This window comes from Marmota monax, unplaced genomic scaffold, assembly GCF_021218885.2.
Source record: "Marmota monax isolate L192 unplaced genomic scaffold, Marmota_monax_Labrador192_F-V1.1 WCK01_AAM20220418_F8-fsc00112, whole genome shotgun sequence".
Taxonomy (NCBI): Eukaryota; Metazoa; Chordata; class Mammalia; order Rodentia; family Sciuridae; genus Marmota; species Marmota monax.
The window spans coordinates 2770221-2842309 of NW_026692073.1; the positions used below are offsets into that span (position 1 = coordinate 2770221).

General features: G+C 39.6%; 1 pseudogene; it reads right to left on the reverse strand.

The window, feature by feature from the left end:
* Positions 1-34810: 34810 nt before the first annotated feature.
* On the reverse strand, positions 34811-37243 carry LOC124102883 (RNA exonuclease 5-like; annotated as a pseudogene).
* Between the last annotated feature and the right edge of the window lie 34846 nt (positions 37244-72089).

The following is a 72089-nucleotide window of genomic DNA, read 5'->3' on the forward strand; positions in this document are numbered from 1 at the left end:
ACCAAGAATCCAGAAATTGCCATGTAGGCTCACCTTGGACCAACAAGGGAATAAGGTAGCAAGGAAATGGTGCTTGCCAACGTCCTGACAGCACTCTGTCAAAAGATGTAGCATTCTGTGTTACGACCTCCCTGTTGCACAATGAGCAAGATAAGCCTTCCTCTAGGAGATTCCAAGATAAGCCCTGCAATACTGCTGCACTCGCCCCTAAGGTCATCAATGCTTTATCCCTTTCTTACTACCTATTCTGAATTACCTCATGGGTGTCTAGTACTTTTGCTGAACTTACAGAGCTGGCCTGATGGCCCAAATCCTCATCTGGGAGAGTTCTGAGCTCTTCATTACAAGGAAGAGTGTCATTCCTATGAATGTATATGAACCTAGCCCAGTCACTACCCCTTCTACTATTGGCCCTGGCCTGCAGAGGAGAGCCAGGGTTGGTTCCCAAACCAAATCACATACTGGGTTGGGGGTGCGGGGAGAAGAACCTCTGTATGATAGTGGTGCCCTGTGCACAAGCACATTCCTGATGGCATTGATGTGGTACTTTGGGAAGTGGGAGCTTTTAATAGGGAAGAGTAGGCCTCCATGTAAATTGAAAACTTGGGAGGTCTACAGAGCCAACATTTTCATGTGTCTATCCCTAGTTTTCCCAACCAGTGCCCAGATTTGTGCATCAGTCCTTCCTTGGTGGAACACTTAAGTGTCACTAGAGTTCTATCAAAAGCTTCTTTGTTTAGCTTTGCCTATTTTGTTAATGTTGTCTGCAAATAGTGATAATTTGAGTTCTCATTTGTATCCCTTTAACTTCTTTCTTTTGTCTAATTGCTCTCGCTGGAGGTTCAAGGATGATGAATAGAAGTGGTGAAAGAGGACATCCTTGTCTTGTTCAAGGATTTAGAGGGAATGCTTTCAATTTTTCTCTTTAGAAGTTGGCTTTGGGTTTAGCTTAGTAGGAACATTGACATTGTAAAAGCTATCACTAGTTTTTCTAGTGTTTTGAACATGGAGGGGTACTGTATTTTGTCAAATGCTTTGCATTTTCATTGAGATAATCATGATTCTTTCAGTCTATTGACATGATGTATTATGTTTATTGACTTCCGTATGTTGAACTAACCTTGCATCCCTTGAATGAGTCACACATGATTGTGGTATACTATCTTTTTAATATTCTTGTATGATATTTTTCCAGAATTTTATTAGTTTTATTAACTGTATTTTTCCATCTGTGTTCATTAGGAATATTGGTTTGAAGTTTTCTTGATGTCTTTGTCTGGTTTTGATATCAGTGTATTATTAGTCTCACTGAGTTTGAGAGGGTTTCCTCCTTTTCTACCTTATGGAATAATTTGAGGAGTATTGGTATTTCTTTGAAGGTCTTCTAGAACTTTGCTGAGAATCTGTCTAGTCCTGGGCTTTTCTTGGTTGGTTGCTTTTGATGGTGTCTTTCATTGCCTGGAATTGATCTGTTTAAACTGTATGTCCTCCTGATTCAATTTGGGTAGATCATATGCCTCTAGAAATTTGTCAGTGTCTTCAATATTTGGAGTATAAATTTTCGATAGTTTCTAATTATCTTTTGTATATCAGGAGTGTCTGTAATATTTCCTTTTTCACCATGAATTTTAGTAACTTGAGTTCTCTCTCCTCCTTTTCATTAGCGTGGATAAGCATTTATCAATTAAATTTTTTTCAAAGAACTTTTCATTTTTGTCACTTGCCGCAGTCTGGCTGGGCACAAATAACCGAGCTGCCACAAAGCCTTGTAGGTTCAAACAGCAATTCTTTATTCCCCAACTCTCACCGGCACTGCACACACAGTACTCGGGAACACACTCCTTCCACCAGGCTCTGCGTGCCCAATCTCCCGGAACCCCCTTGAGAACTCAACCGGGCAGATTCCCGGTGCCGCCCTATTTCCCACCCCCCCACGGGGGGGGGGGGGGGTTCCATATACAACTCAAGCAATCCAGCATCACAGCAATTATTATATACAGCTTAACTCAAATCATCATCTCAATGGTTCGCTGGTGTCACCTTTCAACCATTCCCTCTGGCAATATGCCAGGCGTCATTCTGACTCGCTGTGGCTCTCAGTCACTTTTTTTGAATTATTTCTTTTGTGTAGATTTCATTGATTCAGCTCTTAATTACTTCCTGTCTTCTATTTTTGTTTTTTCTAGGGCTTTGAGATACCTTAGGTCACATATTTTATTTTAATGAATGAACTCAATGCAATGAACTTTACTCTTTGCACAGCCTTCATAGCATCCCAGAGATTTTGATACATTGTATTGGTGTTCTCATTTAACTGGAATTTTTTTCTCATCTCTCTTCTATTCACTATTCATTCAGTAGCACATTACTCAATCTCCAGGGACAATGATGAAATATTCTACATGTCCATTAAATCTAAATCATTGACTGTATTTAGTTCTATAATTTCTGTTCTTGTTTGGATCTATCCAGTGGTGAGAGGTGTGTTAAAGTCACCCAGTATCATTGTGTTGTGGTATACTTGGCTCTTGAAACAGAGAAGGGTTTGTTTGTACATACATATGCCCCAACAATGGAGCATCTATTTGATATGTCTTGTTATATGGTTCCCTTAAGCATTATGAGATGGCCTTTTTTAATCCCTTCTAACTTAGAAATCCACTTTCTGATATGAGGATGGAAACCCCTTCTTGTTTATATAGTCCATTTGAGTGATGTTTTCCCAATCTTTCACTTTCAGTCTTCCTAGGTGAGTCTCTTGAAGACAGCATATTGTTGGACCTTCTTGTCTTCTTTTTTAATCCAATCTGCCAGTCTCTTTTAAGTTCAGGCCATTAACATTCAGGGTTATTGATGATTTGTACTCCTGGTCATTTTGGTTTGTTTATATACTTTAACTTTTGGTTTTTAACTTAGTTTCTCCTTTGATTAACCTTTCTTTCAGTGTAGCTCCTCTTTGCTGATTTTTATTTTCATTTTTTTCATCTCATGGGATATTTTGCTGAGAATATTCTGTAGTATAGGCTTTCTAGTTGTGAATTAACTTTTGTTTATCATGGGAGGTTTTTATCTCATCTTCAAATCTGAAGCTTAATTTCACTGAATTTAGAATTCTAGGTTGGCATCCATTTTATTTTAGAGCTTGTTATGTTGTTCTGGGAACTCCTGACATTGAGGGTCTGGGTTGAGAAATTGGCTAAAATCTGAATTGGTTTCCCCCTATATGTATCTTTTTTTTTTTTTTTCTTGCAGCCCTTAAAACTCTATCCTTGTCATTCTATGTTAGTCATTCTCATTATAATGTGCCTTGGTGTGGGCCTGCTATAATTGTGTACATTTAGGGCCCTGTAAGCCTCTTGTAGTTGATTTTTTTTTTTTTTTCATTTCATTCTTTAGATTTGAAAAACTTTCTGGTATTATATCTTTGAAAAGATTGTGCATTCCTCTGGTTTGTAACTCCCTTCATCTATTCCAATAAGTCTGAAGTTTGGTCTTTTCATGTTATCCCATAATTCTTGGAAGTTCTGCTCATGGTTTCTTACCATCTTCTCTGAGCAGCTGACTTTATTTTCAAGAGTATATATTTTGTCTTCATTGCCTGAGGTTCTAAGTGGTCTAGTCTGTTGGTGATACTTTTAATTTTAATTTGGTTTATTGCTTCCGTAACTTTGAGGATTTCTGCTTGATTGCTTTTTATAATGCCTCTTGATTGAAGTGATCTTTTACTTCCTGTGTTCTCTTGGATACCATCCTTTACTTCAGAGATCAGCCTAACTATACGTACCCTCTAATCTCCTGACATTTCTTCAACTGTGTTTTCTGTGGATTCTACTGTTGAAACATCTTTTTGAGGTGCTTTGTTCCCTTGTCTTTTCATTTTGTGTCTTTCCATCTGGCTGTATGGATCTGAGGTGGTACAGTTTCTACCCTGTGGTCTTACAGTGTCCTGAAGGCTTCCAGTACCTCACCTTTAAGGAGGAAACCAATATTAACAGCACCCAATGCAAACAGTATGCACCTTTAAACCAGATAGCACCTATTAAGGCATCTACACTTTCGTCACAATAAACGGATGCATTCAATTATGTCTTTCCTATAAAGCTGAGGAGAATGTCTTAAATTTGCACAAAGTCAGCAACTTTGATTTTTCTGTCACAGCTTTCAGCTGCCTTAAGCTTTTTTCCCATCTTTGGTAGTATTTAAGAATATCAAATCGGAGGAGAGCAACAGCCATCCTTGAAAGCCTTAGACCTACACTGAGGAATTTATCTCTTATGAGTGTTTATAGACAGAAGGTTCTGACACCTATGGACCTCACATCCTGAAGTAGGTTATTTCCACCTGGTAGGATGATATAGTTCAATTGACTATATTGTTAGACTTTCTAGAGAATCAATGGTCTTTAAATAAGACTTTTTAAATCCTTGAGATATTTTGATTAAAATACACTTATGTCTTTTCCACACCCTACTTTATATATTAACAAACTGATTATTCCACTAAACTTTGTACAAATATGTACATGTTTGTGTAAACAGATGTTTTTCCACCAAAATGTTCAATGCTCAACATGCTTTTTTACCATGAAATAATAGAATTCTAAGTCAGAACATACAGTTCAATACTTAAGTGTTCATTAAAATAGACATTGCATAATTTTTAAAAATCCTTTCCCATATAACTTGGTTTTACCCAGTCTTTAGTTCTTGTAACTGTTCCAATGAACAGACTTATATCCTGATTAAACTGTTCAAGTTTTTTCATTAAAAAGATTTCTAGCAGTGCAATACAATCCTTCTAATTCAAGGAACTGAGATCCAAAGGGCAAGAAACTTATCTAAGGCCAGATTTAAACCATAACTGACGCCAGTGGTCATAAAATTTCCATGATACCCTGTCAGTTGCTCTTCTAGTGCATTTAGTTAACAAGGGAGAAAGGAGTCTTATTAGTGTGATTGATAGATTTCTTGAACAATGTTTGTACCGATGCAATAATTGTCATGCATTTTCCTTCTGTCATTCTTTCTAAATGTTTTTTAAATGTCAAGGACATTTTTCTTGGCAGAATGAACACTTAAAATATTTTTGCAGAACAGAATTGAGCTCCTGGGACTACAGATGTTTTTTTTTCCCCGTATTTCTTCACAGCTGTCCAGATATAATTTGAGTACTCTTGTATAATAGCTTATGCCATGGGATATAAAAGAATGCTGAATGATTGGGGTGGGGGGAGGAAATTACTGTTTTACAATAGAGGGGGGCCGAATAGATAGCAGGATGGAGAAGTGGTGAGCAGTGAGCTTCACTTGGAGATTCACAAAGTGACATTCGAGTTGACTTAAAAGATGAGCAGACAAACCTAGTATAGAGGGCATTCTAGTCACAGAACAGTGCATGTAGATGCCCAGTGTTCTAAAAATCATGATCAGGAAAATGTCTCTTCTATGGGGGATGGGCAGAAATTGCAATGGACAGATGAGAGACAAAGGCCTAAACTATGGAATAAGATATGATGTATTTGAGAGAGTTAAAGATTGAAAATATGCCAGCTGAATCTTATCCAGGGTCCTAGTTCTGTTTAGTCTCAAATAATTGGAAGACAACTGACAGGCAAGAGACGTGAAAATTGGTACTTATCCAATTTCTTCTTTGATTCAAGATTTCCCGAGATCCAAGTGACCCTTTGGGAGAAGACAGGTATACTGTTGTTGTTAATGATTCCTAAACTTACAGGACAATGTGAGAGCAGTCAAAATTTTAAAACCACAAATCTAAAAAATTTTATTTTGAACCCATTACATTCTTAGTTTGATTCTTAATCATTCTTGATGCAAAATGTTAAAGACTCAAGTTTTTGTACAATTCATGTTCAATACAAAGGTACACATTAAATGTTTTCTATTTTAATTGTACTGTAATAAATGCTGAGCTAATCTTTGTGCTTATGTTTCAAAAGCAAAGAGTTTGGAGGCACATTTGTACCATCCCCATTCCTAAAAATTCTGCACCTTCTTCCATAATGTGGCAGTCTGATTAGCCAGCGATCTGTGTGGGGGGTGACTCAATTTCAAAGGATTTATAAGTGGATGATACTCAACTTTGGAAAAGCCCACTGGCCAATGTAAAAAAAACTAAAGAGAATATGGAACAGCTCATAGAACTAAGATCAGGGGATTGGGCTCAGGAAATCTTTAATAGGAGCATACCTGATCTCTTGCCACACTAATGCTATATTTAAAAAAAAAAAAAAAGAAAGAAAAAACAACCCAAAACTTTGACTTAAAACTGGAGCCATTAATCATGGTCACAAGATCATCAGTCCATTTGTGGTTCTGCTGGGCAGTCCTGGTTTTAGTCAATAGCCAGTAAACCAGAGTGTGAGCCTGATTTAGATTAAACTTGACTGGGATCACTGGCTTTACTGTGGGAATCTCATTTTCCAGTTTGATTCTCTGGGCACAATTCTCATGGCAATTACAGGTGCCTAATACCTAGAATTGGAACTGGCATGTTGTTAGTGAACTAACCAAAGTTCAAGTTCAAGGGATAGGAAAAGTGAGGCTCATTTACCAAGAGGTAAAATGTAAGATTCACTGTATAAATAGCCTCAATTCTTCACCTGTCCTATATCCACATCCCTTTTATAAAATGTAAGAGACTGTCCATTTTTTAAATTTTCTATTTTAATATTGCCAGTGTTATAATTGGAATGTAAAGTGTCCCCCAAAAGCCCTATATTAAAGGCTTGATGTCCACACCATGGAGCTGGGAGATTGTGGAACCTTTAAGCATGGGGGCCTAGTGAAAGGAGTTAGGTCAGTGGGACCATGCCCTTGAAGTGGCTGTTTCCTTGCTTGCATGAAGTGAGTAGCTCCTCCCACTACATGCTCTTGCCATGATGTACTGTCCTGCCAAGGACCAAGTAACCATGGACTGAAACTATAAGCCAAAGTAAACCTTTCCTCATAAGTTGAGAAGGAATGTGGCCCTGATACATAGACTTCGGGTTTGTAACCTCCATTATGGTGAGAATGACTTTCTAGTGTTCAAAGTAGCTCGGTCTGTAGTAACTTGTAATGGAAAGCCTAGGAAAACAGGATAGACCCCCATCACTGATAGGCACAATCCAAATGATTCCTGGGACAGTTATATTGTTAAAATTATTAAAACGTTTTTTAAAACAAACTAGCGAGCACACTATATCAGGCATTTGAGAAACATTGGGAAATTCTATCCATAAGCACAATGTGATTAGTGACTCTTGCTAAGCACAATTGACACTTGGGAAAAACAAAGTTGAGTGTTTAATAATTAAAAGCTAAGTGTGAAAGCCAGAAGCCTTATTGGTAGCATTTAAAAAGGCTCTTCTTTATCCAGAGGACAAGAAAGGAAGAAGAAGAAAAAAAAACCCCAGGAGATCAGGCCCTGGGTTTGCTCACAGGCATATCTGAGTTCCAAAGCAGATTCAGCAGGCAGGAGTCGGCTATGCCAAAGTCAAATCCTGGTTGGGACAGAATGGGGTTGATTTCACATCACCAAATGCCCCAGAACTATAAGCATATAGAACTGATCTACACTCCTCCCTATCATGCCAGGGTCTACGCTTTAGCACATCTCTAGCTTGTTATATTGTGACTGAACTTAGTAGGGTGGAAAGAAACTCTACTCCAAAAATGCTATAGAGGCTTCTTAGGTAAGAAGGGAGCCATGTAGATTCTCAATGGGAGAATCTCCATGCAGACTACAGTTTTGGAGAAGTCATTTGCATCTGAAAAGTATTGCTGTTTATTTTTTTTACTTTTTTTTTATTGATGAAAACATTACAATGATCTTGACATATATCATACATTTGATTTAAATGGGGTATGAATTCTTACTTTTCCCACTTGTACAGATTGCAGGATCACATTGGTTATATAACAATGTTTATACATACTGCCATACTAGTCTGTTGAAAAAACAGTCCTGGCTCGCATTTGGATCTTGTTGGTATACCAAGTGACACTACCGCCAGAAGTAGCCATAACTAGGATAAATCAGGACTCAATAGCTTGGGTACACCCAGAAATAATTCATTGTTAGAGGAAATGTACACCTGGAATCATGCAAGGGCTTGATCAAGGGCTGGAGGACACAAGCAGCAAAGCAGGCAGCTCCAACCTCCAGGTCGTCACGGCTGCTCTCATGTCTTTTCTCAGGTTATACCTACAGAAGCATCAGGTCCTTCTGACCAGATTCCAGCTGACCTAACCTGCTTCACAGGATAGAATGGTCTACATACCATTTACCTAACCCAATGAATGTGCTGACAAGGACATAAACTACATTCAACAGTTCTATGGTGGCTGCCTTCTGTAGGCTGGGCTATAGGAGGGGCTATTATAGGAATGGGACGGCCGGTAATAAAGGGAATTATTGGATTTTGAAAAAACAGAGGCTAGGCAATAGTGCTTAACTAGCTGAAGCCAATGGGCACAGCATTGCCATCAGCAGCAAGATTGCTATGGTTTAGATAGATGTGAGGTGTTCCCCAAAAGCTCACATGTGAGACAATGCAAGAAGGTTCAGAGGTTATACACAGGGTAACTCCACATCATGTACCACAAAATGGGAAGTTGTACTTCATATATCTACTACATGTCAAAATACATTCAATTGTCACATAACTACAAAAAGGTTCAGAGGTGAAATGATTACGAGAGTTGTAATCTGATCAGGGGGTTAATCCATTGATTAACTGGGTGTTAACTGTAAGCAGGTAGGCTGTGATTGGAGGAAGTAATTCCCTGGGGTCATGACTTTGGAGATTGAATTTTGTCCTGGTGAGCACTGCTTTCCCTGCTTCCTGGTTTCCATGTCCTGAGATGCTTCCCTCTTCCATTCCCTCCTGCTATATATAATGCTTTGCCTTACCTCAGGCCCATAGCTATGGACTCAGCTGCCGGGGGACTGACCCTTTGAAACCATGAGCCACAATAAACTTTTCCTCCTCCAAGTTGTTTTCTTCAGGACTTTTGGTCCAAGAGAGCCAAAACTAAATAACATAACAAAGTAGCAGCCACAGGATTGCAGTCCGACTCCAAGGCCTGAATCATGAGGATGTTCTGTGGACTATAATACGGGGTGTGTTCTATAGATGGGATTATGGTAATCTGAACAAAAAATTCCACTTCGGAGACCTTCTTAAGATACATGCATACAAATAAAAGTAAAAGCACTAAGAGATCTACTGTATCTGTTAAAAAAAAAAAATTGAGGGGGCGGCTGGGGATATAGCTCAGTTGGTAGAGGGCTTGCCTCGCACGCTCAAGGCCCTGGGTTCAATCCAACTGGGTGTTCAAGTAGGGCTACTCCCCTTAGCTGCTCCATTCTTCACCCTCTGGCTGGGCAACTCTGGCTTTTTCACTTTTCTGGGTATGGACCGTCACCTTTTCCGGCTTCTGTCATCTAAGCAGTTTCTTCCATCCTTTGGGTTCCTGCCAGCGTTCTAAACCCAAGGTCTTGAGTGCCCAAATAAATTCTGGGTTTTCCAGGCTTGTCTTATGCTTCTCTTGATGAGATGACAACCTCAAAATCCAAACCCAAGTGTACTCCCCTGACTCTTGGTGGTACATACTAATTAATTCTCATAAAAGTTATAATTTACCCCTTCACTAATTAGATCCAGCATATCTTTAGTTGGCTTATACTTAAATTTAACCCAGCCTAAAAGCAAGGAAAAGAAGTAGGGATAGCTTTTTGGGGGAGGGTAGCTGTTATCTGTTGGAGGAGAGATCTCTGCAGCATATTACAGTACAAGGAAAATGCAAGCTTTTTAGGGAAGTTGGATTGCCTCTGTAAAACCAGAAGGTCTTATAGAATCGATCTTCAGGGACATTCACATAGATTTATAGACACCTTGTCGTAAGTTTCCAGGGTTCCCCACTAAGACCTTGACTTTCACACTACAAAACAATGCGGCTGATTGAACATTGTCTCTAGAGCACTGTGACCCTGAGATGTGCAGACTGATCAGCTGTGTCTGCCTTCTCATTTCAGAGATGAGGTTCCCCATAAGCTACCATGAAAGCCCCATGACTCACGTTTACTGTTAAATACTTGTTAACTCTTAGCTTCTCTCTGCTGTGTATCAGTACACGTTTCTTAAAAGTTGTCAACTCTACTATGTCAACAGCTTTGTTCCCCCAATATTTTCAAAAGCCTACATGATTACACTTGCAGTATTCCCCTCCACAGATTTCAACAAAGGCACTTTTCAGGCTTCCATCAACTGAGATAACATCTTGTGACTTGGTTTGTGCTCCCCCTTTCCAAGGATGAGGATCCTCTTTACACATAGGCAGTATATAAACCATTCCCAAATCCTTTTTTTCTAAAAGCACTTCTGGTACCACATGAGAAGTAGATGCCAAGCATACAGCACTAAATGTTGCAATAACTATATTAGAGGAAATTACCTTTCAGAAAATGAAGAAACTGGGTGAGGCTAAGATTGTCAGACTAATGCATACCTGAAAACCTGTGGAAAGAAGTAGGGTTGAACACAAGATGCTTAGGTTGAATGTAATGCAGACAAGACATCATCGAGTCCTTGGGCTATTTTACTTCCCTGCTGGTCCTGGTGGGGTGTCCACTGTGAGACTTGGGATTATTTTTCCTGGATATTGGAAACAAAATAGTATTTACACATTGAGCTGGTTTGGGGAATGGAATATATTTTGAAGACAAATAAACTTTATCATGGAATTCATTCGATAAAGGAGGTTGTTTTTAATTATCACCTGGCATCTTTTTAGATCTGCCTTGTTTTGGACTTAATTGGGCAACAAATGTTGATAAAAATCATGGGCAAGAATATTGTTTTACTTAAAAATTTGAGGTATTACAGTGATTCCAGATAAATTAATCTCAGTTGGGCTGCATTCTTGTTTTGGAAGAACTCTAAATTGAATGTATTTTGTAATTATTGTTTGTTTGATCATCAAGTCTTGAGTAAGTTAAAAACCATTTTAATTTTCTGGGAAGTGTATGCCAAAACATGAAATCAGGAAGATTGTTATAACAAAGGATATCTAAAATGTTGGTTCTACCACAGCTGACCCATTTGTATGATTTTACAGGGTTGTCATCTCTTGGCTGGGTGGCCAATAAATCACTTATTCCTGCTAAGGAAATATCTTCTTCCAAGATATTGAAGTTAGACCATACTGCAGAAAACCCATAGATCTGATCATAATTCATAGGATTTTAATACAAACTCATTAATCAAATTGTACCGACCTGGGATATTTTTAATGGAACACTCCATGGGGAGAATTACTATAGTTAGGATCATGACACTTGTTAGAATTGGTTGACTATGACAATACATTAATTGTAAAACTTGGATTAAAACTATGAATAGTAGTTGGTATAAATATCACTTCTAAATCACATAGTACTCTATGATGCTCTACTTACCAAAGAAGGTGTTACTTTGGATTTACATATGAACACACATACTAGGGGTTCTGTTTTAAACCCTGACACATTCCTAGGAAGTCCTTTCTAGAATAACATCTGAATGTAGCCAATGTGGAATGATGCAGGTTTGAGGAAATACACCAACATACCCCTAACCCCGTGAGACCATACCATATTAATCCTATGAGATTACAGAATGAGGACTGGTGATTGAGGAAAAGCAGTAGCTCTAGGGAAAGACATGAGATGTTTTTGAGCTAGAGTGTGAGAGTAGTTTTGGTGTTAAGGTTTGGATCTGGAATGTCTCCCAAAAGCTCTTGCTTTGAAAGCAGGTTCCCAATGCAGCAAGGTTCGGAGGTGATCTTGTGTGCCATGATTGAATCATGAGGGCTCTGACCTCATCAGTGGAGATGAGCCCTGGTTGGAGGAAGTGGGTCACTGGGCATATGCTAGAGCAGTTTTTCTTACAGGCCACTTCCTTCTCTACTTCCTGGCTTCTGTGAGCTGAACAGCTTTCTTTCACATTCTCCTACCATGATGTTTCTGCCTTGGAGGCAGCTGACCATGGATTGAATCATCTGAAACCATGAGCTAAAACAAATCTATCTTCCTCTATCTGGTGAAGGCTCATTCTCTGCTTCCCAGATGGTGCCTTGTTGCATCCTCCAGAAAGATTAAACTGTGGTGCCCTAATATGCATAAGGGATAGAAGGGCAAAAGGGAGTATGACATTCCCTTTGACCTCTTTAAGAGCACTAGTTCCATTCATGAGGGTGGAACACTCATGACTTAATCACTTTCCAAAAGATCCTACTTTCAATACTATCACATTGGATGTTAGATCTTAAAAATATTGGAGGGATGCATACATTCAAACCATAACAGACCCCTTCATGAGCAGCTGGAATCCAGAACAACATCCTTTAAGTAGGCTTCTACACTCAAGGAAATAGATCAGGCCCTGCTATAGAGTGGCAAGACCAACATCTTAGATTTGTATTATCAGTTGTGTCTTCCAGAATTCAGGAGAGGGATGTCAATGGAGGTCATCATGAAAGACAGCTGTGTCCAAAAGAGTAAAGTGTGAGCTCATTAGACCCAGTAGCAGAAGGCAGCAGATTGCAATGGTCAGGTGAGGAGGTTGGAACAGAGAAATCTGGAGTGGTCATTCTAGAGTACATGTGAGGGGGTACCTTTGCAGATTATTTGAAGTTGGCATCCCCTTCCCTACTCGACTTTTCTCTCCCTCTCTCCCCCCACCCTGCCTCCCCGGCACACACACAGCCTGTGAGTAACTTAATAGCTGCAAACTAGGGCGCTCAGTAAGGGTTGCTTTTAATCACCATTTGGCCTCTGTGTAAACTTCTGAGTTCAGTAACTTTACAGGCTGGCATGAAAACTTCATACCCCCCAAAAAATCTCTGCTGGCTGTTTAGTTGAAGCTTCATTGATTCAGAACTCAAGCTGGCCGTCCCAGAGCCTTACAGATCTGGGGTCTCCTCCCCCGCAAGGAACCAACTCTATCAGTGTTAGATGTGCCATGTCCTCCCATTATAGCCTGAGTCTTTAACCTTTAAATAAGACTTCAATTTCTTTTAGGCAAAGTGCCAAAAAAAATCATTACTCTGCTCTTATCAACTGAGGAGAAATTATGCCTGTTACTCAAGGGATGCAAAGCCCTTCTTGGTTTAAAAAAAAAAAAAAAAATCCTTGTCAAAATTTTCATGAGAGCCAGGGGATGTGGTGGGCAATGTCGACATTCATTGAACAAAGTAATGATTTCACTAGCCTGTCTTTTTTTGTTTGTTTGTTTGGCTGTAGCAATCTCTTGAAAGGTGAAAGCATAACTTCAAAACATAACCCAGCAAATGTGATTGTGAGTCCCAGAAAATATTGTTCAAGTACGTGAGGATCCCATTCAATCTGGTGGTCATATAGCAATCCAATTCTTGTTATTCCACATTTCGCCCTCAATCAATTCTTCATAAACAACATTTCTTTCAATTAGCCTTTTGGAAGGAGGCAGCAGATGATTTATCTCTAGCAAGAGTGTAGATCAGAACTTATATGTTTGTTCAAACTGGATCCAATATTTTTAAAAATGAGGATAGAGCAAAATTGTTTTCTAATATTATGGCAATTAAGCAGCTTATTCAAGAGATGAATCTTCTTCTGTTTCAGTTAGACTTGGTCCACACAGACAAAGCTACAAGTTTTTAGTTTACCAAGTCAAGTGTAAAACAAACTATAAGCTAAAGCCAAATTACCTACACATTTAGGGGTTTTTTAGACTCTTGGCTTTTTACACACACACGTCTGCTCAGGTTGGCTGCAGGTCTGAGCTTGAGGTGCCAGCTGGGTTTCAGGTGAGGCCTCTCTGGTTTGTAGATGTCACCTTCTTGGTTTGTCATTACATGTCTTTTACTCTGCATAAGTAAGGAGAGAAATCTGGTATTTTTTTTAAATAGGGGCACCAGCCATATTATTTAATGTTAATTACCTCCCTAAAGATACCATGTTGGTCACCTTTTTGTAGCTGTAAGCAGAATACCTAAGAACAACTTCATGGAGAAAAGAGATTGGCTCATGGTTTCAGAGGCTCGGCTGACCCCATTGCTGTGGCCTGAGGTAAAGCAGAACATCTTGGTGGAAGGACATAGTGGAGGAAAGCTGCTTAGCTCATAGCAACCAGAAAGCAGAGGCGGAGACGGAGGAGCCAGGGATAAGATAGTGGGCAGGGCCATGCACCCAGTGTTCCAAGAATATATCCTCCAGTCATGCCCCACCTACCTACAGTTACCACCCAGTAGTCTGTTTGAATTATCAATCTATCAAGTGTATTAATCCATTGATGAGGTTACAACTCTTCTAATCCAATCTTTTCACCTGTGATCATTGCAGTGTAGCCTCACACTTGAGCTTTTTTTTTTTTTGGGAAGGGGAGGAGCATATTCCTGATCTAAACCATAACAGGCCCTATCTCAAAATAATCAACATTGGAGGTTAGGACTTCAAAACATATTAATTATGAGGGGACATATTTCAGTTCATAATAGGCTCTTACCATCTTCTAGAAACCTACTTTTGGCAGTACAGTTGAACTTCTAGAGGTCTCATCTTCGTTTCAGGGACTATCCCTGCTCTTTGGTATTCAAGTGTCTGGATGGAAAGAAAGAAGCATTTCCCTCTTGTGAACATGGGGGGATTCCTAAGGCAAAATTGTTGACTCCATAGACCCAGACAAATGTTTTTGGCAAGAACCAGCTCCATTCATGAGGAACCATGTGACGTTAGGTTCTGGGAAAGGGGAATGGGACAGGATAATATCTATGGGGTCAATAGGCTTAGAACTCAGATTTGAATGGGATAGTTTTTAGGTTTGGTTTCTGTTAGCTTCCGTAGTAACATAGACTTTATGCCTTCTGAATGTGTCCCAAATAACCAAGATCAGAGTTAATCTACTAAATGGATTAGCAACTCAATAGACTATTATAGGGAGCCATTAATTGGATAGTTAACCTCAGGCCTGGGAGTGTAGCTCAGTGGTACAGTCCTTGCCTAGCTTGTAAGCATCCTTGGGTTGGATCCCCAGAACTGCGGTGTGTGTGTGTGTGGGGGGGGGGGAGTTACTATTATACAGAAACCTGACTTAGAAACCTGTTAAGAAACTGCTGCTTAGAAATCCTGTGATGACAAGGGTCAAAAACTAATATAATGTTTAAAAAAATCCCTTTCAGATGACTCACTGAACCATATTAGTTGAAGGCAATGAAATGAAATCAGACTCGAGATGTTTCTCTCTGAAGGAGATACGGTCTTTAGGTGGGTCTACTGGATGATACTGCCAACTAATTCTCTAAATTTTTCTATGCCTTATGAAATGTGAGAGGCCATGAGCATCTCCCCAATCCTGGCTGTCAGGGTAGATGGGAGAGCACATAACTAATCCCAAGGGTGAATCACAGGGGCAGACCTGATGGGACCAAATTCAGTGCTTTGGCCAGGAGATGGCAGTGTCTAACCAGAGCTCCTTGAGTTTTGTGGCACTTTGGCTTGCATGGAGCATGACAAGACGGCTTTTGAGAGGGCTTCCAGGGAAGACAAAATTATAGTCAGAGACCGGATTCCTACAGAAAGTGCTTGGGAGGTTGTTGGCCAGGCTCAGCTAATTGGCCCAGCTAATTGACCCAATCAGGTGAATAACACAATAGGACCCCAAGAAAGCCTTTCTGCCTCTCCTCCCTAACAGAGGAAAAGAGTTGAACCAACAGGTACAGATTTCAGAAGAGAACCAGTCCCAGGGAGTTCAGAGGAAAGAAACATTCTGTCACTTCATTTGAAGCACCGGTGCCTATGGCTCTATTGATCTCCCCTTCCCCCATTAAAGAATGTTCCAAGAATACATTGAACTAATATATTTGGCGGCATGGAAGATCCTTACTCTTCTTGGATATCACAGGTTCTTATTCTCTTGGATATGTTTTCTGGTAAAGGCACCTGATCTCTTACAGCTGGTTTGGGAGGGGTGTTCCTGACAGTGCACTGTAAACAGCTGAGTGATCCACCTGTGTAGGTCCTTCCTCTCTGGAGTTTGCTGTTTTGCCAAAACTAGTCACATTAGCTGCTTTGGGGTCTACTAGAATGAAAATGGGAGAGGGAGCTGTTATGAGAAGAGACTTCCTATCATAGAAAATGACCCAAGTTAGTATTACCATGGCTACTCTAGTTCTAAGATAAAACCCCAGTGAACCTTGATAATTTGCCTAGAAGTGAGAATATCTAAGAAAATGACTCACTAAAAAAGTTTACTTTCTTTCTAAACCTGAACTTTATTTTTTTAATTTATTTTATTCTAGCTAGTTATACTTGACAATAGAATGCATTGACATACATAAATGGAGTATAACTTCTCATTCTTGTGGTTGTACATGAGGTAGAATCACATTGGTCATGTAATCATATGCACGTAGGGTAATAACATCTCATTCTACTGTCCTTCCCACCCCCTACCCCACCCCTCCCCTCACTTCACTTTGGCCTAATCCAAAACTTCCCTAGCTTCCCCCCGCCCCCGCCTTATTGTGAATTAGCATCCATATATCAGAAAACATTCAACCTTTTTTTTTTGGGGGGGGGGTTTGGCTTATTTCACTTAACAAGATATTTTCCAGCTCCATTCATTTTCTTGCAAATGCCATAAACTTATTCTATAAGGCTGAGTAATATTCCATTGTATACATACCAATTTATCCATTCATCTGTTGAAGGGCATCTAACTTGGATCTGTAGTTTGGCTATTGTGGATTGAGCTGTAAACATTGGTGTGGCTACATCACTGTAGTACACTGTGGTTTTTGTTTGTTGTTTTTAAGTCCTTTGGGTATCAATGAGGAGCGGGATAGCTGGGTCAAATGGTGGTTTCATTCCCAGCTTTCCAAGGAATCTCCTTACTGCTTTCCATAATGGTTGCACCAATTCAGTCCCACCAGCAATGAGTTTCCCCACATACTTGCCAACATTTATTGCTGCTTGTATTTTTGATCATTGCCGTTCTGACTGGAGTGAGATGAAATCTTAGTAGTTTTGATTTGCATTTCTAATTGCTAGAGAAAGTAGGCCCAAATCTTCACCATGTTGGGTTAGGAAATGACTTCCTTAACAAGACTCCTAAAGCATAAGAAGTAAAATCAAGAATTAGTAAATGGGATGGATTCAAACTAAAGAGCTTCTCAGTAAAGGAAACAATAGAGTAGAGAGAGCCTACAGAATGGGAGAAAATCTTTACCACATGCACCTTAGAGCATTAATCTCCAGGATATATGAAGAACTCAAATGCCACCAAAAAACCCCAAATAACCTGATCAATAAATGGGCCAAGGACCTGAACAGACGCTTCACAGAAATATGACCAGTCAACAAATATGTGAAAGTGTTCAACATCTCTAGCAATTGGTAGTTTTGATTGGCATGAGATGAAATCTTAGAGAAATGCAAATCAGAATAGTTTATATTTGTTAAAACAGGTTTTTATCATTCCATTTGGCACTAAGTCTCTCCATTAGTATTATCATTGATAAGCACCTCTGGCATATTCAAGTAAATGGTCAGCCCATTGAAGCTTAGCTCTGAGAGTTGCAGCAGCTCTGGATCTCAGAACTCCTTTAATCCAGTGAACTTTGTTCATACACCATGATACAAAGTTCACTGGATACAATCTAGTTCATGTAAGCAGGAGTTGTACCCATGTATCCTTTCAGATCCTGTGGGATCACAGGTTAAGCTGTAGAAGTTTTAAAGGTTGGTAAATCCTCCCTGGAGCACTCCTTTATGCCGTCGCATCCGTTGTGTACCTTGCTTGGGGGAATGGGGCCGAAGAACCTGGTATTCCATCTCGCCCTACTAGGTAACGGCATGAGGAATCCATCCAGACACTCAATGGCAGAACATGAATTATTCTTGAAGTCTGTCTAAAATACTCAATGTCTGTTATGGGTACTGTTTTATCCTAATGTTAAGATGAAAGACCAGTGTTGGTCTTTAGATATTCATGCTTCAGAACAAGATGAATAACAGAAAAGAACAGAAAAATACCTGGGAAGGAGCCAGAGCTGGGCAGGGAGCCAAGCCATGGAACAAAATAATCAGAATCCAAGTCCATAAAGAACTTTTCAGTTTTCATGGAATTGGTGACTACAGGGGTTTTGGGGGATGTCCCAGTCATAACTGTGGAAAGCCCTATGGCAGGGCCAGGTCTTGGCAAAGTGTGTCTTTAAGGATCTGTTTCTAGGTTTTACTTTCACACCACAATGCTTAGGTATTTCCTACCTTGTCAACCTATGGAACTCCCTCTCAATTCCCTTAAGCTGATGGAGCAGCTCATAATTAGATCAATGTGTCATTCCTTATGTACACTTGCTATAATTCAGATGTTGAATTCCCCAAAAGGCTCAGGTGTTAAATGCTTTGTTCCTAGGGTGGCACTATTAAAGGGATAAAACCTTTAAGGGCCTCCCACTAGGTCTCGCCTCTTACATTACTGGAGGGATTTTGAAGGAGACTGTGGGACATCCGCCTGTCCTTTCTCTCATTTCCTGGACATGAAGTGAGCACTAGGGCTTCTCCAAATACTCCCTGCCATTACCATATGGTACCCCCACCAGAGGCCCCAAAGCAATGGGTCCACCCCATCATGAATTGCAGTCACTGAAACTTTGAGTCAAAATAACCCTTTTCTCTTTAAAAGCTACCTGAGATAACCAACTTACAGTGACAGAAAGCTGACCAGCATAGTGCCATTATCATAAATTCATTCTTCTGGGTTAAAACTATTTGTGTTATTTTAAATAGATTTGGGGTCAAATGGGCCAGAGCAGTCTGCAGATGTCTGTCTTGCATTCCCTTAGCCATCCATGACTTGAGCCACCATAGTAGAGTTACAACTCGCATCACACTGGCCATGTGCTCCTCAGAATTGCAAGACTGGTGTTTTTGTGGACTTGGATTTTACCCAACCAGCATCCTTTCTGCATGCAGCCTGAAAAAGCTGAAGAGTGAGTGTGTATAAGTCTGAGAAGTATACAAACCCCTCTACAAATGGAGAAACCTGGGGTGCAGGCTTCAGTAAGGCCTTTCACATTGGCTTTTGCTATTCTCCCTTTACTCCTATTTCCTGGCTATTTAGGAGGCAATCCTTAGTCCTCATGTCAGGATCTTTTAGGGGGTTCCTGTGGTCTGAACTTTGTTTCCCTGGAGTGATATCAGAAAAGGCTTTTTTCAGGGGTGCTCGGGTCTTAAGAGTAAAGCTATTGTGAATGGGCTTGGTTCCCTTAGAAAGGGGCCGGGGGAGTTTGGTCGTCCCGTCACACAATGTGAGGACACAAGAAGACATCTGTGTACTAAGAAATGTGACCTCACCAGACATCAAATTTGCCAGAAACTTGATCTTGGACTTTCCAGCCTCCAAAACTGTCAAATTTGTTTGTCTATAAGCTACCAGTTTATGGAATTTTGTTATAGCAGCCTAAATACTAAGATAGGGACCCAAGCTAAGACATAGGTTGAATATTCAAGAAATTTGAGTAACATAGGAAAAGCGACACACCTATAATTTTTTTTAAAAAGGGCAGCCAGGTGAGGAGGCAGGAGGATCATGAGTTCAAAGCCAGCCTCAGCAATGATGAGGCGCTATAAGCAACTCAGTGAGAACTTCTCTCTAAATAAAATACAAAAAATAGGGCTGGGAATATGGCTTAGTGGTCGAGTGCCCCCGAGTTCAATCCCTGTACCCACCTCCCCGCCAAAAAAAAAAAAAAAAAAAAAAAAAAATTAAAGGTAGCAAAGGAAAAATACACTAAATCAAAGTGCTATTCAGTTGATGTGCAAAGGGGGACCCAGAAGTAGAATTGCTGGCCTCAAACTTCCATTCAGGGTTTTAAGTTTCCGCTATTAGCCAAGGAGTAGGAAAATTCTGACATGGTCTCTACACTTTCTGTTTGAGCCTTGTCATTCATGAGTCTTGGGTTGCTGGTGGTAGGGTTTTTTTTTTCCCCTACTGCTTAATCATTTCTTTCAGTCTTGTAGGAGCAAATGAATCCTAATGTTTTTGCTGTTATTTCCTCATTTTTTTTAAATGAGTAGCTTTTGCCTCAATTGACAGATTTAAGGTCATCTGGAGCCTGGCAACCTGAAGCTCTGATTCAGGTTGCAGGAGATTGCCTTAAGAAACCAGCCCCCTGTGACAGCCATGGAGATGCCCTGTTCAGATCTTCTTATAGGACAGAATTTACTGCAGAGTGTAAGAACAGCAGCTGACAGCCCGTCTGCAGTGCCTTTGGGATCCAACACAATATTCGAGCAGCTCTCAGTCAGAGTTAACAGTTCAGATACTAAGGCCTGTCTGGCAATTCTGACCAACAAGGGACTCACTTAATGGGTGATCTTTACTCTAGAGCATCCTTGGGTCAGCCAAGATGATATCCTGTATGTAAGGTACTTCAAAATTCTCCAAGCCCCACCTCATTTCTTTATTTTTCATACTTTACCCTCCAAGAATCCTATTACACTTCTAATTGCATCTTGGCATCTGTTTCCTGGAGTACCTGAATGGACAGGATTGGTGCCAAGAGAGGTCTGAGGAAGCAAGCCTGTTCATCAAGATCAGTATGATAGAACACAGTATTTGTAGAATCAAAATGATAAATCAATGAGGATATTAATAGCTATAATGAGAAGAATGAATGGAGAAGGCCAAGTGGTTACTCCAATTGTATCATATTCCCTTGCCTCATTTCCAGATTGAGCCAAGATAACTACCAGTTAATATTTTCTATCTGCAACCCCAGAAATGGCATGATGGACTTGTAAACAGAAGTCCACATGGCAGAGATGGAGGCTATGGACAGCCCCAAAATAGACTCACTTATCAAGGCCAGTCTAGCTACTGATGCTTCTGAATACACAAACTGCCAGCAATAGAGACTAATACCAAGTCCCTGCTATTGTGCTGCTTTTTGAGCTCCTTTTGAGGCATGTTGACTAGACAGGAGGAGACGCTCCTGATGTGGGTTTGCCTTTCTTTAGCACCTCACTCGGCATGACTATCCAGGGCCTTACAAAATACACGGCATCTGACCAAGCCTCTTATTGAAGAAGGTGCAGGTGTGGCCCCTTGTGTTGATATTCCTAGTTGATGTCACAAACCATACCAGCTGGGCTCGCAGACCTTTGAAATGTCCCGCTGAAGGCAGAGCTGGAATTCCAGCCCTGATGGATACATTGCCCCAGAATGTATGGGATGTACTGTTGAGAAAGATGTTGGTACTGTGAGTCCTGCAGGGAGCTCACTTGGACCAGGAATCAAGGATTGGGAGCAGGAGTGGTTTTACTCATCAACCCCAGCATGCCATAGGAAACTATTGTACCTTCCATCCCCATGAATCTGGATTCTGTGCTGTTATGGGTTCTGGCCTTCAAAGGAGGGGGATTCTTGCCTGGTAACAAAGGATCCCAATGAACCATAAATTATGATACTGGAGCAAGAATTTCTCCTTGGAATCATGCTCCAGTTGCCCATAGTGGTAGCTGACTTGATAGGATGCCCTCTATTGGCTACTTTGCTTCCCTATCTCCCTTATTCATTCTTCTACCAGAGTTCCCTCTACTTCTCAAATCACTTGCATTCTTGTCTCTGAGTTTGCTTTTGGAGGAACCCAAATAAGACATAGGTCTGGGAAACACAAGAGATTGCAATAATCCTTGCTCCCCTTTGGGAGTAGTTTCTGACTAAAATTACTCTGAAACTTAACAAATGTAATGTATATTCCATGAGCCCTGAGACAATAACCACTCAATTCTTATATTGTATACTTTAGGACACTACTGTATAGTGTTTAAAGTACGATGACATTTAAGTGATACTTAATGGGCCCTGCCTATGAAATTGCTCATCAATCTAAGAATTTACATGGTATAGAATTGTGATGTGTTGCACAGGTATACCTCATATGTTTTCACATACTGCATTTTTGACAAATTTAAGATTTGTGGCAAGCCTGACAAATTGAACAAGTCATTGGTGTCACTTTTCTAACAGTTCAAGTGATCATTAGAATGTTTAGCAATAAGCCGGGTGTGGTGGTGCACACCTGTAATCCAGCAACTTGGAAGGCTGAAGCAAGGAGGATCCGCAAGTTCAAGGTCAGCTCAGCAAATTAGTAAGGCCCCCAGCAATGTAGAGAGACTGTCTCAAAAACAAGAATGGGAGATGTAACTCAGTTTCATTGTACGCTTCATGAATAAGTCTAGTGCCTGTAGGTCAAATCCCCAGTACTCTGCCACACACAAAAAAAAGTTTAGTAATAGTCTGTATTTTAAGGTATATACATTTTTTATTCTATTGCACTTAATAGACTACAGTGTTAAACATTATATGTACTTGGAAGCAAAATTCATATTACTTCTATTGTAATATTCACTTTATTGTGGTGGTCTGTAGTAGAACCTGCAATATCTCTGAGGTATGCCTGTAAGTAATAGATATTTTAGTCTTCATTCTTGGTTCATACAACAGAACCCTAAAGCCCTTGTAACTCCCAAGCACAATAGCCCAACAGTAGGAAGTTCTTACAGCTCTAGGAAGTCTTGCATTGCTTTCAGGCATGATAGACCACTATCTCCTAGCCCACATCTTAGGTTAAAGTCCGTCTTCTGTCAGTTAATCTGTCAGTTCAGGTTCTTCAAAAATCAGATGCCAAGTGAAAGACATGCCTGATATGAGGAAATGCCTCATTGTGAAGGAGGAACAGTTGGTGGCAGGCAGGGAAAGCCTTCAGACCATCATGCTGATCTAACATCATGGGTAGGAGGAGAGAGGGTAGAGGCTAGGGGCCTCAGACTGCAGTACTGCCCAAGAACGTTGGGACTAGACTAATCGGCCAAAGCTGATTATTAAATGAAACCTGCACCATACAAGCAGGACTGACCTAGCTTTAATACTCTTGCTGTGCTCCATCGCCAGCTGGGAGGGCCCTGGACCCAATGACCAGTAAATGTCATAGTGAATCCAAAGGGGCAGCACCAATGTTAGCTATATTCCCTGCAGCTGGTATCTGGATGGGACATCTGAACAGAAACTTTCTGCCTAATACCCTCTCCTTACCTGGGAAACCCCCGTGTACTTTCTCTCCAGGTAAGTTGGGGTTTGATGGAATCTCATAAATTGGTATCTTGTTTCTGCCTGAATTCTTAATGTAGACACAAAAGTCAGATGGTGATTAACCAAACATCTTTCTCACTGATAAACCAGACACAAGAAATGTGACACATCTGCAGGCAAGTGAGCTTCTCAAAACTGAGCCACAGCATTAGACTTGGCCATTCCTGTAACATTGGCTGCCACAGGACTCTCTAAATCACGGGGTTTCTCTGGAAAATTGACAGCATGCAGTAATGGGGAAGAACATGTGATTTCTGTGTGCAACCTCTCTTGACGGGGGAAAGGAAGAAGCTGGATTCTCTCAGCCAGAGAAGTCCAAATAGATGCTTGAAGTGACAGGCTGTCCACAGCAGCCACAGATCAGCTGAGAGGTGCATCAGGGGCGCACAGTGGCATCAATAGTGTCTGCCAGACCTCTATGTTCATCCATGTCACCTGTCCTTAGATAAAATTAAGTAGAAATTCTACATCTTTGGGGTGTGTCCAGTTAGTGTATAATTTTGTGGTTGGCCCAGTTCTAGTGAATGTGGTCTCCAGGACTCATTCTAGAAGAATGGAGTGTTAAATGTCAGTGCTGTGAGCTATGTGACACATTAATACCATTGGGGGCAGGAGTCTGCAATTCAAGTTGCATTTAGAACAGTCTTTCTCTTTCAGTAGAGTTGGAGTCTACACAGAAAGATTAAATGTCTCTGGGAGATGGTTGAGCCTCTTCTAAGTCATCCAATAGTTTAACCATTGTGTCCCACGTACATGGAGAAATCTTGAAGGAGACTGGACTTGGAGTGCTATCACTCACTGTCCTGCTGGAGCCCTCTCCTCCCTGGATCTCCCCATATCTGGTATAATCTACAGAAATGAGAGTTGTGCCTCTACATGTGTAGAGACAGATTTCTAAAAGCTACATTTCTTGTGACTCATAACACTTAGATCTAAGGCTCTAGAATTTCTACTCTTGTTGAATAAACTGTTGCTTTTTCCAGCATTTTAAAGGAAGCTATTCTTTTCTTGAATAAAGTTTGGACAGAATAGCTCTTGGAATCTCCTACTTCATTGGACCTAACTGGGGTGTTGAGGGGCAGACTTCCTGAAGTACTTCTGTCTTTGTCTAGAAAGCAATGTCTTCTGGACCATCCTCCTGTGTCACCTGACATGCAGGCTTAATGAGGCATAAGCCATCTTCTGTCTCCTTTGGGTATCCTGTGCTGTCCAGGAAGCTGATATTCTTCTCCTGCATGAGAGAATGGCTTAATTTGGAATTATTTTCTTCTTAGAATATGAACTTCCAGCAGCCTGTGTGATGTAACTTGAGTCAAGATAGTTTCCTAAAGATAAAAATGATTGCAATGTTATACAATAAAATGAAGCTAGGGAAGGCAATAATGGTCATAGTGCCTAGAATGACAGAACTGCATTTTTTCCCAGCCTATTTATCTTCCCAACATGTGAAGGAAATTCTATTAGTGTCCACTGAGCAATAATACTCCACCTACCCAATCTGACAAAAAGCACTTGGATCCTAGACCTTATTAGGCATAGAGGATCAAGAGCAAGGAAGAATGATCTCATCTGAAATTTGAAGCATGTGTCCATCTTCATTTCAGGAAATGGCACCATCATTTTTCCTCATTTTTCTTCTCTCATTAGAAAATACTGTAGTCTCAAACTCAAATACCTGGAGTCAGCCCATTTCACTGCCACCTTTCCCACATAAGCACACTTATCCCTTCTTGTTCTATCCAAAACCTTGTTAGTCTCTTAAATAATCCCCTTCAAAACAACTAACATGATCTTTTTTCTTTTTTTTTTAGAAACTGTAATTTATTCATGCCATCCTTCTACTTTATACCATTGCCCATAGAACGAAATACAAATTTTTAATGTACAATAAATCCCACATGATCTGGCTCTTAACCTGCTCAACCTCCTCATTCCATTTCCTCCTTCCTCACCAAATTCCATCTATAGTGAACCTTGTCTTACATTGGGTTTCTCTGAAAGGAGACTCTGAGACATAGACTTGGATGCTCTTGTTTATTTTGGAGGAGATCCAAGCAGGCACAATGAAAGAAAAGTGCAACAAAAATAAGACCAAAAGATGCTTTAATGGATTACTACTTTGTTAACTGGGGTTCAGTCCCATTGGAGACCCTTAAAGAACTATAAGGACACTTTGCATTGTCTATTGAGAGGCTGTGAAATGGATATTCATCTATCCATTCCTATTTCTTATTGTTTGAAGGTCACTGTAGTGATATTGACTGCCTGACATTTCTAGTATTCCCTGTTAGTACTGGCCTTGCTTACATGGCAGTAGAATGAAGAGCCATATCCAGAATTTGTTTCAAAGCCCTCTGTCTCTCGGGTTCCTCTATGGAACATTGATTTCTGGATCAACCAACAAATGGGTCAGAGTAGGATCCCTGAGTATAGCGTCTTAGGAATCGAGAGGCTTACCAAATGTCATGCATACTTCCTGGTGACATGAGGAGTAGGAATTCCAGAATACCCCAGGTCACGGGACTCGTAAAGATTTTCCAGACTCTGAAGTTTTTCTAGATGGTGGAATAAAGGAGGTCACTTTTCTGGCTGCTCCATGGGAGTGAAACCAACAAAGCAGATAGGCAGCTTCTCGGCAGGGTGGGTAAACAAAGTGGGGGGATTTTACTGGAATTTAAAACTGGACATTTAAAGCAGATTGGGGACTTGGGAAATGGAAAAGAAGAAATCTCCAGCGCAACAGCCACTGCCTTGGCTGGCCTGGAAGGGCCAGCCAGAGTGGTCCCTCTGAGCATAGTAGAGGGATAAGGGAATAAAAGGAAACTGCATTTTTGGAGGCCTGAGGAGAGTCTGAGTATGGAGCATTTAGAGATCAAGGATGTTGCCCTGCAAACCTGAAAGACACACTGTACAATATCCATGTGTAGGGAAAGAAGCCACCATCTCTTCTGGTGGCATGTGGAGGACAAAGGAAGGAACCCTTTTGCCAGTAGCTGAGGGGGGCAAGTCCTGCAAACCTGAGTTTGACCCAAAATGCAGGCCCAGTCAACGCACTGCATGATAGTGTGCTTAAGTGACCAGCAGAAAATCAAATGTGGGGAGATTTGGTTGTGGAAACCCACCTGGATTTACCCCTTGCCCTCCAATCTGACTGCTTGCAGGACTAGCTGGGAGTCACACCTGGCCAGGAACTTGGAAGGATGGGGGTGGGAGAAATTGTTTGAAGACTGAAGCATAGACCAGGAAACATGGGATGTGAAGATAATGTAGGCGACTAAGAATCTGGTCCCTCACCAGAAGAACCCAGGGGAGATCCCTGGGGTACAGTCTTCCAGCGTGGATCAGTAAATACTGGGTCCTCAAGGTGCACTGATTTAAAAATCTCCAGACCAACTGGCACTTGGCAAAGAGCTGGAGCCCACCTAAACCTAAACTCTTCCTCCAGAAATCCAACCTATGGGATTACCTCTTTCACTCCAGCAATCCAAAGGGTGAAGCATCACACTTCAGATGACCCCACCTAAACTGCTAAGAGAAACTGAGAATCTTTTGAGCTCCAACAGAATTATTTGTTTATCAAGATCTGTTTTAAAATTCCTTTTGTTTAATTGACCTTTAATGGTACTTGTAAACCTATACATTCATATTCATTTTTCATTTCTAGCATCATTAAAGCCAGTGATTTTTTTCCATGAGTTTTTTTGTGAACTAGGATGTTTGATAATTGTATTTTTTTAATTTTATTTTTTCTCGTTTCCCTTGAGTCTCTTTCTTTTGCTGACAGCCACTTTCACTCTTCCTTTGATTTTTTTTTTCTCTCCTTCACCCTCAGTCATACCTTATCACTTCTGCTCTCCCATCTGCCATTTGAAGTTATAAACACTGTTTGCAAACTTGCTGTTCTTATTAGATTATCACAATAGAAATACTAGTTATTAACATTGTATATGTCATAGTAGGAACTATTTGGCTTAATACTATAAATTATTTGCATTAGTAGTGGTTATTATTTCTCTCCCCTAAAGGAGGTACTGGAAACCTTTAGGGACACTAAAGTTCACAGGATAGAAACTCTACTGCCTCAGATCCATGCTGATAGATGGGTAGACACACAAAGAATATAAAGCAAGGAAAAAAATTGCTCCAGACCAACCAAGTTACTCTAATAGCAGAATCCATTGACACCACAGTGAAAGAAACGTCAGAAGTTTAGAATGTATGTAGTTATCTGCAAAGTAAAGCACTGTTTCAGAAATGAAATCAGAAAACATGGGAAGTAAAAGATCACCTCAATAAAGAGGCAGAGACTCTGAAAACAAACCAAGCAGAATCCCTCAAAATGAGGACAAACTATGTTAAAAATCCAATGGAAAGTATCTCAACAATCTAGATCACTTGGAAGACAGAACCTCAGGCAATTAAGATAAATAATCTTGAAACTACAGTTGACCATGCAGAGGTGTTAAGAAACCCCGAAAACCCTGAACAGAACTTCCAAGAACTATGGGATAACATGAAAAGATCAAACCTGAAGATTTATCAGGATAGATGAAGGTGTGGAGATACAAACAAAAGGAATGCATAATCTTTTCAATGAAATGAGAATTTCCCAAATATAAAGAATGAAATAGAAAATCAAATACAAGAGGCTTACAGAGCCCCAAATGTTCAAAATTACAACAGACCCCACACCAAGGCACATTATATAAAAATGTCTAATATACAGAATAAGGATAGAATCTTAAAGGCTATCAGAAATAATCAGATTATGGATAGGGGGAAGCGAATTTGCATCCAGCTGATTTTCTCAGTACAGACTCTCAAAGCTAGGAGGTCCTGGAATAACTTTATACCAAGCTCTGAAAGAGAATGGATGACAACTGAGAATCCTATATCCAGCAAAATTAAGCTTCAGATTTGAAGATGAAATAAAAACCTTCCATGATAAACAAAAGTTAAAAGAATTTACATCTAGAAAGCCCGCACTACAGAACATTCTCAGCAAAACTTTCTATCAGGAGGAAATGAAAAACAACAAAGAAAATTGGCAGACACTGACAGAAACCAAGCCAAGTAAAATACCAAAAATAAAAATGACTAGGAATACAAATCATGTCTCAATAATAATCCAGAATGTTAATGGCCTAAATTCACCAATCAAAAGACATGGACTAGCAGATTGGATTAAAAAAAAAAAAAAAAAACTCAATATGCTGCCTCCAAGATACTCATAGGAAAAGACATCCATAGACTAAAGATGAAAGGTTGGGGAAAATATCACTCACATGGACTGTGGAAGCAGGCAGAAGTCTCCATCCTCATAATACATAAAGCGTTAAGCCTAAGTTTTATCAAAACGGATGAAGGACATTTCATACTGCTCAAGGGAACCATACATCAACAAGACATAATAATTATAAATACATATGACCTGAACAATGGAGCATCTACATTCATCAAACAAAATCTCAAGTGCAAGAGCCAAATAGACCACAACACAATTCTGGGTGACCTTTAACACACCTCTTTCACAACTGGATCCATCTTCCAAACAAAAGCTGAACAAAAACTATAGAACTCAATAATACAATCAATAAATTAGACTTAAATGACATATGTAGAATATTTTATCCTTCAACAAGCAAATATACTTCTCAGCAGCACATGGATCCTTCTCTAAAATAGACCATATATTAAGCCATAAAGCAACTCTCAGCAAATACACAAAAGTAGAGATACTACCCTGCATTCTATCCAATCATAATGGAATGAAATTAGAAATCAATGGTAAAATAAATAGAAGCTACTCCAAACCTAGAGACTAAATAATATGCTACTGAGTGAACAATGGGTTGCAGAAGACATCAAGGAGACTAAGAAATTCTTAGAGGTAAATAAGAACACAACAAATCTCTGGGACACTATGGCAATACAAAAAGGAAAATTCACTGCATGGAGTTCATTCCTTAAAAGAAGTAATGTTAGGTCATCTATGTGTTACTTTTTTCATCTCAAAACCCTAGAAAAAGAAATCGACCCCTAAAGCAGAAGACAGAAAGTAATTAAAATCAGAACTGAAATCAATGAAACTGAAACAAAAGAAACAATTGAAAAAAATGACAAAACCGAAAGTTGGTCCTTTGAAAAAATAAAATTGATAAAACTTTAGCCATGCTAATGAAGAAAAGGAGAGAGAACTCAAATTTCCTTTTTTTATCATGGATTTTAGTAGTATCACAACAGACACTACAGAAATACAGAAGACAACTAGAAATTTTGAAAGCTTGTACTTCAATAAAATGGAAAATATCAAAGGCATTGCCAAATTTCTAGAGGCATAGGTTGCCCAAACTGAATCAGGATGATATACACAAGTTAAACAGATCAATTTCAAGCAATGAAATAGATGTCATCAGAAGCCTACCAAGAAAAGCCCAGGACCAGATGGATACACAGCTGAGTTTTGCAAAATCTTTAAAGAGGAACTAATACCAATACTCAATTATTTTGTGAAATAGAGGGAACACTTCTGAACTCATTCTATGAGGCCAATATCATCCTGATTCCAAAACCAGACATACAAACCAAAGAAAGAAAAGTAAGCTTCAGATCAATATCTCTAATGAACAGATGCAAAAATTCTCAATTCTGGCAAATCGAATACAAAAACACATCAAAAAGATTGTGTACCATGATCAAGTGGGATTCACTCCAGGGATGCAAGTTTGGTTCAACATACAGAAATCAACAAATGAAATTCATCACATCAATAGACTTAAAGACTCATATGACCATCTCAATAGACTCGGAAAAAACATTTGACAAAATACAGCACCCCTTTTTGTTCAAAACAATGGAAAGATTAGGGATAACAGGAACATATCTCAGTCTTTACAATGTTGAGATATGTTCCTATCTATGCTAAGCCCCAGGCCAATATCATTCTAAATGGAGAAAAATTGAAATCATCTCTCTCAAAACTGGAACAAGATAGGGATGCCCTCTTCCACCACTTCTATTTAACATAGTTCTTGAAACTCCAGCCAGAGCAATTAGAAGAGAGAAATTAAAGGGACACCGATGGGAAAAGAACTCTAATTAGTACTACTTGCTGACAATAAGATTCTATACCTATAAGACCAAAAAAAAAAAAAATTCCACAAGAAAACTTCTAGAATTAATAAATGAATTCAGCAAAGTAGCAGGATATAAAATCAATACCTACACAGAAATACCTTTGATTTATATCAGTGACAAATCCTCTGAAAGGTAAATGAGGAAAACTACCCCATATACAATAGCCTCAAAAAAAGAAAATAAAATACTTGAATCAACGAAAGAAGTAAATAGACCTCTACAATGAGAACTATAGAATGCTAGAGGAAGAAAAGACCTTAGAAGATGGAAAGAGCTCCCTTTTTTCTTGGATAAGCAGAATTCATATTGTTAAACTGTCCATACTATCAAAAGCACTATTTAGATTTAATGCAATTCCAATCAAAATCTCAATCACATTCCTCACAGAAATAGAAAAAGCAGACATGAAATTCAGGTGGGCTGGAAAGGCCACGGTGGAGGAAGAGAGCTGCAGCCTAGGGGACATTAACTAGCGGCTCCTTGTCTGTTCATGGGGTGCTTCATTAACAATCTTTCAGAAGGGGCAATGAGGCAGGTAATGTTGGTAATCAAAGGGCTCTGGAGGCACTAACATTCCTTTCTCCCAGGGGCAGTCTCCAACTTCCTAGACCCAAACTGGCCCCATAAGGGATAGACTGTGATGTTAATACAATCTTAAATATTTAGGTAGTAATTGAAGCCAGTTCTTTTTAGGAGCTTTCAGTCTGACTCTCATTGCATCTGATATTAGTTCAGCCTGTGTTCTTTTTGATGAGGAATATAGCCTTCTTAATTAGGGAAGAGGTGACAATGATTGAGGCAGAAATGAATGCAATCAGCAGTTGACACTGCCATCTGAACATGCTTGTGCAGTCCAAAATTTAGGGTCATTCCCTTTGTTTTCCTTACCAGAAAGTGAATTAGGCTTACTGTCAAATGCTACCTCCAAGAGTCCCATTCCTGCTGGCAGACAGAAGGTGGCCAGGGCCTGATTCAGCACATTTGTGGTCAGGACTCTGAACCAAATTAAGAGGCTCCTTTTTAAAATGGGGGCTAGAGGGGACTTCCAAATGCCTTGAAGTTGCTCAGTCTCCTAGGCTAATTATACCATCCTCCCAAATATCTAAAAGAGGAACTAGGTTCATGCAAGAAGAGTGGGATTCCCCTTTGGGCTCACAATGGATTTTTAAGCCTTTATTCTAAACATTATCCTTTCTTCCCCAGTTCTCATCCTGCCTTAATCTTCCCTGCCTCCTTCCTCGAAAAATGAAAGATTATACTTACAGGCCCATTCCTATCCGTTGGCTAGTTCATCCACCAACTATCCTGATATGTACAATACTTAAACCGCTCATGTCCTCACTGCTTCATGTTACAAAAGATCTAAGGTGAAGCACAAGAGTATCCTAGGAGTCCTGCTAGAAGAGCCTTATGGCCTTATACAACTGAGGGTACTGAGACAAATACCCTCAGATACAATGATATTTCTGGCCAGAAGTCTAATCAAAGAACCATAGAATGCTCTGCTGGACTAAGAACCACTCAAGTTCTGTTTCAATTATTTCATCTTTTAAGCAAGGATCCTGAGGTCTTTGACTATAAAGTTCTAAGAAATGTGGGTGTTCTATCCTGAGGGCTTAAAGGGTTTATCTGAAGAAGTCCAAATAGTTCCTAGAAAAGCTGAAACTAGCAAGATTTTCCTAGGTAAGGCTCTGTCTTTCCAGCCACAAGCCTGTTTGTGCTTGAATGTTCCTGCAATGGCCTGTTGACCTCGAGATCAAACAGATGTACATCTCCAAAAATCCCCAAGCATTCATTTCTAGGACATCACCCCACCCACAGTCTTCCGAGCATAATTGGTCCAGGGACACTGAGTATTCTTTTGTACCTTTCAGTGCCCCACCTTCCTACCCCTCCCAAGTTGAATCTTTGGAACAGAATTCTGTATACCCACACCAAGGGGTTGCTTTATGAGTCCTCAGGCTTGTGACTAAGTTGATTCCATCTACAATACACAAGTTTGAAAGTGTTTCTAACTGGTTTCGTGTCTCCAAAAATTCTGCAAAGAGACTTGCTTGATAATTAAGGAATATTCTTTCTCTCTCTCTCTCTTTTAAAAAAAGAATGAATTATAATAGTTCTTCGGCGGACACAACATCTTTGTATGTGGTGCTGAGGATCGAACCCAGGCCACACACATGCCCGGTGAGCGTGCTACCACTTGAGCCACATCCCAGCCCCAACTAAGGAATATTCTTAGAAGGGAAAGTTTCTAAGTTAGCCCTTGGCTATCCCTGTTTGAGCGCTCACCATCCAGCTGGATTCCCCCCGATCCCTACCCCTAGAGCATCTAGCTAGAGTGGCTGCTAGCTAAAGTGAGTCTTCCCCCTGGGTACCTTACATGAACATTTGTCTTCCAATTTCTGAGTAATTACTAACATTTGTATTGAACTTTGCTTATTCCCCATCTGTTATGCCAATTCAATTGATCCTCACAGCCATGTAGTGATGTCAAAAAGAACTTAATCTTCCACTAGCTTTCTTTTTAATTAAAAGGGGGAATCAGAGCTTGCCTAAATTAACTCGGAACTCCAAGTGTGGCTCATTCACTTCAAATCCAAGTTCTTCCCACTGTTTCATGCTATCTTGCTAGATCTGGAAAACTGGATCTTCCAGAGTACTTAATTTTTTAAGGTTAAAATTAAAATTTTCTCAGTATTTACTGAAAGATATCTTCAAATTATGAAGTCGGCTATTGGCTACTTCTAAAACACCATTTTGAGCCTTGCACATATTTTGTGATCATTGAGGTTGCCTGTCAACATTCTGCTTCTTCCAGGGTACCCATTAGTACAACTGGAGGTGATGCAAACTCCCACACAGGGCTAGAATAGACAGAAATCCCACTGCTGACCTCAGTAATCACCAGAGACTCCTGCAAACCAGAGCAGTATCAAGTCATCCTACATCAACTCTTTCTGGTTTGGGTGCTACACTAGATACCTGGGATGTATGCGTAGTACATGATACCATTTTCTCATGAACTTTTTTTCCCATTTTCACTGTGAGCTCTTGGAAGTCATATTTTTAATCACACAATTCTGTCTTCCTGGCATTAGCTGAGGTTGTACAGACCCCACCTGACCTAGAGAGAATCAGTCATATCTTCTCCAAGGACTTGTAGTTGTCAGTTTGAGTGGATAGCTAGAAATATAACATGTAATCTTAAGTGCGGGGTGGCTGTGTTCTGCCAACAGCCTAGGACAGCAGAGGAAAATGATCCATAGACACAGGAACAGATGGAAGAGTTCTGGCGACTGGCCAAGCTCCAGTTCTTCTCACTTTCTGAGGCCTAGCTTGATTCTTAGTCTGTTCAACATTTCCCCCCTTTTCTGAAAAAAAAAATTGAAGTTGGTTTGCTTGACACCAGAGAATCATAACTCATACAGCTGGTTAAGTTTAACCATAATCTTTATCTCCGATTTCCCATTCTCTTGAATTCCTGTCATCATGCCAACATCTGGAGTGGAAAGAACCCTTGCAGGAAATTGATTTTTTAACCCATTTGTTCATCCCAGTTTCCTTCCTGCCTGCTTCTCTCCCCATTTTGCAAGCCACATCTCTTTTTAAAAAAAAAAAAAAAAAAACAATTCCACCACTTATTCACAACTTGCATCAAATAGTTTGGTTTTTCCCTTTTTTTAAAAAAATTTTTGGGTGCATTATGGTTGTACATAACCATGGGATTTGTTGTTACATATTCATACCCGCACACAATGTAACAATATAACTTGGCTGATATCACACCCCAGTACTCCCGTTTCCCTGTTCCTACCACCCTCTGGTAGGAAAAAAATTTCATTTTTTAATAGTTTTCTCCCCATACCCTCTAGCTTCCACAAGAGAGAACATATGACCCTTGACCTTCTGAGTTTGGCTTATTTCTCTTCATGTAAAAAGTTTCGGCATAGTTTTGTAATGTTTTGAATAACCAATAAAAACAATTAAATGAAACTACCAGACTTCTTATGCTTTGTGGAAATAGCTTTTTTTTAAAAAAAAAAAAAATCAATACTAGCCACTCTTAGAGGCCAGTTGTCTTCACCAGGGTACATACCAATGATCTCAGGATTTAGAATACCTAATTCATATAGGCTTCTTTTTACTTTTTCCTAATATGTTAGTACCTAATTCTCATTTCTCCCTTATCTATATCAAATACAGAAGCACCTCTTTTTACATAAATATTAGGGGAAAAAACCGTGGGAAAGATAACTTTAAAAGTTTATCATATCCATAAATAGACTGCAGTGTGGGACATTCTAAGTAACAGTTCTCTTTTGGGGGGGGTTAATTATAAATTGTATTTATTGTTTCCATTTTACTTTATTTTTAATCATATATATATTTTAAATTGGCACATAGTAATTGTACAGACTCATGGGGCACAGTGTGGCTTTTTTTTTGTCCCCCCCTCCCCCGTCTTAAGATGAGGAAGGCTTGAATTTTAGGCATTTATTGAAAACTTGTGCATGCCATGTAAATGGATTAGACCCTTTAGCAGGTACACCAACTTCCCACACAAAGCTGTCCACTGAATGAAGAGGCCCAGCAGTCTTTGGAGAAGCTGAAGCCTGACCATCTTCTCCACTATCGCCCAGGAAGGATGAGAAACCGCAAGTGGCGAGCAGACTCACAAACCCATGCTTGGGGTGGTGCTTTTCTCTTCATCTTTTATTCCCATGAGTCCTAGGCCAGAGAGAGATCCATGAGGGCTAGTGGTTCCTGGCAGGAGGATGACGCAAAGGGTACCCGGGCTCAGGCTTTGGTAGAGCCTTCCAATCTTCCGGCTCCAATGCCAGGCTGCACTCTTTGCGTTTTCTGCCTTTAAATTCTGCAAGGTCTCCTGCTCTGAGGGAGGAGGTCTCACTCTGAGACCTGCGGGCCTTCTTGATTCAGGCGGTGAGCTCCTAAGCCACCCGTGGAGGTGCCTGGGGGTTAGGGCCTGCCTGCCTTTCAGCATCCAGTCCTTGCCTGTGAGGACATGGAGGGCCCTCTGGGCATTGCCAAGTTTTGAATTTCAGGAAACAATATTTTTCCTGTCTTCCGCTTTTAGCATCTGTAGGCAAGATCAAAGCTTTCAGGCCACCAAAGAGGTTCGGTGGTTCCTGAGTATGTCCTAAGAAATTTTTACTAACTCCAGACAGATGAATAGTATCTTGGTTCTCAGGATCTCCTTCCAGCTCATTAACAAGTGTGTCACAATCGAGAGTGAGTTCTGTCACAGGTATCTGTACCTTTATGTTTACACCTTCCACCAGAATGCCATTCAAGGACTCAATGGCCAGCTGGGCAGCTTCCAGGACTTCATACTGTATAGAGAGAGGAGGCTGATGTGTTTCGAGAACAGCAGTCATTGTACGAAATGGGCCAAAGCTCCTAAACAGCCTCTTCAGAGCACTTAGGTTACAATCTTTGCTCAAAGGTCCAGCATAGATAGTTGACATCTCTGTCCACTTGATCCGCATCCTTTTGTTCATTTCCTCAGTGAGGAGAGGTGAAAAAGGCTCAAAAGAGAACTGAATAATGCTGAAGGGGTACAGGCGGACTTGCCTTCTGGTCTGCTCAAAGACCTCTGTTTGAAAGGCACTTAATAGTTTCACAATTTTCAGAAGAAGGGAGTTCAATATCATCTGTCTCTCACATACAAAAAGGAGCTTCTGATGCACCTTTGTATGTGTACTGAAACTTTTCTCTTACATTTCTTGGGTCTTGGGCTCTCCATAGTGCCTCCAGATTGAGTTCTGCAATCTTCTTTGGGCCATACTTGAGGAAATATTGAGCCAATTCAAGGGTCGCTGTAGCGTCCTCTGTGGCATCATGACCATCCCTTTCTGAACGTTGAATGTCCTTCCCCAAAATAGCTTTGGCTAAGAACTTTAGCTTGAATCTTCTGCCCCACTCTCTGGCATAGAGCAATGAGGTATCGATAACATATGGATGTATCATGTTCAATGCTCAGAGATCAACGTCTAAGGAATGACCTACTAACACCGCATCAGGAGGAAGCAGTGCTTTTAACTGCCTCTGAACGTCTTTCAATTTTGTCGTCACCACCTTAAGCATCTCCTCTGTGATTCCTGAATAGCAGGTGGCATAGTCTACAATCTCAACAGGTTTGACCAACTCATCCATAAGACACGAGCCTCCTTCAGCAACCAGTGAGATGCGTGTTAGTTCTCTCCCCTTGGACGTGATGCACATTTCACCATCCAGCCCAAAGAGAGGGCTGTTCTCTGTAACTACCAAATGTAATGGATCTGTAACAAAGTTTTCAGTCAGGAGAACCTTGTAATGGAAAGTCAAATGTTTTCATTTCCTCCTCTGTCAGAAGGCATCGCAGCAAGCCCACTTTCTGAGAGCCATGCTTTTGAATGATGGGGTCATTCTGCAGGTTGACATTGGGTTTTGTACTGGCAGACGGTAAAAATCCTCCCATGGTCTTAGGCAGATATCCAGCTGTTTGATTTGGTAGCCCAATAATATCAGCTAGAAAATTAGATGATGGAGGAGGCAAGCGGAATTTGTGTTTGAAGGCTTTTCAGAGAAATCCAAACTCCAAATAGAACCTGTAGAAGTGTAGTTGACTCATCCCTTGAAGGATGACAACCACTATTCTCAGTTGGTTTTGGTAAAGAAGCTGGCACCACCTGGGTCTCTCAATATCAGGTTGACCCAGAACTGCATACTTGAGCAAATCACATGGGTTACTTTACAGTTTTCGGCCATTTCAATGCCAGACAACTGGGCTCTCTTGGGCTCGGGCTGCCTGTCCACGAGATTCGAACGGGATATCCTTACCTCGGGCGTCCTCATCAGCCAGTCGGGGACCCGTCTCCTCTGGCTGCTCTCCCTGGGGAGCCTCCCAGTCTTCTCCTTCTCTGGCTCCATGATTCTGTACTTGAGTCCTTGGTGTAGAAAGCTGTCCTTGGTGTAGAAAGCTGTCCTTGGTGTAGAAAGCTGTCCTTGGTGTAGAAAGCTGTCCTTGGTGTAGAAAGCTGTCCCTGGTGTAGAAAGCTGTCCCTGGTGTAGAAAGCTGTCCCTGGTGTAGAAAGCTGTCCCTGGTGTAGAAAGCTGTCCTTGTCTTGATGCCAATCCAGCAAGAGAAAATGGTCTTGAGAAGGAAAAAGGATGGTTTATTGCTTTGCTAGCAAAGGAGAAACAATGATTCTAGTAATAGTTCTCTTCATTGCTCCCTACACCCCAAGCTTTCCATTGTAGAGGAAGGATACGTGCTCTCCATTAAGTGTGCCCTGGAGCTCAAGTGTGGCACATTGATGTCAGTAACAATAAAAACACATCAAAAGCAAGAAGTCTTATGGTAGCAGAGATTAAAAGGAAAAATGAGCTCAGATCTTAAAGTGATAAATATCCTAATAAATCATGGAAACTGAGTAGAACAGCACATGGTAACTTGGCATATTTGCCTTTTTAGCAGCTATTTGCAAGTTACAAAGCACCATAAAATAGTGGTTAGTTAATGTTGACTAAGGGGCTATGATAGGGGTACAAAAGTGTCTGCTATAGGACTTTTCTTCCAGATATTCTAAATCCTGGAGATATCTACTAAACTGTCACTTTCAGCAATACTTTATACCCTGAAAAATTACTGATGACTCCAATATCTGTTGATGTGGGTTGTACTGATCAATATTTACTATATTGAAATTGAAACTGTACTTAAGTGATTGAACTTAAGAAAGAAGAGCAGACAAGGTTATGCTTTCTTGATTCGAATTCATCAGCCTCCCACAGAGCAAGTAGAATTGAAAGATTCTGTCCTTAGTTTGTAAGAGAAGGAAGCCACTCCCAACAGGGCTCAAAGAGAAAGGCCCCCTCTCGTGCAGGAAGGAAATATCAAACTTATTTTCCCTGAAGTTATCACATCAGTCCCAGAATTTGAAAATTGGTGCCTTTAAGCTTTTAAGAAGATCTAAATATCCCATGAACTTAAACTATTCTTACCCTAATACCATGGATTAGCTGTCCTCTCCATTCTCATCTTAAAGAAATCCAGTGGTGAAAGTTGATGATCAAAGGAGAAAATAGTCTTTTGTTCCAACATGAGATGAACTCAGCAAATATTAATGTCTTAGTCCTAGAAACCAGAGTTTCAGGTTGGTTATTAGAAGTTGCAACTCCAGGGCAGCAAGAGTAAAGGAAAGGGTAACAGGGAAGGCAAATACAAATACTAATCCCACTACAACTTCATAAAAACCCAAAGCTGGTTGCTTTGACACGAGATCCCTCTGAAGAGGCCATAGGAAAGGTGCCACTGGGTCTTGGCAAACTCTACGAGGGAATTGGGAGGAAGGGTATGGAATTAGCCCATTCCTTTCTGTCTCCTTGCCTTTTGTTGGTCAAACATTCCCAGTGGAACAGTAGCTCCCCACATTCGGCTCCTCCAAGCCTCTGCCAAGTAAGCCAAGACCCTTATAGGCATGATTGGGTCCAACTTTGGCAAGGGAGCTTCTGTGCTGCTGCTGTGAGGGTACCATGGAAACTGTCCAGGAGTGGATGAGGCAGATGACCAGTGGCATTTGGATTGAAATGGCAGTAGCCACTGTGCAAACCTGGGAAGATGCACAAACTGAACCTAGTGAAGTGCCATTGATTTAGAAAGAATTTCATTCTGTTACTTGAAGAATGAAGTGACCATATTTTATACCAGGCATTTCCTAGTCATTAGAAAACCACAGGAAGGAGTAGCCTCTGAACAAGCCAGTGGGCCATTCGCTGTAGTCATCTTGGCATCTTCCCTCGAGCCCTTCCCACTTCACTTAATTCACAGAAGAGACCCTCCTTAGGAATTCCTTGCCCCTTATTTGTTGCCAGACAAGAGAGAAACTGGTCATCATTTTTCTTTAGTTTCTTTTTTTTTTTTTTTTTTGCAAAAACTAGTACTATTTGGACCCTTTTTAAAAAAAAATTTGGATTTTTTTTTAAAGTTTAAAAATAGCAAATGCTAGCAACACAGTGGTCAAGAGACTGGTCTCGCCTTAGTTGGTGGTCTCTTTACTTTGACTGATTCTTAATAGCGCTGTGTTGTAACTTAGAAACAGAGTTCAGAAATCCCCAGATGTCAGCATACATCAGAATTTCAAGGCTTTTCCCATCTACTGTCCAGAACATGGCCTCTATAGAGAACCTGTTATTGGATACTTTAAAAAGCTACATAGAAATTTTTATTGGAACCAGGGTTCCAGTTTTATATCTGCTGAAGGAGCTGCCCTCACCTTAAGCAGATACAAAACTTTTAAAAAGTTAATCCTTCAAAACATAGTAACATGCAAGTTAGGACTTTTTCAAGCATGCCATTCCATTTTGTTTGAAAGATCTGAATTCTAAATATAGTCTAACGCCACCATGTACCACTCTACATTCTTAAATAGCAAAGAGGTGGAATGGTCAAATGCTTGTTCCCATGAATAATATATTTTTGTCAGACCTTTTTTCAGTGATGTGTATCATTTATCTCATTCTGTCTGATTGCCTCCACATTTCCTGTCTGCCAAGTACTTGATCCATCCCAGCCCCTTCTGGATGCTTCAGGAAGACACTTTATCAGATCAATTGTTTATCACGCATAAAAGCACATCATCTGGCCCGTGTGATGCCTGAACAGCACTGTCATTGGCTCAAAGCCTGTTACTTGTGCAAAAAGGATGATCGGCATGCCCAGAGGCCATGGAAGGAAGAAAAACATCTGAATAATGGACACTTGACAGCTTCAAGGCTGGAGGCTTGGGCTGATGATGGTTAGCTCTAGTGGTTGGTGGGGTGCAGAAGGAGGACCTCTAGCTGCACCAACTCCACTCCTAAGAAACAGTATCTGTAGGCCATGACTGAGGCTTTCTAGTCTAACATCAGAACTGCCTTGAGTGAAGACTTTGTTTTTCAAAAAGGAGGTGTTCTGCAAGACAAGGGCCACTCACATTGCTTAATGGATTGATTGGAAGGCAACTATGCTCACCACTATACATACCACCAATGCTTAGTGGATTTGGATCTTTCATTCACTTGTCAAAGTGCAAGGGAATGAGCAACTGGAATGTTCCTGGGTGAAACAGGACAGGAGACAATTGAGAGCAAGGGAAGTCAGTCCTAATAGGGTGGAGAAGGGTGAGATTTCAGAGTCAGCTCTGTTGGGTGTCGGGAAAGGAAAGCTATGGTCAGTTATACCTTCACTGCCTTCTCAGGGTCATCCTGGGAAATGTGTGAGAGATGGGGTGAGGGAAATACACAGCTATTCAAATGGTATCACCTTGTTCCCCACAAAATCCTTTCAAGGCCTTTCTGCCAATTGCCAAGTCTCACTTCAAATGCATGCTCATAGCCTATGTTGTCTTACATGGTGTTACAACTATCTTATTAATAAGAAACATTTTGAGTCTTCAGTACTCACTCTGGCTTGGTTAATAACTTCAATGAAAACTTTGAATGGGATCATGCTTGCCTTTGTCTGAGAGTGAATAACAGCTAGCCTGCCCAGCACACAAACCTCGGCCTGTCTCACTGGTGTCTACAATATCACAAACTCCATGCTGTGCCCTACCGGGGCCTTTCAGATTTAAGCTCTGTGGCCTCTTCACCACTTCTTGTCACACCTCTGTCTGTACCTTTTGGCTACAATCATACAAACTGATGGGGCTGGGGATGTGGCTCAAGTGATAGCGTGCTCACCTAGCATGCATGAGGCACTGGGTTCGATTCTCAGCACCACATAAAAATAAAATGTTGTTTCCACCTAAAACTAAAAAATAAATATTAAAAAAAAATAAAAAAATAAAAAAAAACTGCTTGCTATTCTCCCAAATGTCCATTTCCTCTGCCTAAAACACTGCCCTTCTTCTAGCTCCTATTCTGGAATATTTCATTTACTTTGATCCAGTGTTATCTTATTCCAGTAAGTTCCTAAGAAGCTCTCCCCCATTGCTTCATCCTCACTCCTAGAAGGCCCTACTTCTGGGATCTGCTTGCATGCCTACTTCCCTTATTAGTTTCCTGAGGCCAGAAACTTTTATTTTCTCTGCATCCTCAGTGCCTATCCCAAGGCCTGGCACATAGAATTTGTTCTTCCTTCCTTAATGAGAAGAGACATAACTTGTTCTACCTGGCACTGATCTCTCTAAGGTGTTTCATTTGTACCATCAAAATATGCATTCAGCAACACATCTTAAAAGGCAGATGTCAATAATTGCACAACTTAACGGTTACTACTTTCATTTTTTTTCATCATATTTTCCTGGAATGACAAAACTCGTGAATTGGTGCCAGTGAATTATTTGGATGTCCATGCTGCTTCAAATCATAGGCACCACTCGGCCTTCTTTCCGTTCCATGATTTAACACCACCCTAATTTGTAACGAGCACTGAACTGTGATTTGACATGATTACAGTGAATTATGTCTACTTTGTGTGTATACATAGTGCTGCTCGCCTTGCTTGGATTCTGTTGCATATCTGACAAGCTTTACGTTACTTTCCCTTAGTGCCAAATGAAGAATTATTAGTCTGGATGGAAAAGGAAAATATTCTAGTTAAAACAACCTTGCTCCATTTATGTTACCAATTAGTAAAAATAACTTTTTAAAAAAATTTATCAGCCTTAAAACACAATGGACATTAGGCAAGGTTATTATCTACTTTCCTTGTTAGCAAACAGCTTTTCCAAATCCCGTGTCCTCATAATCTAACAAAGGTAATGTAAGTTCTATGTATAAAATTGCAAGAAGAGGGCTAGAGTCATAGCTCAGTGGTAGAGTACTTGCCTCACATGGGTGAGGCACTGGGTTTAATCCTTAGCACTGCATAAAAATAAAGTAAAGGTATTATGTCCATCCTCAACTAAAAATTTTTTTTTAAAAAAATTGCAAGAGAGCTTAGTTATTCTTTTTGTTAAAGCAATGATTTCTCTCAAAATTCACTAAATTACAGCTTCCCTGGCTTTCTGGGAAAACTCCTTTTTAACTGAAGAGATTATAATGAATTATTTAGGTAAGTGGTAGGGCAACACTTGTTAGAGGATTTTCTGCTCTAAATAAAATTGACTTTTAAGCTGCAGGTTTGAAAAGGAAAGATAATGGTTGAAACATAACAACAAAAACATATCAACCTAATAAAAGTTGCAGACTTATTAATGCTGGTACATTTGTGGTATTTGATTACACTCAGTATACCAGTAAAAAATGGCCATCATCTTAAAACTGGAAAACAAGTGAGACAAGCATGTTCTCTATTTGTTCATACTTCCCAAGACTGATAACATGAAGACTCTTTACATTTTCATTAGCCAAAACTCCACTTATAGGAATATGGTAAAGCCATTTTCCTCTCAGGTTGTCATTAAATCAAATGCTTTCATATCACACTGTAATCTAAATACCTTCAGTGAAATGTTTGTTTTAAGCACCTGGGTTTACCTGGAGGCATGTTTCTTTTATTTTAAATTCTGCCATGAATGCTGCTTAATTATTAGTAAATGAAACTGCTGTTCTATTGCTTCATTGAGGTTCACAGGCCTGGCTTTTGCAGATAATCAGCCAGGAGGGACACACTGACTGAAATAGTCTTCTTGGGCTGAGGGATGAAGGACTGGGTGGAAGCAGGAGAGGAAGGGGTCAGGCCAGGATGCTTGGGTTCAGAAAGAGGAGTCAAGATCTGTTCTGTATTCCCCTAGCCAAAGCCGTGATCTTGCCAGCTGTTATCCAACCATCAAAATGGTTTCTTCGCTTTGTTTCATATCATTCTGTTTATCTGGCCACTATTATAACCTCAAATTTGCTGAGGACTATCACCAGTCAATAAAATGTCAGCAATTTTGTGATGTGGAAAATTTTAACTACAAAGTATTATCCCTTCTTGATATTGGGATAAGCTGTTTATTCTGGATTTTGACAAAGATTGTTTCCAAGCTTATTTCTCTGTGCCAGTATGTCTGGCCTTAGAAGAATGTCCTACATCCAGCAGAGAACAGAAAACATACTTCAGAAGAAACCTTACCATGAGAAAAGACACGTTCAAAGTAATTAGAGTATCAGACTTTGGTATTATATTCAGCAAACCCTTTCCAAAATGAATAATCTGAATTTGTATGAATTTGGGAGGTAGGGGAGAAGGTATTGAGCTTTCTCTTGGTGTGACCCTCCAAGCATAGCAATTTCCTTTAACACCAAGAGCGTTAAGGAAGTTTGGCAGGCAGAGAATCTAGCATGAGGTCCCTGGCATCCTAGGGAATCTGTAGAGGTGTGTGACTGACACATTGCTGAGGTGCTGTTGGCAGAGAGTAGGGTGATCAGTGGTTCGGTTTTGACCAGGACTGAAGAGTTTCCCAAGATCTGAGGCTTTTTCAGTGTTAAAACTAGAACCATAAAGGGAAAAGTGGAATGCTTGGTCACCCTAGTAGAAAGTCTCTGTCAGAACCTTAAGGAATTCTCTGTTGCATAGAGCCATCTGATGTAAGGTCATGTCCCTTCTAAGCATGGCCCACACCAAGTGTGAGTAGATGGACCTGGCCAACTTGGTCCACCTCGGAACATCTCTGCAAGACATCCTTACTCCACAGGTTGCTTGTGGGATCATCTGAGGCTACCTCTGAGCCTGTATCATAACTAGACCTCTTCTGCTTCCCAATATTGCTTCCTTCCTCTCCATCCTTTTGGATCCTAACGGTGCTTCTTGATGAACTCCATTTCAAAGTCTACTTCCCAAGGAACCCAAACTACACAGTATCCATGATTTAGGTTTCCTGAAATAAAAAACGTGTCCAAGTTTATTAGTACTTGCAGTTTCTCTTAAATAACCCCAAACATGGTTTCTTTGCTTCTGTTTGAAATGGTGGGAATGCTAGGCTAACAGTGAGTCCCTGCATTTGATCAGGAGCCATGGTTTATAGTTATTTACCTTATTAGTTTTTCATCTAAAATGTTTAAATATAGCTTTAGAGACATATTTTAAAACATGCAATCCAGAGTTTGAACATATAATATGAAATTTGAGGAAGCATTGATGGGATTAACTCAAGTTAAATTTACTTAGTGCCTCTTGGGGAAGGGAGTATGGCTAGAGTAGCTCACAGAATGACCAATGATAAAAGATTTTTTTCTCAAAAATGGTATTTTGTTGAGTAGGCTCTTTAGTGAATATTTCTGGAGCCTTTGTCTAGTACGAGATAAATATTTATGTGGGTTTGTCTCTTTTGGTGCCAATACCATGCTGTTTTTGTTACTATGGATCTGTAATAAGTTCTGGTTGCTAAGAGCCAAGTATATGATGCATGGCATTTTTGGTCGAAAGGTGATGCCAGCTAGCCATTGAGATGATATGATTATGTTAAGATTTGCATTCATATGGATATTGGACTCCTGCTGTTCACCTAGGCCGGCTACAGGACTCCTGGAGAGTTCCCATTGGTTGGGGAAGTACAGTAGGAGGGAGTTCCGGGGGAGGAGCTCTCTCTGCGGGGCCCGGGAGGAGGCCACGTGGGTGGAAAAATTCTTCCCGGGTGCCTATCGGACATTGGCGGCAGTTTCAAAAAATAGTTTGTTCCTGCTTGAGTGGCTCGTGATTTTGTGCCCAGCCAGACTGCGGCATCTGGTATTAAACTATAATAGTATTGTAGTATTATAATGCCTCCTGCTTTGCTCTTCTTGCTAAGAATTGCTTTGTCTACTCTGGGTCTTTTACTTTTTCCAAATAAATTTCATGGTTGCTTTTTCTAGTTCTATGAAGAATGTCTTTCTAATTTTAATAGGAATTGCATTAAATCTGTATAGCACTTTCGGTAGTATGGACAATTTTTTTTATTGGTTGTTCAAAACATTACAGAGCTCTTGACATATCATATTTCATACATTAGAGTCAAGTGGGTTATGAACTCCCATTTTTACCCCAAATACAGATTGCAGAATCACATCGGTTACACATCCACATTTTTACATAATGCCATATTAGTGACTGTTGTATTCTGCTACCTTTCCTATCCTCAACTATCCCCCCTCCCCTCCCCTCCCATCTTCTCTCTACCCCATCTACTGTAATTCATTTCTCTCCTTGTTTATTTTCCCATTCCCCTCACAACCTCTTATATGTAATTTTGTATAACAATGAGGGTCTCCTTCCATTTCCATGCAATTTCCCTTTTCTCTCCCTTTCCCTCCCACCTCATGTCTCTATTTAATGTTAATCTTATCCTCCTGCTCTTCCTCCCTGCTCTGTTCTTAGTTGCTCTCATTATATCAAAGAAGACATTTGGCATTTGTTTTTTAGGGATTGGCTAGCTTTACTTAGCATAATCTGCTCTAGTGCCATCCATTTCCCTGCAAATTCCATGATTTTGTCATTTTTTAGTGCTGCGTAATACTCCATGGTGTATAAATGCCACATTTTTTTATCCATTCGTCTATTGAAGGGCATCTGGGTTGGTTCCACAGTCTAGCAATTGTGAATTGTGCTGCTATGAACATCGATGTGGCAGTATCCCTGTAGTACGCTCTTTTAAGGTCTTCAGGGAATAGTCCGAGAAGGGCAATAGCTGGGTCAAATGGTGGTTCCATTCCCAGCTTTCCCAGGAATCTCCATACTGCTTTCCATATTGGCCAAACCAATTTGCAGTCCCACCAGCAATGTACAAGTGTACCCTTTCCCCCATATCCTCGCCAGCACTTATTGTTGTTTGACTTCATAATGGCTGCCAATCTTACTGGAGTGAGATGGTATCTTAGGGTGGTTTTGATTTGCATTTCTCTGACTGCTAGAGATGGTGAGCATTTTTTCATGTACTTATTGATTGACTGTATGTCCTCTGAGAAGTGTCTGTTCAGGTCCTTGGCCCATTTGTTGATTGGGTTATTTGTTATTTTGAGGAATGACCTCCAGGCGATGAATTTCCCTCTTAAAACTGCTTTCATCGTGTCCCATAGATTCCGATATGTTGTGTCTGTATTTTCATTTATCTCTAAGAATTTTTTGATTTCCTCCTTTATGTCTTCTGTAACCCATTGATCATTCAGTAACACATTGTTCATTTTCCATGTGATGTAGGATTTTTCCTTCCTTCTTTTATCATTGATTTCCAGTTTCACTCCATTATGATCAGATAAAATGCATGGTATTATCTCCACCCCTTTTTATTTACTGAGGGTTGCCCTATTGCATAATATATGGTCTATTTTTGAGAAGGATCCATGTGCTGCTGAGAAAAGTATATCCACTTGATGATGGTTGATATATTCTATATATGTCAGTTAAGTCTAGGTTATTGATTATGATATTGAGTTCTATAGTTTCTTTACTCAACTTTTGTTTGGAGGATCTGTCCAATGGTGAGAGAAGTGTGTTGAAGTCACCCATAATTATTGTGTTGTGGTCTATTTGATTCTTGAACTTGAGGAGAATTTGTTTTATGAACATCGCAGCACCATTATTTGGTGCATAAATATTGATAATTGTTATGTCTTGTTGGTGAATGGTTCCTTTTAACAGTATATAATGTCCTTCCTTATCCCTTTTGATTAACTTAGTCTTGAAGTCGATTTTATTTGATATGAGGATGGCCACCCCTGCTTGCTTACGAGGACCGTGTGCGTGGTATATTTTTTCCCAACCTAACTTCAGCCTGTGTGTGTCTTTTCCAATCAGATGTGTCTCCTGGAGGCAGCATATTGTTGGATTTGTTTTTTTAATCCATGTTACCAGCCTATGTCGCTTTATTGGAGAGTTTAAGCCATTAACGTTTAGAGTTACTATTGATATATGGTTTGTACTTCCAGCCATGTTTGATTACTTATCTTTTTTTTTAATTTAGTTTGTTTCTCCATGATTAGCTTTCCCCCCACCCTCTGTCTTTACTGAGGCACTTCCCACTGATGGTTTTGGTTATTGTTTTTCATTTCTTCCTCATGTAGTGTTTTGCTCAAGATGCTTTGCAATGCTGGTTTTTTGGCTACAAATTCTTTTAACTTTTGTTTATCATGAAAAATTTTTATTTCATTGTCGTACCTGAAGCTTAATTTTGCTGGATACAAAATTCTTGGTTGGCATCCATTGTCTTTCACTGTTTGAAATACATTGTTCCAGGATCTTCTCGCTTTCAGCGTCTGTGATGAAAAATCCGTTGTTAACCTTATTGGTTTACCCCTGAATGTAATCTGCCTCCTTTCTCTTGTAGCTTTTAATATTTTCTCTTTGTTCTGTATATTGGATATCTTCATAACAATGTGTCTTGGCGTTGGTCTACTGTGATTTTGTATGCTCCGTGTCCTGTATGCATCTACAATTTGTATATCCGTTTCCTTTTTTATTTCTGGAAAGTTTTCTGTAATTATTTCATTCAGCAGGTTACTCATTCCCTTGGTTTGAATCTCTGTACCTTCCTCTATCCCGATGACTCTTAAGTTTGGTTTTTTTTTTATGTTATCCTATATCTCTTCAATGTTTTTCTCGTGATTTTTTTACCAGCCTTTCTGACTCTTTTCAAGATGATATATTTTGTCTTCATTATCTGACGTTCTGGATTCTACTTGCTCCACTCTGTTAGTGATACTCTCATTTGAGTTTTTAATTTGGTTTATAATTTCCTTCATTTCTAGAATTGTTTGATTTTTTTTTTATCTCTATCTCCTGATAAAGATGCTTAACTTCTATCTGTTTATGTAATTCAATTTCAATGTGTTCTTTCACTGTTTGAATTTGCTGCCTCATATCCTCTTTAAGGTTCCATTCCATCTGTCTAAGGTATTCCTTGAGTTCTTTATTTGACCATTTTTCTGATGCCTCTAGGTCCTCCTGAATATTTAGGCTGTCATGCATTGTTTGTACTCTTTTTCTTCCTTGCTTTTTCATGCTGCTCATGTTACTTTTGTTCTGTTTGACTGCTGAGTTACTGTTTACTCCTATAAATTTATTTGATGCTTGGGAGGAAAGGTATTACAAGGGAAGGGAAGAAGTCACTAAAGAGAAAGAGTAAGCAGGTAGAATTCAAGGAAGGGGGAATAAGAAAATTGAAAAGAAATGAAAAGACAAAAGATAAATAGAAAATTAAAAAAGAAAAATTAAAAAAATAATTTAAAAAAACTTTAAATTTAAAAACAATTTTAAAAATTAATTTTAAAAACAAAAAAAAAGAAAATGAAAAAAAAAAACAAATTAAAAAAAATAAATGCAGTCTTAGAGTTTGATTAACTCCTCTTCCAGGAGGTGGAGCTGTGCCCACCGGGCCAATCTTCTCCTCTCGATATGCGGGAACCAATCACTGAGCTGCAGCAGCTCCTCCTCCCAGACTGGGCGGGTCTCCAATCCTGAGTGCCTAGGGCCTTCTCTTGTGTCTAGTCACTTCCCCACTTTTCCTCAAGCCAGGCCCCGCTCACTGGTGATGCTCACCACAATACTGGCTACACGCCAGGTCTGCTGCTCCCGGGAGCCCTGTTTTCATGAACGACTGGGCACACTCTCCCTGTTTGCCTCCCTTAGACCCTAAGTTTGTAGAGCTTGGTGCTGAGAACGCTCAGCGAAATTTGCTTGCCCTCCGGTAGCCACGCCCCCGGTAGCTGGTGCAAGAGACCTCAGTTGTCAGCACTGGTGGGAGCGGTAGCCAGGAGTTCCACGCCTGGATCCTGCGCCACTCCTGATTCCCTCGGTCTGGCTATCACGCTCACGGGAGAGCTGGGAGGGGCCCTTAAGGTTTCCCCCCTGTGTGGAGAGGGAAGGCTAGGGGGTTACACACCTGTGGCCGCTGGTTTCAATGAAGTTATCTCCTCTGCCGCACTCTGGTGACGTCAGTTCTCTGCCATGGTGGTATCCCATGCAAATGGCGACAGTTCGTTTCCCTTTGCCGGGTGACCAATGCAACGGGTGGGTCCTGACTGGCTCTCCCAAGCCCCGTTTCAATCCTGTGGCCACTGCCTATGAAGGTTCGGTTGGCATTTACCTCCATAGGTGCAGAAGGGCCGACCAGTTGTTTCAGCGGGATTGTTTAGTGCTGAGTCAACAGCAGTTTGTCTGCGAGAAGCAGGCAAATGGGAGCTTGAATGCAGCCGATCCGGGCTCAGTGTGTGTTCTGAGAGGCCCAGACTGTTCGCCCCAGATCCACGTCAGCTCAGCATTGCCTAGTGATCCTGAGCAAACAGCATTTAGACGGTTTACGACTCCCTATGCCCGCGCAGCTGAAGAGGTCAGAGACTTGATCTCTCCGCGCCCGCCGCCATGTTGGATCCCTTCTAGTATGGACAATTGACGATATTAATTCTGCCTATCCAACAGCATGGGAGATCTTCCCATCTTCTAAGGTTGCTTTAATTTCTTTAGTGTTCTATAGTTTTAATTGTAGGGGTCCTTCACCTCTTGTTATATTGATTCCCATGTTTGTTTGTTTTTGAGACTCTTGCAAATGGGGTAGTTTTCCTAACTTCCCTTTCAGTAGATTCATCACTAATGTATAGGAACATATTTGATTTATGGTTTTTTTTATATCCTGCTACTGAACTTATGAGTTCTAGAAGTTTCCTGGTAGAATCTTTTTGATCTTCTAAATATAAAATTATGTCATTGGAAATAGTGAAGTAGTATGAAGATTGCTCAGAAAACTAGGAATGGAATCACCATTTGACCCAGCTATCCCACTCCTCAGTTTATACCCAAAGAACTTAAAATCAGCATAGCACAGTGACATAGTCACATCAATGTTTATAGCAGCTCAACTCACAATGACTATGAAACCAACCTAGGTGCCCTTTAACAGATGAATAAAGAAAATATAGTATATATACACAATGGAATATTACTCAGCCTTAAAGAAGAATGAAATTATAGCATTTGCTGGTAAATGGATGGAACTGGAGAATATCATGTTAAGCAAAATAAACCAATCCCCAAAAAACCAAAGGCCAAATGTTTTCTCTGATATGCTGATGATAATTTACAATAAGGGGAGGCTAGGGAAGAATAGTTTCTTCCTATTAGGTAGAGGAGAGTGAAAGGAGGGGAGGGGTTGTGGGGATAGGGTAATAATGTCTGAGTCATTCTACTAATCCTTATGTGTACATAGAAATACATTACTGATGTCATTCTACATCATATACAACCAGGAGGATGAGAAGTTATACTCTTTATGTATGAGCATCTAAGTGCATTCTGTTATATATAACTAATCAGAACTAATAACAACAAAACGTGTTTTGCTTTGGATCTCCTGGCTGATATAATTACCTAAGGTGATAGTTTACTGTCACCCATGTTACAAATCTACTTCACAGCCGTTCAGATGTACCACCTACTTCTTGGTTATTCATACTTCAATTTTCTGACAGAGGACTTGTCCTATGACAAGGCCTAGCACAAGAAGATGAGCTGAATCTATGTCAGGCCTTGGATTGGTGGGTTTTCATCAGGTGTTCATTCTTTGGGGGGGTCATGACACCTAGAGCTGCCCCTTCAGGGTGGGCTGTAGGTAGGACAAGTGGTAACTGACAGAAATATGAGAACATGTGGAGCAAGGCTTGAGTTTTTATTTTAACCCTAAGTAAAAAGGTACTATTTGAAACAGGACCTGAATTTTTAAATTTACTTCCTTTGGACTAAACTATGGCCAAATTGAGGATACCTCCAAATGAGAAGTGTGTATGCTTTTAAATACATGAAGAATTATGCCAATTAAAAATGTTGGGACCATGATCTCTTCCCCAATATTGTGCCAAAATGACTTAGAAGGAAGAAGTAGACAAGAATATCTTTTAGTATTTGAATTCATAGAAACTTAAACTTTAATTGAACTCGTTATCACAAAAGGAAGTAGGCTAATAGGTGTTTGCTTCCTTCATTACAAAACAAAACACACACACACACACACACAAACCCTACATTCTGTTAATGAAGTCAGAATATCTTCTAATTCCCTATGATTAAGGATAAAATTGTAGAATACCTAAAATTCACATCAGCTTCTGGAATTCTAATTTTAAAATCTCGAAATGCTCTAAGCCAGAAAGAAGTAGGAAGAACAAAATAATAATCTGAAGTAAGTGGTTGAGAATAATTATACAAATATATAACAATGCAAGGTTCTTCTACCTTGAGGCAGTAACGTGGGTTTATTGGCAGAGGATAGGAAAAGGGAAAGACATAAAATTTCTGCCTTGAACTCATTCCAATTCTGCATAAATATTAGGTGTCTTTAAGAATATCTTATAGGAGGTCTCTACTGCAATGGTCTCTGCTGCACTGGTCTCTGCAACATTAAGTCATTAAATACTGTTTGCTAACTATTTTATCATTGCAGTTTTTAGTTTTTCCAGTTTTGATTACTTCTCTCTTCACATAACAAATGTAGTACAGGAAAGCTGGCCATACAATAATTTTTTTTTTCTGTAATAAACGATCCTAAGATGGGTGATCTTCTTCCCATGAGGAAGCATTGGGGAAAGCCTCTGAAATTTGAATGCAGGCTTTCTGGATCATAAATAAATGTAGAAGTGAATTATGTGGCATAAGGGACAGGATAGTACTGGCTGTGCACTACTTCTTGTACTTCCCTAAAATCAGGATCTTCTTTAGCTACCTCATTTGTTTTTTCTCTCCAGAGGCAATTGTTTTCTATGCTTACAGATTCATCAATTCACAAGAGCAGCTCTAATCACTGGGAGTAGGGTCCAGCAATAGGACCTGGATATTCTCCTTCTCTGGGCTATTCACTGTCACTTAATTGACTCATTTCTCCCCCTCAGTTACTGCAAAGCCACTTGCTTAATCTTACTGCTGCTAACAGAATGATCCAGGAAGCAGAAAGGCCCTTCATGGTGTGATCCCTCCCACTTCCCCATTCCCACCTCCCCATTCCCACCTCCCCTCACTTTTGCTGTAGCTGCGAGATGTGTTTGTAGTTTCCCAAGAGTTTTGGCCCATCCTGCCTTGGCCTATCCTGCCTTGGCCTAGTGTTCCTTGATGTTTTTCAAGGATCCCCTCTGAGTCAGCCAAGGTCCCAACAGAAACAGTTTCAGGAGCATTTAATCCAAGCACTATGTATTAGAGTCCGCCTGGTATAGAGAAGCCGCAGTGGATGAAGTAGTATTCTTGTGGGGTATTGGTACAGAAGGGAGGAAGGAAGGGAGCAGTTATCAGAGCCTGCAGACAGAAAAGCTGGAAAGAGAGCCAGTGGAATGGCTGGGACTCTCATAGACGGGAGCTACCACCTGGAAATCACGTAGGGGGAGCTGGGAACTTGGGCTCCTCCCCTCTTAACCACCTCCTAGTCTCTACTGGTGTACTTCATTGGCTGAACCCTGTCAAAAGAGTACTAGGTAGGCCAGAAAAACCTGAGGCAGGATCAGGTTTTTACTTTGGGAAAAAAAGTAAATAGTTTCATTTATCTGTTTCTTTATTGTTTATTGATTTTTTTTTTTAAAATAAATGGCAGTGGAATGCATTACAATTCTTATTACACATATACAGCACAATTTTTCATATCTGGTTGTTTATAAACTATGTTGACACCAATTTGTGTCTTCATATATGTACTTTGTATAATGTCCATCACATTCTTCCACCCTTGCTAATCCCCTGCCCCCTCCTTTTCCCTCCCACCCCTCTGCCCTATCTAGAATTCATGTATGCCTCCCATGCTCCCCCTCCCTACCCCACTATGAGTAAGCCTCCTTATATCAGAAAACATTTGGCATTTGTGTTTTGGGGGATTGGATAACTTCACTTAGCGTTCTTTTCCAACGCCATCAGTTTACCTGCAAATGCCATGATTTTATTCTTTTATTGCTGAGTAAAATTCCATTGTGTATATATGCCACATTTTTTTATCCATTCATCCACTGAAGGGCATCTAGGTTAACTCCACAGTTTATCTATTGTGAATTGTGCTGCTATAAACATTGATGTGGCTGTGTCCCTGTAGTATCCTGTTTTTAAGTCTTTAGGGTATAGTCCGAGGAGAGGGATAGCTGGGTCAAATGGTGGTTCCATTCCCAGCTTTCCAAGGAATCTCCATACTGCTTTCCATATTGGTTGTACCAATTTGCAGTCCCACCAGCAATGTATGAGTGTGCCTTTCCCCCCCACACATCCTCGCCAACACTTGTTTGTCTTCATGATAGCTGCCATTCTGACTGGAGTGAGATGATATCTTAGAGTAGTTTTGATTTGCATTTCTCTAATAACTAGAGATGAACATTTTTTCATATTTGTTGGTTGATTGTATATCCTCTTCTGAAAAGTGGCTGTTCAGATCCTTGGCCCATATGTTGATTGTGTTGATTGGGTGTTTTTTTTTTTTTTTTTTTTTTTTTTTTTTTTTTTTTTTTTTTTGGTGCTTAGCTTTTTGAGTTCTTTATATACCCAAGTGATTAGTGCTCTCTGATGTGTGAGGGGTAAAAATTTGCTCCCAGGATATAGGCTCTCTGTTCACCTCACAAATTGTTTCTTTTGCTGAGAAGAAATTTTTTAGTTTGAGTCCATCCCATTTATTGATTCTTGGTTTTAATTCTTGCACTATAGGAGTCTTATTAAGGAAGTTGGGACCACATGATGAAGATTAGGGCCTACTTTTTCTTCTATTAGACTCAGTCTCTGGTTTAATTCCTAGGTCCTTGATCCACTTTGAGTTGAGTTTTGTGCATGGTGGAAAAGGTTTTAATTTCACTTCGTTGCATATGGATTTCCAATTTTCACAGCACGATTTGTTGAAAAGGTGATCTTTTCTCCAACGCATATTCCTGGCACCTTTGTCTAACGTAATTTCAGTTTTGTGGGTTAGTTTCTGTGTCCTCAATTCTGTACCATTCGTCTACCAGTCTTTATTACATTGCTCTGTAGTATAGTTGAAGGTCTGGTATAGTGATGCCACCTGATTCACTCTTCCTGCTAAGGATTGCTTTAGCTATTCTGGGTCTCTTATTTTTCCAGATGAATTTCATGATTGCTTTTTCTATTTCTATGGGGAATGTATTCTTTATTTCTGCTCCTATTATTTTTTCCCTTCCTACTACATAATTTGAAAGTGTTGATGGTTATTTTGATACTGATGCTTCTTTCATGATAGATGAACATTTATAACTAATGTACTTATGAGTAGTTTTATCCCAGAAATCCTGACATTTAAACTTTTATTATCACTTACCTCAAATAAAATTTATTTACTTGTGTTTTCTTCCTTGGCTAAGATATTTATAAGTGTGACATATAATTTTGAAATAGGTGACATGTTGGGGTGGGGTTCTACATATCTTAAGGTGATTGTTTTCTGTGTGATTTATTACATTAGAAAGCAATCTACATGATTGCAAATTTTTAAAAAATGGAAATGTTTTTGATTGCAGTGGTTACATACATGTCAAAACTGATCAAATTGCATACTTCAAATATGTGCATTTTATTGTACTTCAATTTTACCTCAAAGCTTTGAGGGAAAAATAAAGTTAACACTAAAAGAATGGAAATAGAAATGTAAGAAATTTGTAAACATTAATAAAGTATAATAATGAGTCTAATTTCCCCACTACCTAGAGTCAACAATTAAAGATTTTCCATATTAGCTTTATACTTAGTATTTCAAAGTAAATACCAGGTATCATATCATTTCATCATGATACATTTCAGTATAAATCTCCTAAAAGGAACACTGTGTTCTTAACCAAAGTTCCAGATTATACCTAATGAAACTACTAATAATCCTGTGGCATCATCTACAAAGTCCACGTTACACTTGCTTGTTGTGTCACATGAAGAGCTGTCCCCTTTCTTGCGACCGTTGTCATCTTGCAGTAAGTTAAATCAGTTCTGCAAAATGTTTCCCATTCTGGATCAATCTGCTTCTTCATGTTGGTATCATTTAACTTCTTTTATTCCTGTGAAAACTTTCTCCGGAGAATATAGATTCAGCTTTAACTTTTCCTGGCATGAACACTTCACATTATTAAATGTTGTTTTTGGGGGGCGGGGGTTGGTTAAAATGTAGAGTATTAGCTACTATAGCACACAGTCCAGGTGACTCAAATGGACCCTACAGTTGAAAACAAACCAACCTGGAATGTCTTTTTTTCCCCTCTTTTGCTGGATTCTTGTCTTAGAACTCAGCTTTATGAGAAGTTTTTAATAATACCTCCCCTTCTGTTTGTATTAGTTTTATTAAATACAAAAATTGTATGACTCTTAATATTCATTTATTAAATAATACTTCTTACTACAAGATGAGACCCAGTGTTTAATCTTTGCTAAGAACCATAAAACTACCTATTTTCATAATCCAAGCTTTAAACACTGGTGAGATTTAGCCATGTAAGTGAGGGTTAAGGATTCAGGTTGTACATTGGAACCTTAAAAAAAAAAAATTCTTGAGCTGAGGTTGTAGCTCAGTGGTAAACCCTGTGCTTAGCATGAATAAAGTCCTGGGTTTGCCCAGTACTACCAAAAATTTTTTTTTTCCTTTGGAGAGTTATTAATATGCTGTGGTTCTTACCTACTACATGGACATGGAAAAGGAGTAGAGGGTTCTTGCCCTTTCCTCAGGCCTAGTTATTAGGTGAACTGTGTTTGATCTATGTCCCTAGTTGAGGGAAAGTGAGGGGAGCATGTGTGCCATTTTAAATTCCGCCCAAAGGAATCCCTTGAATGGGTGGTTACTCCAACTGAGACATAGAGCATCCAATATCCAGGGCTTGAGGGAGGTGATAGACTCAGGCAGGTATTTGTCATTACTAAGGAACTGAGGCAAGATTATTGGAGTGTGCCAGCCAAGCCCTTGCCTGCCCCTTGGATCCCATTCTTCACCTTCACCCTGGGTCCAGCTTTGAAGGAGTCAGAGGCAGCCCGGTGGAGGAGAGGAGAGGAGCAGAGCCCCAGGCAGGAATATGGAGAATCTACCCACAGCTCCAGGATGCTTTCATACTACTGGAAAGGCAGTCTTTAATTTTTAATAAAATCTAGAGTTTGGAGAGCATATAAATTACTGAAACAAGTCTTTTTGGCTCTAGAAATGACCAGAAAATATTACTTAGATGTTATGAGAACTCATGAGATCTGTCCTACATTACTTTTGAGGGTCAGGAATAACTTATTAATCCTTGAATAAGAATTTGAAGAGTGACAGAATGAAGATGGTGGATTAGAGGAAGGCCACATTCCGAAGCTTGGGATTCAAGCAGTGGAAGTATTGCTGCTCAGAGAGGTGGGGGTGAAAGAGGGATTTCACTAAAATCTTGATATTGGACAGTGACTTACAGGCTCAAAAACTTGGGTACATTAAACAAAGAAGAAAGTACATTTGGAGCCAAGCTAGTTGCATCAACAGCAGTAGTAGTGGTAGCAGTCCTGGCTCATAACAGAAGGAGTGAAAACACAGAAAGAAACACAATGGATAGATTTGGAATGGAAAAACCTGAGATTGATAAATTAACATAGTTAACGCTTGTTTTTGTTTTTTTTTTTTTTTTTAATGCCAGATCGAGTTTATGGTTACGTATTTTTGCTGTTGGCAATTGCTGACCTGACTTTTTTTGAGGGAAGGGTGTTTTTTGGTAATAGTGTAGGTTTCATAGTAGAAACCAGGTATTTATTTTAATGCTGTATATTGTTTACATAAATTGTTGCTATTTTGTTTCCCCATCCTGTGAGTTGCTGGGAACATATAGGAACACAAGTTCATAGCATAGATTTTGTTGCTGAACTAAATCAACCAAAAGACAGTGTACCTTGCTCCACACAAATTAATGTCATGAACAAATTAGTGACATTCAATCTTCAGCTATATTTTATAGAAGAGACAAAAACCCAGAGGAGATCCAAGTTGGCTGGCCAGAGGGAGGCAGCATTCTGTGTTGCTCTGTGACCTGGGACTCAAGTAATGAGAATACTGCATCTGAGAGTGGCATTCCTGATCCTGCATGGGAATCACGGCCACTGTGCCCATCCAGGGCTCCAAGCCTCAGCACCAGAGTAGGTCTCCCACCTACTCGCCCACGCAGGACTACCAGGTACCTGAGCAGGCACCATCAGCACCTGCATAGAACTTTAGGCCACTCACCCAGTCAGAAATCACCAACACCACTCCCCCACAGGACACCCAGCAGCTACCCCCATGCAGGAAGTCCAGCCACCGCCTCCACACAGGAACTCAGGGGTCCACATGAGGGTGGCAGCCAATCTACCAATGTGGGGCTCGCCCAGTGGCTGCCATCTTGGGACTCTGCATCAGTGGAGATAGTCCCCTACACATAGTACCCCTGCCTGTACCCGGGAACTTCACACAGCCTCTAAAGTCAGCCAACAGCCTCACACTACGTGCTACAAGGCTCATCTCTGAATTCATCATCCGATGCCATTGCTCGGCTCCCCTCCACATGACCCAACACCTCACCACTGAAAGCAGGAACTTCTATCTTGGGTCACCTTCATCACCATCTTCAGTGGGGGGCAACTCCTAATTTGGAACTCTGGCTGCCCAGGTACCCAGTTTCTAACTCTCCCCTCACCCCAGCAGCACTACCCTGGCACAGTGATACCCTGCTTACCTTCATCATCCTGAGGGCAGAGATACTAGCTAACAGACGACTCTACTTATTGGATGAGAAGGAAAGATACTGATCTCCAAAAAAATCCTGTTTCTTCAAGATTATATATATATATATATATATATATATATATATATATATATATATAAATAAAAATTTTACCTCTGCCTTTCTATTCTCCCACCCTCACATCCCCAACATATGTGAAACCACTTCGCATGAATTAGGATTTTGAGGACTGGGATGTCTGAATAGTATATTACAGCTGTGTTGTATATTATTTTCTTTTATCCCACCAATTTCTACTATTTTAACATTTTTTATTTTTCTTAATGTTTGTTTTATGTATTCTGTCTTCTCAACTACTTGTCTTCCCAAAATTACTTCCTCTCCCTTTTCCTGCTACTAATCTTCCTCCTTAAATTTTTTTCACACTTCCTAAGATATAACAACTCTATATCCTCACCTCTTATCTCCTCAGCATATCATCCTACTCATCAACCCCGGTTCTTTGTCCACTTCAAACTGTAAACCTTCTTATAAACCTACTGAGTATATTGTAAATAATAATTGAACTCACCACTTCTGTGCATTGTGACCTAACTATAAAGTCTTAATAGCAAACATTTGTTTTTAGGGTGTATACTGTTTATATTGGCATCTGATAACTTTGTCCTCAACTCAAAGGAGAGGTACTGGATCCCTACAGAGACACTATAAGGGTAAAAATGGTAACAGCTGGGATCCACAGTGCTAGAAGGGAAATAACACAAGCAATGTGAAAAGACAAGGGAAGAAAGTGCCCTAAACAAATCAGGATACCACATTATTAGAATCCATGGCCAACACAGCAGAAGAAAATACAGAGAAGTTGTTCAGGATGTGTGTGATTTAAAATGCTCTGTGAATTAGAGAATGATATAAGAGTAAATACAGGCACCAAAAGATCATTTTGACAAAGAGCTACATAAACAAATAAAGAAAGCAAAAGATTAATAGGGAGATGGAGGTTCTTAAAAAAAAAAAAAAAACACACACCCAAGCAGAAATCCTTGAAAGAAACAAACCACATTAAAAGTTCAATTGAAAGCATCACCAACAGATTAGAAAACTTGGAAGACAGGAACTCAATGAAGACAAAACATATAATCTTAAAGAATGTAGACCACACAGTGAAAATGGTAAGAAACCATAAGCAGAACATTCAAGAAATATGGTATAGCATAAAAAGACCAAATTTAAGTTATTGGTATACAGGAAGGCATAGTTCCAAAACAAAGAAATGATCAATCTATTCAATGAAATAATCCCAGAAAATTTTCCAAGCATGAAGAACGAATTGGAAAACCAAATTCGGAGGCTTACAGGATGTCAAATGTACAAAATCAAAAATGATTAACAAAAAGTCACATTATAATGAAAATGCCTAACATAGAGAATAAGGAGATAATTTAAAAGCCACAAGAGAAAGGAATCAGATTACATATAGGGGGAAACCAATTAGGTAATGTACAGGTTTTTCAACCCAGACCCTGAAAGCTAGAAGATCCTAAAACGACATCTATCAAGCTCTGAAGGAAATTGGATGCCAACCAAGAATCTTATATCCAGCAAAATTAAGCTTTAGATTTGATGATGAAATAACAACCTTCCATGATAAACAAAATTGAAAAGAATGTACAACTAGAAAGCCTGCACTACAGAATATCCTCGGCAAAATATTCCATGAAGAGGAAAAACTAATCAAAGGAGAAACCAAGTCAAGTAAAATACCAAAAATAAACAAAAATGGCTGGGAATACAAATCATGTCTCGAAAATAGCCCTGAATGTTAAGGGCCTAAACTCACTAATCAAAAGACAGACTGACAGATTTGACTGGGGACAGGGGAGACCCAACATTATGCTGCCTCAAAGAGACTCGTCTCATAGGAAAACACATCCACAGACTGAAGGTGAAAGGTTGGGGAAAATCATACCACTCACATGGACTGTGGAAGCAAGCAGGAGTTTCCATCCTCATATCGAAAAAAGTAGACTTCAAGCCTAAATTATCAAGGGACAAAGAAATCTCATACTGCTTAAGGGAACAATACATCAACAAGACTTAACAATTATAAATAGATGCTCCATTGTTTGTTTGATGAACATATATATGCCCCAATCTCAAGTTCAAGAGTCAAATAGACCACAACAATTCTGGGTGACTTTAACACACCTCTTTCACTACTGGATAGATCATCCAAACAAAAGCTGAACAAAGAAACTAGAACAGACACTTCTCAGAAGGTGATATACAATCAGTCAACAAATATATGAAAAAATGTTCAACACCTCTAGCTATTAGAGGAGTGTTGATTTTTGCATTTTTCTAAGATTTCATCTCACTCCAGTCAGAATGGCAAGCATTATGCATACAAATAACAATAAGTGTTTGGCAAGGATGTGGGGGGAAAGGCATACTCATTTTGCTGGTGGGACTGCAAAATGGTGCAGTCAATATGTCGAGCAGTATGAAGGGAGATTCCTTGGAAAATTAGGACTAGAACCACCTTTTGACTCAGCTATCCCTCTCCTAGGTCTATACCCAAAGGACTTAAACAGCATACTACAGGGACACAGCCACATCAATGTTTATAACAGCACAATTCACATAGCTAAACTGTGGAACCAACCTAGATGCCCTTCAATAGATGAATGGATAAAGAAAATGTGGTATACATACACAATGGAATATTACTCAGCAATAAAAGAATAAAATCATGGCGTTTGAAGGTAAATGGATGGAGTTAGATGTCTCGACCCCCTCGCCAGCAAGGAAGACATGACACAGGATTCTTTCAGCGGTTTATTCAGGCCTTAACTCTAGTTTTCTCTCAAGCGCTCTCTCCTCTCACGCACCCCCACACAGCCTAATAAAGCTTGCTCAAGTCCAATCCAAAGCTGCCACGCGGGGTTTTCTCATTGGGTACTGAGGGACAGCGCGCCAACTCTCCCAAATAAGGAGTTGTTTACCAAGATCCACAACGGAGACCGGCGCCATCTTCTAATGGTGGCAGCGGTCTACAAACACGGCTCACCACAGTTAGAGACTATAATGCTAAGTGAAGTTAGCCAATCCCAATAATCCAAATGCCAAATGTTTTCCCCGATATAAGGAGGCTGATTCATAGTGGGGTAGGGAGGGGAAGCATGGGAAGATTAGACAAATTCTAGGTATGACAAAGGGGAGGGGGTAAAAAAGATAGGGTTATGATGTGCATCTCTCTCCATCAAGTACATGTATGAAGACATGAATGACGTGAATATACTTTGTATACAATCAGAGATATGAAAAACTGTGCTCTATATGTGTAATGTAAATTGTAATGCATTCTGCTGTCATATATAACAAATTAGAATAAAAAATTTAAAAAGAGACAAACACAAACAACAAAGCCCCAGGTAGAAATGACTAGGGATGGGCCCCGGGGTTCCACTCATGTACCTCCACTGCTATAGCAAAAACACAGAATTAACACAAAGTCTGTAGATAGCACATCTGTAAGGGGGTCTCAATTCAAATCACTCTAGAACACTTTGCAAGTGAAGACTGTGCCCTAAAAAGGCCTACACATAAGAGTAGAAGAGCTATCCCTCCCAAAGGAAGGAGACCCTTATCATTATACAGATTACATGTATGACGATGTGAGGAAAAAGTGTCACATTAGATTGGGTAGAGAGAAGTGAGGGGAGGGGTAGGGGGGATAGGAAGGACAGCAGAATAAAATAGACATTATTATTGCTGTATGTGTATATGTAACTGCATGACTAATGTGATTCTGCAACTTATACACTCAGAAACATGAGAAATTATACCCCATCTGATTCAAATGTATGATATGTCAATATCATTGTACTGTCATGTGTAACTAACTGAAACAAATTAAAAAGTAAAATTCTAAAATAAAATTCTAAAAAAAAAAAATCTCAACATCATAAAGGCTATATACAAAAAACCCAAAGCCAACATCATAGTAAATGGAGAAAAACTGAAAGAATCTAGAACAAGATAAGGAGGTCTGTCTGCTCTTACCAGTCCTATTTAATATAGTACTAGAAATTATAACCAAGAGAAGGAAATAAAAAGGAATAAAAACAGTAAATGATGAATCAAATTATTAACTTTGCAGATATTATTCTATATGTAGATGGTGCTGGGAAGACTGGAAATCTGTTAGGGGTTTAATTTCATTTTGTTGCTATCTTTCACCATGCACAAAATTCAACTCACAATGGATCAAGGACTTGGGAATAAAACCAGAGACCCTGTGTCTAATAGAACAAAAAGTAGGCCCTAATCTCCATCATGTGGGATTAGGTCCCAACTTCCTTAATAAGACTCCTATAGCACAAGAATTAAAACCAAGAATCAATAAATGGAATGGACGCAAATGAAAATGTTTCTTTTGCTGAGAATAAACCATCTGTGATGGGAATAGAGAGCCTACATCTTGGGAGCAAATCTTTACCCCTCACACAGCAGATACAGCACTAATCTCTAGGGTATATAAAGAACTCAAAAAGCTGAACACCAAAAAACAAATAACCCAATCAAATGGGCCAAAGACCTGAAGAGACTCAGAAGACATGTACAATCAATCAACAAATACATGAAAAAATGTTCATCATCACTAGCAACTAGAGAAATGCAAATCAAACCACTCCAAGATTTCATCTCACTCCAGTCAGAATGGCGGCTATTATGCATACAAACAACAATAAGTGTTGGTAAGGATGTGGGAGAAAAAGGGACACTCATACACTGCTGGTGGGACTGCAAATTGGTACAGCCAATATGGAAAGCAGTATGGAGATTCCTTGGAAAATTGGGAAAGAACCACTTTTTCACCCAGCTATCTCTCTCCTCGTTCTATACCCAAAGGACTTAAAAACAGCACACTATAGGGACACAGCCACATCAATGTTTATAGCAGCACAATTCACAATAGCTAAACTGTGGAACCAACCTAGATGTCCTTCAATAGATGAATGTATAAAAAAGGTGGCATTTATACACAATGGAATTTTACTCAGGAATAAAAGAATAAAATCATGGCATTTGCAGGTAAATGGATGGCATTGAAGGAGATAATGCTAAGTGAATTTAGCCAATCCCAAAAAACCAAGTGCTAAATGTCTTCTTTGATATAAGGAGGCTGACTCATAGTAGGAAAGGGAGGGGAAGCATGGGAGGAACAGATGAACTCTAGATAGGGCAGAGGGGTTGGAGGGGAAGGGAGGGGGCATGGGGTTATTGATGATGGTGGAATGTGATAATCATTATTTTCCAAAGTACAGGTATGAAGACACAAATTGGTGTGAATATACTGTGAATACAACCAGAGATATAAAAAGTTGTGCTCTATATAGGTAATAAGAGTTGTAATGCATTCCACTGTCAAATATAAATAATTTTAAAAGGGTACTGGGAAGCCTGTTTATCAATATGTAGAAGAATTAGACTAGAACACCATGCACAAAAATCAACTCAAAATGGATCAAAGACCTAAGAATTAGACCAGAAACTATGCAACTCCTAGAAGAAAACATTGGGTCAATACTCCAGCATTTAGGAGCAGGAAATTACTTTTTCAATGAGACTCCTAAGGTTCAGGAAATAATGTCACGAATTAATAAATGGGATGACATTAAACTAAAAAGTTCCTCACTGCAAGGGAAACAAGAATGTGAAAAGAGAACCTATAGAATGGGAGAAAATCTTTGCTAGTTATTAATCCTTTGTCAAATTAATCTTTGCTGTAATAACTAGAATATATAAAGAACTCAAAACAATATACGCACAAAACAATCCAATCAATAAATAGGCAAATTAAACATTTATCAAAAGACATACAAACAGCCAGAAAAATCCATGAAAGTGTTCATCATTAGCAATTAGAGAAATACAAATCAAAGTGACAGATTTCATCTCACACAAGTCAGAGTGACAGTCATCAAGAATACCTACTATATTGGTGCAAACACTCTTGAAAACAGTATAGAGATATCTCAGAAAACTTGAAATGGAACCACCATTTGACCCAGTTAGAATAATATGTACTTCATGTTTTTATAAATATAAACTCTTAGCCCAAGTTTATAAGATAAGGAATTTCAGAACATCCCTTGAATTTGCCCCTCTGAGATACTAGACAAGCAAGATCTATCAAGAGAATCTGAAGTTCTATTTGTAGCATGAGAAATTTTAGGCTTGATATGTCTGACATTTTCTTAATATGTCAATATACTGTCATTCTTTTTCTATTCTTTTAGATATAGAATACCAATAATGCTGAAGTGAATGGGGAAAAGGGAACACTTTTTATTGTTGGTGAGATTGCATATTAGTACAACCAATATAGAAAACTTCAAACTGATTTCTCAAGACACTAGACACAGAACCATCATATGACCCAGCTGTACCACGCCTTGGAATTTATCCTGAAGAACTGAAATAATATTACAGTGATACATGCATACCCATGTTTATAGAAGCAAATTCACAATAGCCAAACTGTGGAACCAGTTTAGGTGTTGAATAATAGATCAGATGAATGAATAAAGAAAATTCGATAAATGATATATAAGTGTATGTATACAGACACACACATGCACTCACGCACATAATGGAGTTTTATTCAGCCCTAAAGAAAAACAAAATCATGTCACTTGCAGGAAAATGGAACTAGAGACCATTATGTTAACCTACCGAGTTTGACTTATTTTGGTTAAGGGTTGCATGTTTTCTCTCATGTGGAAACTAGAGAGGAAAGAGGAACAGAAGGAGGTGGGGTGAATCTCATGAAAATCAAAGGGAGGTTAGTAGAGCAAAAGGCCCAAGGGTGGAAGGTGAGGTGGGAAATGCTAAGGAGTAATATTTGCCAAATTATATTACTGTGTGCATCTATGAATATGTAATAACAAATTCCATTATTGTATACAACTGTAAGGCACAAATAAAAAATGTGGGGGAAATGGTTTATACATACAATGGAATTAAGCCTTTAAAAATAAGGAAATCCTGTCACATGCTACAATATGGATGCAACTTGAAGACATAATGTCTAAGTGAAGTGAGTTGGTCACAAACTAGACAAATATTGTATGATTCTATTTATATGAGGTTTCTAAAATAATTGAAATAATAAAGTATAATGGTGGTTTCCCAGGGCTGGTAGGGGTAGAAAGTTCATCAATGAGGACATAATTCAGTTTTGCAAGATGGGAAAGTTCTCAATCTATTGAACAACACACTTAACCCTTAGCACTTCTGAACTATACATTTAAAAATTATAGAGATGGTAAATGTTCTGTGCTTTTTAACTACAATTATTTTTTTTCCAAAAAAAGGTTCAGGAAATAATGTCACGAATTAATAAATGGGATGACATTAAACTAAAAAGAGGCAAAAGAATTTAAAGAGTTAATAAGAACAGGGGAAAAGAGAACAATATACTCAGCTCATGACCTTGAGGCCCCTTGTTCAAGTGTTTTATGTCTGATTCTTCCTCATTCTGAGCTCTCCTTAAAGGCAAGGACCATCTATTCGATTTTATGTCTTATAGCATCATTAGTGCAAAGGCATATTGTGAAGGTCTGAGAAAGCAATACAATAGAAATACATTGTGGTTTAATATTAATCTAATCCTGTAGATCTCAAATAAATCAATTTCTCACTTCATAAATTCCAAAGAACTGTAAAGCAAGTACCTGTGTTGAAGCACATTGAAAAGAGGAAATCATTTATCAAGAGTAATTATTGAACAATATTTACTGGTAAGATTGAGTTTTCATTTATAGTGTAGCTTTCTCTAGTGTTAATCAATCTCTTTATATTTTCCAGATGTAGTACTGATAGGATTTTAACTTTTAGCCCAACTTTATAAGATAAGCAATTAATTTTGGAACATCCCTTGAATTTATGTCCCTCTGAGATACTAGACAAGACGTATCAAGAGAATCCAAAGTTCTGCTCGTAGCATGAGAAATTTCAGGCTTGGTATGTCTCTGAGGATTCTTTATCTCTAACTTCAGACTGAGGTACACTGCTATAAATATTATGCAGGCACATATTGCATATATATTACTCTGAGAAATTCAGGGTCCCAGTTGTCTCCCTTATAAATTGAGGGGGTTGGACCAGTTGATGAAGGTCCCCAGGTCCAACAGATTTTATCTAATCATCTCTGACTTCTCTTGGCCTGTTACATCTTTCCTTTGACTCTGTGAATAAATGTATGAACAAGCTGACTCTGCTAACGAGGTGAGAGGTTGAAGGCATCAACCCCACCAACTTGACTGCCTAAGGCACTTCTAGAGCTATTGTCCATCATTTCTTTTGACATGGGGCAGCCCTGATCTGGAATATGTTTATCAAGTAACTGCCAAGGTTGGGCCAGACTTTTATATCCCCACACACACAGCTGGAGCGTGGAGCTGTAGAACACACCAAACATCCACTTCCAGGTAATAAATACAGGAATCCTTGGCAAAGTGGTCATAGTCTGTTCATAAAACTAACAATTCAGCACATTTTCCTTCAACCAAGATTTTAAAGCTCAATTAACTTCAACAGTGAATCTGATTTTTTATTGTTAATTTCATTTGTCACTGAAAAAATCTAATTCACCAACTTACAACTCCTTTATTCTAGTTTTATCCCAAGTCATCTCTGCTTATCAGTTTAGTGTAGTATAGTATTAAGTAACTTTAATGACAAGTTTATAGTTGGTTTTATAAAATTTAGGAACCACAGAGGTTTGAACTATAAATTCCCATAGTATTGTAATCACGTGTTGCTGCTATTACACCTTATATTTGTTTGCTAGGACTGCCATAGCAAAGTACCACATTCTGAGAGGCATGAATAACAAATTGATTTCCTTATAGGTCTCGATGCTAGAAGTTCAAGATGAGGGTATCAGCAGAGTTTGTTTCTTAGTCATTTCAAGATCCAAGAGCAAAATCTATCTTCTCCCTGGGTCTTCACCTGGTCTTCCCTCTGGGTCCAAATTTCATCTTGGCATAAGAACATCAGTGATATTGGATAGGTCCTATCCTAATGACTTTGCTTTAACTTAATCACCTCTTTGAAGGCCTCCATCTCCAAATATAATCACATTCTGAGATACTAGGGATTGGGACTTCAATAAATGAATTTGGGGAGGACATAATTTAGCCCATATGCTACTTTAGTTCATTCTTAATACCTAACCGACAGACTTGGACAAAGTAGCCCTGAATATATTTATGCAGCCACCAAATCTGAGAATTTATTATATAATTGGCATTAAGCCCAGCTTTAAGGGAGAAAAGATGCAAAGTCCTGGCCTCATGAAGCTTATGTGTGATGGTATAAGCAAACACAGTGAGGAGCAAAGAGTTAAGTAAAATTGGAAACTGGTATAAACAGGAGAGAAGGGAAATGGGAGGGAAGGGAAACAAGCAAGAGAGAGACTAAGAAAGAGAGCTGACTTGAAGAGGACAGGGAGCCCTTCCTGCAGAAGTGGCCTTTCAGCCAAGACCCAACGTTGAGAAAGGCAATTCATATGAAGAACTAAGCAGATTGATCAGAGCTATTGTACTTTTTGGTCAAATAAGGAGAGTTTTACCAAGTGCCATGCTCAAGTGCCAATGGAAGACCAGTGGGGTGTGGTAAGCAAGTTGGTTTCCTTTTGTGAACTTAAGAGACCGGAACTGTGGCAGACGAGGCCTCTGAAGGCATGTGAAAGGGTGGGCAAATAGACTTTGCTCTCCTTAAATATTTGAAAGTACACCTCTGAAATATTTGCCATTTGTATTTCTTCTTTGGTAAAATAAGTACGTAAAATGCTCAACATCACTAATCATTAAGGAAATACAAATTGAAATCACAGAAGACAACATAGTATACCTATTGGAATAGCCAAAGTAAAAACAGTTGTAACACCAAATACTATTAGGGATATGGAGAAACTGGATCACTCCTACACCCCTATACTGCTGTTGGGAAGGCAAAATGATACAGCTACTTGGGAAACTTTGGCAATTTTTTGTTGTTGTTGTCGTTGTTTATCATACAACCTAGCAATTGAACTTGCAGGCATTTATCCCAGGCAAATGAATACTATGTTCACACCAAAACCTGTACATGGTTGTTTACAGAAGATTTATTTGTAATAGTGCAGCATTGAAAGCAACCTAGATGCTCTTCAACAGAAGAATGGTTAAACAATACATACAGTATCATGGAATACTACCCAGCAATAAAACGGAACAAATTTTTTGATGCATTCAACAATCTGGATGAATCTCCAGAGAATTATGCTGAGTAAAGAAAAAGCCAATCCAAAAAAAGCTTATATGATTCCACTTATGCAACACTCTTGAAATGACAATTATAAAAATGGGAAATGGATCAGTGACTATCAAAGACTAGGGAAGAAGTGGAGCAGGAGGAAGTGGGTGTGGTTGCAAGAGGGCAATAAGGAATTCTTGTGAGGGACATATTCTACATATTTAGTACATCATTGTTCCTATCCTATTATGACACTGTACTAGAGTTTTACAAGATATTATTGGTGGAAACAGTAAAAGATACAACGAAAAGAAAGAAATACAAAGATCTTGTGTATTATTTCTTAGAGCTACATGTGAGTCTTCAACTGTCTAAAAATACACCTCCAAGAGCAGTAGGGATTTGAGTTAGGATCTATTTCAAATAAGCCATTGATGCAAAGTCTGGATAGTGTGACCTTTGGTGTGCCACTTACCCCCTCATGTGATCTCCACGCCTGCAGATTGATGGTGTTGGACCATAAACGGGTTCTAAGATCTCTCTTCCACCATTCCTTGACCCAGTGAGCTATACACACCTGGGGAACCATGTCTTTACCTTAGTATTTATCAAAGATCCTCTGAAAATCTTGAGAAAAACAACACTGCCTTTCTGGCATCACACCAGGAGAACCAAATCCTGTCATCCACCTTCCCAAACACTGCTTTGCATATTACAGCAATATTACTGGAGTCACAAAAGAGAAAATGCTGATGCTTTCCTTTCCTGGCCAAAAAACACCCTCGCCTGTGCTGTCCTCACAATATCTGCTTCCAGAGAAAGGAGTTGGTTAGAAAGTTCTTTGAGAAGACACAAACACTGTGATCAAGAACAGACATTCTCACAGAACTGAGGGCATTTTAGGGATTCTGTTCTTATCTCTGGTTTAATACCTATTTATATTTTAAGCCCTGGAGATGCCCTGAAAAAAACATATCCTTTTCTTGATGTTTTCATGAATTCTTTGATATAATCCATCCCCTTTAGAAGCTGAGCCATACTGATATATACAAATTCCTTAAATCTCAATCTTGTGACCCGTTGTAGTGTTTTCTGAAGAAAACTCTTATCCCACAAGATGAAGATAGTCTCTTATCCACTTCTTACAAGGTGGCTTTGACAGTCTTTTCATGAAGTGGGGGGGGGGTCTATATCCCTTTGAAGAGAGCTTTGTGACAATCTTGATTAATTGCGTGTGATGGAGGTGATGGGACATTAAAATGCCACATATATTCACCTGCTTTCTTGGAGATACTTACTATGGAAATCCAGCTGCCATGCTGCGAGGAAACTCAAATTTACACTCAAACTTGAGTTTGTATGCATGGAGAGGATACATGCAGATGTGTGGGCCCAGCCAAGTACTAAAACCAGCCAATAGGCATCTGAGTGAACAATTAAGTGATTCTAGCTTGCTGCTTTGAAGCCACCTTCAGCCTTTAGGTTCCAGATAAGATTCTAAATGTAGTAACAACAGAGGGGAGGAAAAAACATCCCCACTATGCTCTGTCTGAATTCCTAACCCACAAAGAATGGGCTGGGAATTGATGAAAATGAAGTGATTATTTTATACCACTGAATTTGGGATAGTTTATTAAGCAATAATGGATTGCTATATAGCTTGTTAGACTAAATAGCCTTATCTTCTTTGCTCAGGCTCCAACTCGACTTCACATTGACCAAACCCAACTGGAATCCATAGAGGAAGGAGGCCTGTTGATGCAGCATACATCAGTTTCCTGGGGCAGGGAGGGAGCAGGACGGAGGATGGGGCTGGAGAGCCTGGTGGATATCCAGCACAGATGAGTCTCATTCATACTCCATCTTACTTCAGTGATAATGCAAAATAGATGGGATGAAAGTGGACATGCCCAAATTTGGATCAAGACGGGATAAATTATGAGCAGCAATCACTCAACTATCCTTTTAGACGAATCTGTCTAATGGGGAGTTGAAGTTTCTTTCTTCTATGTTCTTAAATTCCCTTTCAGCTCTGGTGTATGTCATGAAGTAGAACTTAATTTTGAAGAATACAGGTTCTGGAACCCAGTGTGCCTGGATTTTTAAATCCTGACTCTGCCATTAACTAGTTGCCTGTAAATTTGGGTGGTCTCTTAGCCTCTCTGTGCTTCAGTTTTCTTTCTGTAAATAGAAGTAACAATATTGCCTACCTTATGTTTGTGTTGATGATTAATCAACTATAGCACTTAGCAGGGTGCTGATGAGTGAACATGGTTAGCCCCTCTAACAGGCAGGTGGAGGAGGTTACAGGTGCAAACTGTGAAAGGGAAACAGATGGAAAAGCAGCAAAATCTCTCTCCTTTGCCTTTATTTTCTTCCATGACCCAGCAATAGCTGTTGCCACTATCTCTGATACCTAGATTGCTTTAAATGCAATGATTTTACCAAGATAGAAGCAAGAGACTGACCACGGTGGGTAAGAAGGTATGAAAACTATTACTTATTTTACTTTTTATGACCTGGAGGTGTGGCCCCTTGAGTTCTTGGGAACCAATGATGTTAATAGGAAACCCTAGTTTTATCTTTAGATCTTAACATATATATATATATAGCCTCAAGAACATTGAACAGGGGACACACAGTTTAATCCCTAGAAAGGGAAGTAACAAGGTCAGGAGAGTTACTCATTCAGCCTAAATCTATACTAAGTATAGATTTAAATTTAAAACCAAAAATCATAATTCTTTTAGGAAAATATTTTCACAAACTTGGTAAGCAAAGATTTATATTCTTCTAAGCATAGAGTGCTCTTATGGTTTGGATGTGAGATATCCCCCAAAAGCTCACATGTGAGACAATACAAGAAGCTTCAGAGGAAAAATGATTGGCTTTTAAGAGTCTTAACACAATCAGTGATTTAATCCCCTGATAGGGATTAACTGAGTAGTGACTGAAGAGATAGAGTGTAGCTAGAGGAAGTGGGAATTGGGGCATGGCTTTGGGTATATATTTGTATCTGGTGAGTGGACCAACTCTCTCTGCTTTTTGAACACCATGATGTGAGCTGCTTTCTTCTACCACACTTTCACCATGATGTTCAGCCTGACTTTGAGCCCCAAGGAATAGAGCCAGACACTTATGGACTAAGACTTCTGAAACCCTGAGACCTCAAATAAACTTTTCTCCTCTGCACTTGTGCTGGTCGGGTCATCTAGTCACAGCAGTGAAAGAGCTGACAAAAGCAAGTGGAAAATATGAAAGAAAAGATGACTAAATATACTTCATCAATATTAAACACTCTGTATTTGAAATGTCACCTTTAAGAAAATAAAAAAGCGAGGCTGGGGATGTGGCTCAAGCGGGTAATGCGCTTGCCTGGCATGCAGTGGGGTGCCGGGTTCGATCCTCAGCACCACATAAAAATAACGATGTTGTGTCCACCAAAAGCTGAAAAATAAATATTTAAAAAAAAAGCAAGCCTACAGACCAGTAGAAAATATTTGCATTACACATATCTGATAAGACTTGCCTCCAGAACATAAGAAACTTTCCCAACTTGATAATCAGAAGACAAACAATTCTTGTTTTAAAATATGGATAATGATTTGATACTTAAAAATTTGAGAATGTCCAATGCACATACTCAATCTTCTCAGTCAACAGGGAAACACATTGACATATTACATATCCATGGAATGTCTTTTAAAAAGACCTGTTCTTACGCATGCATAAAAATTTTTAAAAAAAAATCATAGCAAAAATAAGTTCATAAAAATACTTAATTAAACATTTCTTAAGTTTTATGTGAAAATATATACTATGATTTAAAAAATCCAAAGATGAATACAGAATATTAGGACTCCCATCCAAAGAAGATGGGAAAAGGGAGGAGAGAAAGGAAAGGAAGAGCAAAAGC